General features: G+C 50.1%; 3 protein-coding genes across 4 annotated transcripts; 1 reads left to right on the top strand and 2 right to left on the bottom strand.

The window, feature by feature from the left end:
- Positions 1-40,184: 40,184 nt before the first annotated feature.
- LOC100501607 (ABC transporter G family member 16) lies at positions 40,185-42,591 on the bottom strand. The gene has a single exon (XM_008650379.3). It carries the CDS (start codon positions 42,496-42,498, stop codon positions 40,354-40,356), a length of 2,145 nt encoding a protein of 714 aa, XP_008648601.1. The 5' UTR covers positions 42,499-42,591; the 3' UTR covers positions 40,185-40,353.
- An 860-nt stretch (positions 42,592-43,451) lies between these two features.
- LOC100272956 (uncharacterized) lies at positions 43,452-47,681 on the bottom strand. 2 transcript variants are annotated; one of them, XM_008649295.2, is made up of 7 exons: positions 47,261-47,681; positions 45,809-45,920; positions 45,006-45,045; positions 44,771-44,866; positions 44,448-44,644; positions 44,251-44,352; positions 43,452-44,164 (listed from the first exon to the last, which is right to left on the bottom strand). In XM_008649295.2, exons 2-7 carry the CDS (start codon positions 45,913-45,915, stop codon positions 43,705-43,707), a joined length of 1,002 nt encoding a protein of 333 aa, XP_008647517.1. In that variant the 5' UTR covers positions 45,916-45,920; positions 47,261-47,681; the 3' UTR covers positions 43,452-43,704. The 2 variants fall into 2 exon arrangements, with proteins under 2 accessions (XP_008647517.1, NP_001140880.1); NM_001147408.1 differs by having other exon boundaries at positions 43,493-44,164; positions 45,006-45,227; positions 47,261-47,299.
- Positions 47,524-51,208, top strand: LOC100193414 (uncharacterized). The gene is made up of 7 exons (NM_001138537.1): positions 47,524-47,628; positions 48,559-48,670; positions 49,249-49,288; positions 49,880-49,975; positions 50,072-50,268; positions 50,383-50,466; positions 50,605-51,208. The coding sequence occupies exons 2-7, from the start codon at positions 48,564-48,566 to the stop codon at positions 51,023-51,025; spliced, it is 945 nt and encodes a 314-aa protein (NP_001132009.1). The 5' UTR covers positions 47,524-47,628; positions 48,559-48,563; the 3' UTR covers positions 51,026-51,208.
- The last annotated feature ends 19,235 nt before the right edge of the window (positions 51,209-70,443 follow it).

Below are 70,443 nucleotides of genomic sequence, written 5' to 3'. Positions count from 1 at the left end.
CGTCAAGATCAACAGGCTTTACACCCTTTAAATTATTGTTTGGTGACGAAGCAATAACCCCAGAAGAAGCCAAAACAGGATCAATGAGGACATTAGCTTCGGCAGAAGGCAAAAACGAAGCTGATTGTTCTGTAGAAAAAGATGCTATTGAAGGGATCAGACTTCAAGCTGTGGAAAACATCAATAAATATCAAGCTGAAACAATAAAATGGCGTGATAGAAAGGTCAAGCTGAAGAATATTGAACCAGGACACTTGGTACTTCGAAGAGTAGCTAACCCTGAAACAGTAGGCAAATTACAGCTGAAATGGGAAGGCCCCTTTTTGGTAGTATCTTCGTGAGAAGACCCGGTTCCTACAGATTGAAGGATATGGACGGCAATGACATTCCTAGATCGTGGAATGCGGATGAGCTTCGGCGATATTATGTTTAGTTCGATGTAATTTTTTATATTCTTTTTTGTGGCACCCTTTTCCTTTCCAAAGGGGGAGAAAGGTTTTTAATGGGGCCACAACATGTAATTTTTCTTTTCCTTATTTCAATTCTATAAGAGAGATATCCCCCAAAAATGTAAATGTAAAAGTTGAGAACGCACCTTCGAGTGCAAAGAAAAAAGAAAAGAAAACAGGAAGAAGCTCCTAAGGGAGGCTTACAGCGAAAAATAAACGCTGATACCGCCGAAAGTAAAAGGCGAAGAAGCTCCTAAGGGAGGCTTACAGCAAAAAATAAACGCTGATACCGCCGAAAGTAAAAGGCGAAGAAGCTCCTAAGGGAGGCTTACAGTGAAAAGTCAACGCTGATACACCGAAAAGTAAACGGTGAAGCCGAAAAGTAAACGGCAAAAAGATTTTTATCATTCTTGAGGGGATGAAGGGCCGTACTTATGGCTTTTGAACATTTGTTCTAATATTCATTTGCACATTACATGTCATCATGTCATTTGCATTCATAAACATCCATTTAGACATATATAGAATCATCATTATGCTACCCAAAAAAGACAAATGCTTCAGAAAATAAGGAAAAAGATTCGAAGGAAAAATTTTCTATGCTTCGTTGTGTACGAAAAGAAGGGAAGGTGTTTTTCGCCTTCGGCTCAAAAGAGAAGTTTCGTCCACAGCGAAGCAGATTGAATATGGATAAGGGAGACATGATATATTACAAGGTATGTACAAATTTACATAAGATATTCCATATCTATATTACAAGAGTTTCTCCAAGAATTTTTGCAGGAAAGCATATTATAAGCAACTTTAAGCTTCAGCTAAAGCTTCGTCTTCAGTTTTGCCAAACTTCAGCATTGTCAATCTTCAGCTTCGTCATCCTGTATGTACCAAATAACAGAGTAAGAAAGGTATAAATTTCAAAGGAGAAGGTAAAAGTAACAAAACATAAGTTTCTTACCGGCTTAAGATGGCTTCGAGCTTCGTCGCCTGCCATTTTCCGTCCGCCACTTACCCAGATCTGGGTCATGAATCTATTTCCGATACTTCTGGCTAAGCTTGGGATATCCATCAAATCTGAAGCTGACAAGCTGAAGTTTGGTCTGTTCATAATGTTTCCATGCGTGCAGCCAGCCTTCAAAAAAGTCGTAGCTGTGCCCCGAGAAGCTACCAGGGCGCAGAAGTCGGTGTGCCCACCAATAACTTCGTCAAGGGCGTCAACTTCGCCTTCAATATATTCTAATGTTCTTGGCAGATTCTCAGCTGAAGGTGTAAATTTCGAAGAGCTAGCCCCGACAGAGTGAAACACATCCTTCAGCCGCTGCACACATCGGCTGCCGAAGCTTAAGCACTTCTCCTAAAGTTCTCTAAAGGATTTCTACAAATTTGAGTATTTATCCACTTCAGCTTTCAGGCTTGCTTCAAAATATTTCTTTTCTTGCTCGAATTTTTCTGATTGACGGAGCAATTCATTCTTTAATTTGTCATTTTCAGTTTGGACTTCAGCCAAAGAGCCCTCCATTGTCTGAATAACAAAATCTTTCTTTTCTAATGCACCTTCGTGCTCTTTGACCATGATTTCAAGGTTTTGGATGGCGAAGTCTTTCTTTCTCAGATTGGCTTCGTGATTTTCAACTTTTTCAGCCAAATCTTGAATGACGGCTTTGTTTTTCTTTTCCTCCAGGTCTTGTTGCATTTTCAGAACCTTGCTTAATAATATGCTCTGTCGAAATGATCTTCGTTAGAACATGACCCAAAAAGTTAATAATAATAGTAATAAAATAACAAAAATATTCGTTACCTTGAAGTTAGCATAAAGCAAGCTTCCGGCGATGTGTTGTCGTTGATAACGACATAAGTCCGCTTCCAGCTTCGGCAAGCCAATGTTTTTGGAAAGGGTTCTAACAATTTTGGCCTCGGTGCGGTTCCGAAGGCATCTTAGTTTCCCTTCGTTGACCCCACCAAATAGCATAGCCCCTGATTTATATCCGCAAGATATGGCATATTTTTTCAACTCCTCTTTTTCGGCGTCTGTTAATTCTTGTCCGAGCAGATCTTGAAAGTTAAAATCTCCTTCTTCTGAAATTTCATCAATCTGCTCTTTCCCCTTTTCAGTTGCCGTATTCACTGCAGCCACAGTAGCTTCTTCTTCAGCCATTTTCAGGAGTATATTGTCAATAACCTCAAGTGTGGTTTCCAGGTTTGACTCTTCGGTGGTCCCGGCTTCGGCCCCGGTAGCTTCGGCTTCGCCGGTTTCAGCTTCACTAGTTCTCATTCCAATAGCTTCGGCTTCGGCAGTTTCAGCAAAGACAATTTTTGACACCGTTGCCGGTGGAGGCGTCTGATGGATCACATCTGTTACTTGAATAATTCTCCGTTTTTTCGGCTTCGCATGACTTTCTGCTGCCGAAGCTGTATTGTCCTTCTGAAAAAACTTCGTCAGTTCCAGTGCCAGCGGACTTAACCTGATAGGCAAGGGTTCAGTCATTACCTTCATAATCTCTTCTACTTCAACAGCAGAAGGAGAAGCAGGAATATCTTCTTCTCAGACCAGTGTTTCCAGCTCTGGGGATGCACTTTTTCTCTTTCTTGTAGTGGCCACCTTCGGCTCAGGATTTAACTCTTCAGCGCTAAGACTTTCAGAATCTTTCTTCTTTTTGGCTACTTTGACGACTTCTTCGTCAGTAGCGTTGGCAATCCTTTTTCGCTTCGGGCCTCCAGCATCTCCGCCCAGTCGGCCGTAGTCAGCATATTCAAATCCTATGGCATCAAGCACCCTATTCAGCCTTCATTTCGGTCGAGTGCCGAAGGCCGCTGTCATTAGTTGGTCCTCTTTTTTAGAGTAATTCCCAAGAATTTCATTACTCATTATTTCAATTGTATCAAGCCATTCTTGGCAGGGTACTTTAAAGTATTTCTTGAACTTATAATGGTAGGGCAGTCGGACGAGTTCCCCCTTTTTCTTTTCCCCTTTAAGCTTCGGCATTGTCCACTCTTTCATAATTGGAAAAACCCTGAAGGCCAGGAATTCCTACACTAAATCTCTAGTGCCAATATGTTCTGCAATAATTTTGAATTCGCCCAGTGCGGCCCAAGTTGGACCTTCTACTTCCATTCTGCATCGGGGTCTTGTTTCTCCGAAGGTTAGTTCAAGAGGGCTCTGAACCAACTTCTCTTTGTCTTTGTCAACTTTGACATAAAACCATTCTGATTTCCAGCCTGCCGGCCATTTGCTTCGGTAGCTGATCACGGGAAACTTCGTGGTTTTCCGATAAGCAAAATTATAGCAACCAAAATTTTCATGCAATCCATCTTTTCTGGCCTTAGTTTGGTAATACAGCTAATGAACTCGACAGAAGCTGTCGGCAAATGGCTCCACCGCCTGGCTTCGGAGAGCCCAGATATAGACGCTGAGCCTGACAATCGCGTTGGGAGTAAGTTGGTGAAAATAGATGCAAAATCTTTGCAGCACATCAGAAATCATCCTATTTAAGGGGAATCTCAACCCAGCTTTTAGGAAGCTCTTAAAAATGACTATTTCATCCTTTCCTGGCTTCGGGGTAGTTTCTCCCCCCCCCCCCCCCCGAAGCGAAGTAGCTTCTTCTCATTCTCACTGAAATAACCCGACTTCACCATCTTGGAGAGATCAGCCTCGGAGACAGTCGACTTTCCGAAGTCCAAGTGGCTGGGCTTGCTTGGCACGGCAATATGGTAATCATCATCGGGATCAGCTTCCTCAATATTTCCTTCTTCCGCTTCAGCAGCAACTTGTTCTGTCTCGGCAACAGTCTGCTCTGTCTCGGCACTACGGATTCCTTTCGAGGTTACCAGTCCGGATCGTTGCATCGCTTCGGAGATAGGAACAGCCTCCGCTCCTTCGGCTTCGCCTCCCTCACGCTCAACTCTAGCGGTAGAGCGCACTCTGGCCATTTAATTCTGAATTTCTTGGGAATTAAAAAACTTTTTCTTCTGAAGCTTTTTCTTCTGACGAAGTAGGCTTTAAACTGGAGCTTCGTCTGATTGCGAGAGTCAAGCTTCGGCTATGGTTAAAATTTTTGTCAGCAAAACAGTGCAATAGCAATGAATGCTTTGGTAACTTCACACCTACCCGTCTGTTTATATAGTGCTGCAGGTAAGAAGGTGAATCGTCAGGATTTTTACACCAGGCAAACAGCTGCTTACACCCGCTGCGCGGTGGACCGCAGAGGCCAAATAGTAACCCTGCAGGGTGGGACCACTACGCGCACGGAAACTGAATCGTTTCTCGACAACGAGCTCAGGGAAGGTGTTTTTCGGACCTTCGGCTTCCTGAAGCCTAAGAGACTTTTTTCACGGATCAAGCTCGTTATGAAAAACGATCTAGCACCGCGAAGGGGCTACTGTTGGGATCATGCTTCGTCGCCGAAGGTCCTGCAGGAAGAAACAGCTTCGGCTGAAGCTGTCTGTACGTAATGACCGAAGGTTGCTGTTCATGAAGCTTCGGAATTATAAACCGACTTAAAAGTAGAATGACCTTTTAGTCCATAAGTGTTTGAGTCGTTGTTGTAAACTTTTATGAGGGGCATAATTGTAATTCCTCACAGGTTGTGTCTTGTGCCTATAAATAGTGACCAATATTCCTTTACTGTTCACGCATTCCTGTAATTGCAATCGCATCACTCGGGAATTAATCTTTGTCAAGGCAGAGGTATAAATGTATCTAATATTTGAATACATTAAGTTGATATAACATGAAAGTGATGTTGTTCATTTATAATTTATTTGTCTTTGATGCTTCATATTTCATAGTATTTTGTATAATCTATTAGAGTTCAATTACGAAGATTTAACCTTCGTAATTGTATCGTCTTTAACCTTCGTCCGAAGTTCATTAATTCTTAAAGGAATAATGCTTCATCGGACGAAGGGCATTAACATTTAACATTTTATGTTGCCTTGTTCTTAATTCATAGCACTTGAGAACGAGTCCCCAACAAAATATATCCATAACAATATGGATTATGAAAACATAAAGCATATGAATCATATAAATATAATAATTTCTAGAAGTTGCTGGAAGGTTCTAGCTACAAGAGGAAGGAGGGGACATGGGTAGGAGAATCGAGCCGCAGCTCGCCTCGACAGCCTCAGCCGCCATCGCCGGAAGCTCCCGGTCTGGTTCGTTCTTCGCTTTTTTCCCCTTCGTAGAGAAGAAGCCACCGCTGGTTCATTACCTCAATTGCCACACTTTGCCTAACTTTTCTGCCTAAGGTTAGTGTCGGCGTTTCGAGACCGGGGGGTCCCTGGGCCGACGAGTGAAATGTCGCCGCGTGCCCCAGCCCAGATGGGTCGGCGCGAGGCCGAGCGCGAAGCGGGGAAGTGAGGTGGCCGGAGACGGGCGTGAGAGAGGTGCAAATCCCGCGACCTTCGTGTTCGTCCCGCGCCCAGGTCGGGTGCGCTTGCAGTAGGGGGTTACAAGCGTCCACGCGGGAGAGGGAGCGAGCGGCCTCACGCGAGCGCCTGTCTCGTCCTCGTCCCCGCGCGGCCAACCCTCTGTAAGAGGGCCCTGGTCCTTCCTTTTATAGGCGTAAGGAGAGGATCCAGGTGTACAATGGGGGGTGTAGTAGAGTGCTACGTGTCTAGCGGAGGAGAGCTAGAGCCCTAAGTACACGCCGTCGTGGCAGCCGGAGAGGTTTTGGCACCCGGTTCGTGTGATGTCGTGGCCATCGGAGGAGCGCTGGAGCCTAGCGAAAGGACAGCTGTCGGGGCTGTCGAGTCCTTTCTGACGTCCTATTGCTTTCGTAAGGGGGCTGAGAGCCGCCGTCGTCACAGAGCGTGCGGGGCGCCATCATCGCCTATCTGGCGGAGCGAGCCAAATGGGACGCCGGTCTTGTCCCCCGTAGCCTGAGTCAGCTTGGGGTAGGGTAATGATGGCGCCTCCTGTCGACGTGGTCGGTCCGCGCCCTAGGTTGGGCGATGTGGAGGCTCCTCCGAGGTCGAGGTCGAGTTTGTCTTCCGTGGCCGTGGTCGAGTCCGAGCCCCTGGGTCGGGCGAGGCAGAGACCGTCGGCTGAGGCCAGGGCTGAGTCCGAGCCCTGGGGTCGGGCGAAGCGGAGTTTGTCGTCTTCTGGGGCTGAGCCCAAGTCCGAGCCCTGGGTCGGGCAGAGCGGAGTTCGCCGTCTTCCGGGGCTTAGCCCAAGTCCGAGCCCTGGGTCGGGCGGAGCGGAGTTCGCCGTCTTCCGGGGCTTAGCCCAAGTCTGAGCCCTGGGTCGGGCGGAGCGGAGTTCGTCGTCTTCAGGGGCTTAGCCCAAGTCCGAGCCCTGGGTCGGGCGGAGCGGAGTTCGCCGTCTTCAGGGGCTTAGTGAAAGGGAATTAGGCTTACACCTAGTCCCTAATTAATTTTGGTGGTTGAATTGACCAACACAAATAATTGGACTAACTAGTTTGCCCAAGTGCATAGATTATACAGGTGTAAAAGGTTCACACTCAGCCAATAAAAAGACCAAGTTTTGGATTCAACAAAGGAGCAAAGGGGCAACTGAAGGCAACCCTGGTCTGGCGCACCGGACTGTCCGGTGTGCCACCGGACATGTCCGGTGCACCAGGGGACTCAAACTCAAACTCACCACCTTCGGGAATTTCCAGAGGCAACTTCGCTATAATTCACCGGACTGTCCGGTGTACACCGGACAGTGTCCGGTGCGCCAAGGGAGGTCGGCCTCAGGAACTCGCCAGCTTCGGGAAACCCCAACGGCTAGTCCACTATAATTCACCGGACTGTCCGGTGTGCACCGGACCGTCCGGTGCGACTCCGGAGCAACGGCTATCTCCGCGCCAACGGCTCTCTGCGGCGCAATAAATGCGCGCGCAGCGCGCGCAGATGTCAGGCGCGCCCATTCCGGCACACCGGACAAGGAACAGTAGATGTCCGGTGTGCACCGGACACCCAGGCGGGCCCACAAGTCAGAAGCTCCAACGGCTAGAATCCAACGGCAGTGATGACGTGGCAGGGGCACCGGACTGTCCGGTGTGCACCGGACTGTCCGGTGCGCCATCGAACAGACATCCCAGCCAACGGTCAAGTTTGGTGGTTGGGGCTATAAATACCCCAACCACCCCACCATTCATTGCATCCAAGTTTTCCACTTCCCAACTACTACAAGAGCTCTAGCATTCAATTCTAGACACACCAAAGAGATCAAATCCTCTCCAATTCCACACAAAGCCCTAGCGACTAGTGAGAGTGATTTGCCGTGTTCATTTGAGCTCTTGCGCTTGGATTGCTTCTTTTCTTTCTCACTTGTTCTTGTGATCAAAACTCCATTGTAATCAAGGCAAGAGGCACCAATTGTGTGGTGGCCCTTGCGGGGAAGTTTTGTTCCCGGCTTTGATTTGAGAAGAGAAGCTCACTCGGTCCGAGGGACCGTTTGAGAGAGGGAAGGGTTGAAAGAGACCCGGCCTTTGTGGCCTCCTCAACGGGGAGTAGGTTTGCAAGAACCGAACCTCGGTAAAACAAATCCGCGTGTCTCACTTACTTATTCGCTTGCGATTTGTTTTGCGCCCTCTCTCGCGGACTTGATTTTATTTCTAACGCTGACCCAGCTTGTAGTTGTGTTTATATTTGTAAATTTCAGTTTCGCCCTATTCACCCCCCCTCTAGGCGACTTTCAATTGGTATCAAAGCCCGGTGCTTCATTAGAGCCTAACCGCTCGAAGTGATGTCGGGAGATCACGCCAAGAAGGAGATGGAGACCGGCGAAAAGCCCACTACAAGCCACGGGAGCACTTCATCGGAAGAGTCCCGCACCAAAAGGAGGGAGAAGAAGAAGAGCTCCTCCAACAATGGGAAGGAGAAGAAATCTTCTTCTCACCACAAAGAGAAGAAGGAAAAATCTTCTTCCCACAAGTCGCATCGGAAAGGTGACAAGCACAAGAGGATGAGGAAGGTGGTCTACTACGAGACCGACACTTCATCAACATCAACCTCCGACTCCGATGCGCCCTCCGTCACTTCTAAGCGCCAAGAGCACAAGAAGTATAGTAAGATCCCCCTACGATACCCTCGCATTTCCAAACATACACCTTTACTTTCCGTCCCATTAGGCAAACCACCAACTTTTGATGGTGAAGACTACGCTAGGTGGAGCGATTTAATGCGATTTCATCTAACCTCGCTCCACAAAAGTATATGGGATGTTGTTGAGTTTGGTGTACAGGTACCGTCGGTAGGGGATGAGAACTATGATGAGGATGAGGTGGCCCAAATCGAGCACTTCAACTCTCAAGCAACAACAATACTCCTCGCCTCCTTAAGTAGAGAGGAGTATAACAAAGTGCAAGGGTTGAAGAGCGCCAAGGAGGTTTGGGATGTGCTCAAAACCGCGCACGAAGGAGATGAGCTCACCAAGATCACCAAGCGGGAAACGATCGAGGGGGAGCTCGGTCGGTTCCGGCTTCGCAAAGGGGAAGAGCCGCAACACATGTACAACCGGCTCAAGACCTTGGTGAACCAAGTGCGCAACCTCGGGAGCGTAAAGTGGGATGACCACGAAGTGGTTAAGGTTATTCTAAGATCTCTTATTTTCCTTAACCCTACTCAAGTTCAATTAATTCGTGGTAATCGTAGATATACTAAAATGACCCCCGAGGAAGTAATCGGGCATTTTGTAAGTTTTGAGTGCATGATCGAAGGCTCGAGGAAGATCAACGAGCTTGATGATCCATCTACATCCGAGGCTCAACCCGTCGCATTCAGGGCAACGGAAGAAAAGAAGGAGGAGTCTACACCAAGTCGACAACCAATAGACGCCTCCAAGCTCGACAATGAGGAAATGGCGCTCGTCATCAAGAGCTTCTGCCAAATCCTCAAGCAAAGGAGGGGGAAGGATTACAAGTCCCGCTCCAAGAAGGTTTGCTACAAGTGTGGTAAGCCCGGTCACTTTATTGCTAAATGTCCATTATCAAGTGACAGTGACAGGGATAACGACAAGAAGGGCAAGAGGAGAGAAAAGAAGAGATACTACAAGAAGAAGGGCGGCGATGCCCATGTTTGTCGGGAGTGGGACTCCGACGAAAGCTCTAGCGACTCCTCCGACGACGAGGACGCCGCCAACATCGCCGTCACCAAGGGACTTCTCTTCCCCAACGTCGGCCACAAGTGCCTCATGGCAAAGGACGGCAAAAAGAAGAAGGTTAAATACAACTCCTCCACTAAATATGAGTCTTCTAGTGATGATAATGCTAGTGGTGAGGAAGATAATTTGCGTACTCTTTTTGCCAACCTTAACATGGAACAAAAGGAGAAATTAAATGAACTAATTAGTGCCATCCATGAGAAGGATGAACTCTTGGACTCCCAAGAGGACTTCCTAATCAAGGAAAATAAAAAACATGTTAAGGTTAAAAATGCTTACGCTCTACAAGTTGAAAAATGTGAAAAATTGACTAGTGAGCTAAGCACTTGCCATGAGATTATTGACAACCTTAGGAATGAAAATGCTAGTTTGAATGCTAAGGTTGATTCACATGTTTGTGATGTTTCAATTCCCAATCTTAGAAATGATAATGTTGATTTGCTTGCTAAGATTGATGAATTGAATGTATCTCTTGCTAGCCTTAGATTAGAGAATGAAAATTTGATTGCTAAGGCTAAAGATTTTGATGTTTGCAAAGTTACAATTGCCGATCTTAGAGATAAGAATGATATACTTCGTGCTAAGATTGTAGAACTTAATTCTTGCAAACCATCTACATCTACCATTGAGCATGTCACTATTTGTACTAGATGTAGAAATATTGATATTGATGCTATTCATGATCATATGGCTTTAATTAAACAACAAAATGATCATATAGCAAAACTAGATGCTAAAATTGCCGAGCACAACTTGGAAAATGAAAAATTTAAATTTGCTCGTAGCATGCTTTATAATGGGAGACGCCCGGGCATTAAGGATGGCATTGGCTTCCAAAGGGGAGACAATGTCAAAATTAGTACCCCTCCTAAGAGATTGTCCAACTTTGTTAAGGGCAAGACTCCCGTGCCTCAGGATAACGAGGGTTACATTTTATACCCTGCCGGTTATCCCGAGGACAAAATTAGGAAAGTTCATTCTAGGAAGTCTCACTCTGGCTCTAATCATGCTTTTATGTATAAGGGTGAGACATCTAGTTCTAGGCAACCAACCCGTGCCAAGTTGCCTAAGAAGAAAATTCCTAATGCATCAAATGAACATAGCATTTCGTTTAAGACTTTTGATGCATCATATGTTTTGACTAACAAATCCGGCAAGGTCGTTGCCAAGTTTGTTGGGGGCAAACACAAGGGGTCAAAGACTTGTGTTTGGATACCCAAAGTTCTTGTTTCTAATGCCAAAGGACCCAAAACAGTTTGGGTACCTAAAGTCAAGAACTAAATTTGTTTTGTAGGTTTATGCATCCGGGGGCTCAAGTTGGATACTCGACAGCGGGTGCACAAACCACATGACAGGGGAGAAGAAGATGTTCTCCTCATATGAGAAAAACCAAGATCCCCAACGAGCTATCACATTCGGGGATGGAAATCAAGGTTTGGTCAAAGGATTGGGTAAAATTGCTATATCACCTGACCATACTATTTCCAATGTTTTTCTTGTAGATTCTTTAGATTACAATTTGCTTTCCGTATCCCAATTATGTCAAATGGGCTACAACTGTCTATTCACTGATATAGGTGTCACTGTCTTTAGAAGAAGTGATGATTCAATAGCATTTAAGGGAGTATTAGAGGGTCAGCTATACTTGGTAGATTTTGATAGAGCTGAACTCGACACTTGGTTAATTGCTAAGACTAACATGGGTTGGCTCTGGCACCGCCGACTAGCCCATGTTGGGATGAAGAATCTTCATAAGCTTCTAAAGGGAGAGCACATTTTAGGATTAACAAATGTTCATTTTGAGAAAGACAGGATTTGTAGCGCATGTCAGGCGGGGAAGCAAGTTGGAGTCCATCATCCACACAAGAACATCATGACGACCGACAGGCCGCTTGAGCTACTCCACATGGATCTATTCGGCCCGATTGCTTACATAAGCATCGGCGGGAGTAAGTATTGTCTTGTAATAGTGGATGATTATTCTCGCTTCACTTGGGTATTCTTTTTACAGGAAAAATCTCAAACCCAAGAGACCTTAAAGGGATTCTTGAGACGGGCTCAAAATGAGTTCGCCTTAAGGATCAAGAAAATAAGAAGCGACAACGGAACGGAGTTCAAAAACTCTCAAATAGAAGGCTTCCTTGAGGAGGAGGGCATCAAGCATGAGTTCTCTTCTCCCTACACGCCACAACAAAATGGTGTAGTGGAGAGGAAGAATAGAACTCTATTGGACATGGCAAGGACCATGCTTGATGAGTACAAGACTTCGGATCGGTTTTGGGCCGAGGCGGTCAACACCGCTTGCTACGCCATCAACCGATTATATCTTCACCGAATCCTCAAGAAGACATCCTATGAACTCCTAACCGGTAAAAAGCCCAACATTTCATATTTTAGAGTTTTTGGTAGCAAATGTTTTATTCTTGTTAAGAGAGGTAGAAAATCTAAATTTGCTCCTAAAACTGTAGAAGGCTTTTTACTAGGATATGACTCAAACACAAGGGCATATAGAGTCTTTAACAAGTCCTCAGGACTTGTTGAAGTTTCTTGTGACGTTGTGTTTGATGAGACTAACGGCTCTCAAGTAGAGCAAGTTGATCTTGATGAGATAGGTGAAGAACAGGCTCCGTGCATCGCGCTAAGGAACATGTCCATTGGGGATGTATGTCCCAAGGAATCCGAAGAGCCTCCACATGCACAAGATCAACCATCCTCCTCCATGCAAGCATCTCCATCGACTGAAAATGAGGATGAAGCTCAAGTTGATGAAGTTGAAGATCAAGCAAATGAGCCACCTCAAGATGATAGCAATGATCAAGGGGGAGATACAAATGAGGAAGACAAGGAGGATGAAGAGCAAAGGCCGCCACACCCAAGAGTCCACCAAGCAATCCAACGAGATCACCCCGTCGACACCATCCTCGGCGACATTCATAAGGGGGTAACTACTCGATCTCGTGTTGCACATTTTTGTGAACATTACTCGTTTGTTTCCTCTATTGAGCCACACAGGGTAGAGGAAGCACTTCAAGATTCGGATTGGGTGGTGGCGATGCAAGAGGAGCTCAACAACTTCACGAGAAATGAGGTATGGCATTTAGTTCCACGTCCTAACCAAAATGTTGTAGGAACCAAATGGGTCTTCCGCAACAAGCAAGACGAGCATGGTGTGGTGACAAGGAACAAAGCTCGACTTGTGGCTAAGGGATACTCCCAAGTCGAAGGTTTGGATTTTGGTGAAACCTATGCACCCGTAGCTAGGCTTGAGTCAATTCGCATATTATTGGCCTATGCTACTTACCATGGCTTTAAGCTTTATCAAATGGACGTGAAAAGTGCCTTCCTCAATGGACCAATCAAGGAAGAGGTCTATGTTGAGCAACCTCCCGGCTTTGAAGACAGTGAGTATCCTAACCATGTCTATAAGCTCTCTAAGGCGCTTTATGGGCTCAAGCAAGCCCCAAGAGCATGGTATGAATGCCTTAGAGATTTCCTTATTGCTAATGGCTTCAAAGTCGGAAAGGCCGATCCTACACTCTTTACTAAAACTCTCGAAAATGATTTGTTTGTATGCCAAATCTATGTTGATGATATTATATTTGGGTCTACTAACGAATCTACATGTGAAGAGTTTAGTAGGATTATGACACAGAAATTCGAGATGTCTATGATGGGGGAGTTGAAGTATTTCTTAGGATTCCAAGTGAAGCAACTCCAAGAGGGCACCTTCATTAGCCAAACAAAGTACACTCAAGATATTCTAAACAAGTTTGGGATGAAGGATGCCAAACCCATCAAGACACCCATGGGAACCAATGGGCATCTCGACCTCGACACGGGAGGTAAGTCCGTGGATCAAAAGGTATACCGGTCGATGATAGGTTCTTTGCTATATTTATGTGCATCTCGACCGGATATTATGCTTTCCGTATGCATGTGTGCAAGATTCCAAGCCGACCCTAAGGAAGCTCACCTTACGGCCGTGAAACGAATCTTGAGATATTTGGCTTATACTCCTAAGTTTGGGCTTTGGTATCCTAGGGGATCCACATTTGATTTAATTGGTTATTCGGATGCTGATTGGGCGGGGTGCAAAATCAATAGGAAGAGCACATCGGGGACTTGCCAGTTCTTGGGAAGATCCTTGGTGTCTTGGGCTTCAAAGAAGCAAAATTCGGTTGCTCTTTCCACCGCCGAAGCCGAGTACATTGCCGCAGGCCATTGTTGCGCGCAATTGCTTTGGATGAGGCAAACCCTGCGGGACTACGGTTACAAATTAACCAAAGTCCCTTTGCTATGTGACAATGAGAGTGCAATCAAAATGGCCGACAATCCCGTCGAGCATAGCCACACTAAACACATAGCCATTCGGTATCATTTTCTTAGGGATCACCAACAAAAGGGAGATATCGAGATTTCTTACATTAACACTAAAGATCAATTAGCCGATATCTTTACCAAGCCTCTTGATGAACAATCTTTTAACAAACTTAGGCATGAGCTCAATATTCTTGATTCGCGCAATTTCTTTTGTTAGATTGCACACATAGCTCATTTATATATCCTTGATCGTATCCCCTTCCTATGCTATGACTAATGTGTTTTCAAGTCTATTTCAAACCAAGTCATAGGTATATTGAAAGGAAATTGGAGTCTTCGGCGAAGACAAAAAGGCTTCCACTCCGTAACTCAACCTTCGTCGTCGCTACATACCACTCTTCATCCTTGGGGGAGAAAGCAAAAGGACTTCATCTTTGGTATAATCTTAACTCATTTGTTTATGACCAAAGGGGAAGCAACTACTTTGCGGGCTCTAATGATTCCGTTTTTGGCGATTCATGCCAAAAAGGGGGAGAAAGGAGCCCAAAGCAAAAGGACCGCACCACCACCGATTTCAAAAACTTAGTGTTGAATATTTATCAATTGATTTTCCTATTGTGTTCAAAAAGGGGAGAAAGCAGTATTTCAAAATAATATATCAAAACCCTCTTGAACACTAAGAGGTGGATCTCCTTTAGGGGGAGTTTTGTTTAGTCAAAGGAAAAGCATTTGAAACAGGGGGAGAAAATTTCAAATCTTGAAAATGCTTTGCAAACTCTTATTCATTTACCTTTGACTATTTGCAAAAGATCTTTGAAAAGGACTTACAAAAGAATTTGCAAAAACAAAACATGTGGTGCAAGCGTGGTCCAAAATGTTAAATAAGAAAGAAACATTCCATGCATATCTTGTAAGTAGTTAGATTGGCTAAATTCCAAGCAACCTTTACACTTACATTATGCAAACTAGTTCAATTATGCACTTCTATATTTGCTTTGGTTTGTGTTGGCATCAATCACCAAAAAGGGGGAGATTGAAAGGGAATTAGGCTTACACCTAGTCCCTAATTAATTTTGGTGGTTGAATTGACCAACACAAATAATTGGACTAACTAGTTTGCCCAAGTGCATAGATTATACAGGTGTAAAAGGTTCACACTCAGCCAATAAAAAGACCAAGTTTTGGATTCAACAAAGGAGCAAAGGGGCAACTGAAGGCAACCCTGGTCTGGCGCACCGGACTGTCCGGTGTGCCACCGGACATGTCCGGTGCACCAGGGGACTCAAACTCAAACTCACCACCTTCGGGAATTTCCAGAGGCAACTTCGCTATAATTCACCGGACTGTCCGGTGTACACCGGACAGTGTCCGGTGCGCCAAGGGAGGTCGGCCTCAGGAACTCGCCAGCTTCGGGAAACCCCAACGGCTAGTCCACTATAATTCACCGGACTGTCCGGTGTGCACCGGACCGTCCGGTGCGACTCCGGAGCAACGGCTATCTCCGCACCAACGGCTCTCTGCGGCGCAATAAATGCGCGCGCAGCGCGCGCAGATGTCAGGCGCGCCCATTCCGGCACACCGGACAAGGAACAGTAGATGTCCGGTGTGCACCGGACACCCAGGCGGGCCCACAAGTCAGAAGCTCCAGCGGCTAGAATCCAACGGCAGTGATGACGTGGCAGGGGCACCGGACTGTCCGGTGTGCACCGGACTGTCCGGTGCGCCATCGAACAGACATCCCAGCCAACGGTCAAGTTTGGTGGTTGGGGCTATAAATACCCCAACCACCCCACCATTCATTGCATCCAAGTTTTCCACTTCCCAACTACTACAAGAGCTCTAGCATTCAATTCTAGACACACCAAAGAGATCAAATCCTCTCCAATTCCACACAAAGCCCTAGCGACTAGTGAGAGTGATTTGCCGTGTTCATTTGAGCTCTTGCGCTTGGATTGCTTCTTTTCTTTCTCACTTGTTCTTGTGATCAAAACTCCATTGTAATCAAGGCAAGAGGCACCAATTGTGTGGTGGCCCTTGCGGGGAAGTTTTGTTCCCGGCTTTGATTTGAGAAGAGAAGCTCACTCGGTCCGAGGGACCGTTTGAGAGAGGGAAGGGTTGAAAGAGACCCGGCCTTTGTGGCCTCCTCAACGGGGAGTAGGTTTGCAAGAACCGAACCTCGGTAAAACAAATCCGCGTGTCTCACTTACTTATTCGCTTGCGATTTGTTTTGCGCCCTCTCTCGCGGACTTGATTTTATTTCTAACGCTGACCCAGCTTGTAGTTGTGTTTATATTTGTAAATTTCAGTTTCGCCCTATTCACCCCCCCTCTAGGCGACTTTCACTTAGCCCGAGTCCGAGCCCTGGGTCGGGCGGAGCGGAGCTTCCTATGGTGCCTGAGGCCGGGCCTGACTGCCTGTCAGCCTCACTCTGTCAAGTGGCACTGCAGTCGGTGTGGCGCAGGCGGCGCTGTCCTTCTGTCAGGTCGGTTAGTGGAGCGGCGAAGTGACTGCGGTCACTTCGGCTCTGTCGACTGAAGGGCGCGCGCTAGGATAAAGGTGTCAGGCCACCTTTGCATTAAATGCTCCTGCGATTTGGTCGGTCGGCGCGACGATTTGGTCAGGGTTGCTTCTTGGCGAAGATAGGGCCTCGGGCAAGCCGGAAGTATGTTCGTCGCTGGAGGGGGGCCTTGGGCGAGACGGAGATCCTCCGGGGTCGGCTGCCCTTGTCCGAGGCTAGGCTCGGGCGAGGCGTGATCGAGTCCCTCGAATGGACCGATCCCTGACTTAATCGCACCCATCAGGCCTTTGCAGCTTTGTGCTGATGGGGGTTACCAGCTGAGAATTAGGAGCCTTGAGAGTACCCCTAATTATGGTCCCCGACAGTAGCCCCCGAGCCTCGAAGGGAGTGTTAACACTCGCTTGGAGGCTTTTGTCGCACTTTTTTGCAAGGGGACCAGCCTTTCTCGGTTGCGTTTTGTTCCGGTGGGTGCGCGCGAGCGCACCCGCCGGGTGTAGCCCCCGAGGCCTCGGAGGAGTGGTTTGACTCCTCCGAGGTCTTAATGCCTCGCGTAATGCTTCGGCTGGTCTGGTCATTCCCTCATGCGAGCTGGCCGTAGCCCGGGTGCACGGTCGGGTTCCAAGTTCTTGGGCTGGTATGTTGACGCTGTCAACGGTTTGGCCGGAGCCGGGTTTGCGAGAGCAGCCCCCGAGCCTCTGCACAGGGCGAGAGGACGATCGGGGACAGACTCGACTTTTTTACATACGCCCCTGCGTCGCCTTTCCGCAAGGAGGAGGGGGGAAAGCGCCATGTTGCCCTCGGTGGGCGCCGAACATGGTGTCTCCGGTGAGCTGCTGGCGGGTAATCCGAGCGGACGTCCATGCCCCATTTGCTACGGGTCGGCTAGAGGCCCAGAGGCGCGCCCAAAAGTACCTACAGGTGATCTGCCGGACCCGGTCCCCTGTCGACGGGGTCCGAGGGCTCGATGCCTCCCTCTGATGGGATTCCGTTACAAGATCGTTCCCGCTGGTCTCGGAAATGTCCTAGGGTACCTCGGGAGCGCAGCCCGAGCCTTGGTTATGTATCGAACATACCCATGGTCATCCCTCGCCCTGTGTCTGAGGCGGCTCTGAACCCTTCGAGGGCCAGCCTTCAAACCCCTGATCAGTAGTGGGCGCGGAGCCCGAGTAGCCTGAGGCAGTCGTTGAACCCTTCCGAGGGGCCGGCCTTCGAACCTCTGACCAGTAGTGGGTGTGGAGCCCACGCGCTCTGAGGCGGCTATTGAACCCTTCCGAGGGGCCAGCCTTCGAACCTCTGATCAGTAGGGAGGCTCGGAGCCTGGTTCCTTCACGGAGAAGGATCCTTTTCGGGGTATCCCCCTTTCCCGGTCCCTGTTGTAAGAGAGAGAAAGAGGAAAAAAGGAAAAGGATTCGAAATCGAATGACGTGGCGTACCTTTTTTGATGCGGTCATTATGGCGAAGGCGAAGCGCTGCTCGCTTCCCCTGCTAGAGGCGCCGCCTTTCCCGCCGCGGAGTTAATGCGACGGGGCGTGCGGTTCGCGGGGCGGCCGTTGCACGTGCGCGAGCCGTTCGAGGAACGGAACACGGGCGCGTCGTCTTCACGCCGTGAGAGAGGGTTCTCTCGCTGCCCCCGGATGGGACGTAAGCCTGGCTGACGACGTGACCGCTGCTCCTGCCCGCCTGCCACCGCCATTACTGCCGGCCCATTTTTGGCCGCATTGACCGTCGCGCCAGGCTGGCGCTGCTGGGTCGTGCGTAGGGTTGCCTCGAGTCACGGTACTGGTTCCACAGTCGAGGAGGCATGGTAGTGGCGCGGGTGGCGGTGCAGTTGCTCGCACGCAGCATCCGGCGCGCCGGTTGCATGACGCGTGGGCCTAGGCCTCCATGCTGGGCGTGTTGGAAGTCGGAGAAGTGCGCCCACTTGGTGCGGTTGCATGCCGCCTGCATGGCTGCCCGCCCTTTCGCCCGCTGGTCTGGGCAAAAGTGGAGGGCCGCTTGTAACCGCTGGGCGGTTGCATGCACCGCACGCGGTGGTTTGGCTTCTTCTGCTCTGGGCCGGCTTGCATGACGTGTGAGACCCAGCCCCCGTGCCGTAGGGGGAGGACCTTGGAGCGTGTTGGAGAAGACTCAGCCCACGACGGCTGGGGACGCAAGTAGGGAGAGTCGCCTTTAAAAGGAAGGTGACCCCCTTGAAAGCCGACCATGTCTTCGTGCTCCCTTATGCATCGTGTCTTTCCACCTTCCGAGCCCCCGGATGGAGGATGCCCGCAGCCCTTCCGCCTTGTCGTTGGGGGAACGCAACTCCGTGGGAGTTGGTACCTTTCAGCCATCGTTCGGCTTCAAGGATTTTCATCATGCAGCCCGGTTGCACCCCTCCGCCGGCGGTCACCCAAGATGGTGACCTCCAGTTCGATGGCGGGGGAAAGCAAGCCGGGCTGCGGCCTCTGCCCCTCCCTCAGCCTCAAGGATTTTCATCACCAGGGCTGAGGAGGGGAGTGCGCCGAGTTGGGGTCGGCCCCTGCGTGGGCGGTGGCCCGCTCCTTCCCTCAGTGATCGGGGGGGAGGGCGGTTGCCGTCCGTGGCGCTGGCAGCTGCCGCGTGCCTGGCTCTCGGACCCGAGTGGCTTCGGAGCCGCTCTCGGCGCCGGCTCCCGCCACGGCAGCTGGAAGAGGTTCTTCCGCCGACGAGATAGCCGGGGCCGCCTACGGACCGACCTCCAACTCTACGGCCTTCTGCCCGTCCTTGCCTCACGAGTTTGGGCATGGGCGGGGGCCTCCTGGCAGCAGCATCCGCCCTGAGGTCATCGCTGCCGCTGTTCGGCCCCCCGGAGCAGAAGTCGTCGTCGTCGCCGCTGCTGGAGCGGGTGACGGCGCGCCGTTCGTCGGTCTTCTGTTGCTCCGCAGGCCCCCCCCCCCATCGAGTGGGGTTGTTCGTACCTGCGGAGGTGGAACCGGAGTTCCGTTTGTAATGGCACTTTGAATGCCAGTGTTTTTGTTCATTGTGGCTGTCGAGGCCTGAACATGTATGTATTTTTGGCATGGGGCCATGTTTTTTTCTCATTTTCGAGCACTAAGACTCGCCTGTTGGTTGTCTGAACCACTTCACCAAGCGTGAGTCGCCCCGTGTAAAGGTGGCGAGTGAGGTATCCGTATCCCGGAGGCGTAGGAGTCCCTCGGCTCGGTCAGCCTTGTTGTCCGAGGCTTCTCTTGCTTAGTTAAAGGAACCCCTCGGCCGCTCTTCGATGAGCCGAGGCCAGGGGTAGCGGTGTCAGCATGGACAGAGGCAGAGTTGGCTCGAAAAGAAGACTTGGTCGGCCGGAGCCTGGCCGGGTCGTCCGTTAGCGGGACCGACGCCGGAGTTGATCTTCCGAGGCCTCAGGCCGGGCTCATGTCTTCGGGGGTCAGCTGGCCGAGGCCTCGGGGTGACCAGCCGAGCCGCCTGCTCGGGCCGGATTCTCGGAGAAGACCCTGGCGGCGATGGCCCGGGCGTGGTGATGACGTCGTCCTTCAGAGTGGAGATCCTCGGACCGCGTCGCCGTTCGAGGCTAGGTCGGACCTCGCCAAAGGTGTAGTCGACGCCGAGGGTGCTGCGGCTCCCTTCAACTGTCCAGATCCGAGCCTGCAGGATCGGATTATCTTGTAGTGTGTATTTTCTGCGGCCGCCGAGGCCCAAACACACCCTCGCCGTGTTGTAAAGTTGCGTTTCTTTTCCTCTTGTTTTGAGTATCTGGGCTTTTTCTTCGGTAACATAATTGTCTGTGTGAGCGAGAGCTGCTTCTCGCGGAAGGTGATGAGTGAGGTATCCGTATCCCGGAGGCGTAGGAGTCCCTCGGCTCGGTCAGCCTTGCCGCTTACGCGCACTCTTACCCGTCCATAGGGTTCTGTCACCGACGCAGTCGAGAAGGCTCGAAGAATCGCTTCGGCAGAGGAGCTTTCGAACGTGAAGACTTGTTCGGTCCGCGGAATCACTTATCCGAACGTGAGTTACTTATCGCAGAAGGTGATGAGTGAGGTATCCGTATCCCGGAGGCGTAGGAGTCCCTCGGCTCGGTTAGCCTTGGCTGCTTACGTGTACTCCGTCGTTTTCAGGATCCACTTTCGAAGTAGTCGAAAAGCACGAAAGACATTCTGGCAGAAAAGATCTTTTTTTGAGGAAAATTTCGACGCAGAGGGGGTTCCCCCCCTTTTAGCCCCCGAGGGAGGGTCGGGCTTTGCCGAGGCAAGGCTGACCCTTCCTTGATGACTAAACTTTGCGTGGAAGCGAGGTATATGAACAACTTGAAAACATCTTAAGGGTAGAAGCGACGTAGCTGTTGGATGTTCCAAGCGTTGCTGTAGACCTCACCTTGACTGTTGGCCAGCTTGTACGTTTCGGGCTTCAGAACTTTGGCGATGACGAACGGCCCTTCTCAGGGAGGCGTGAGCTTGTGCCACCCTCGGGCGTCTTGTCGCAGCCGAAGCACCAGGTCGCCCACCTGGAGGTCTCGGGACCGGACCCCTCGGACGTGGTAGCGTCACAGGGACTGCTGGTACCGCGCCAAGTGTAGTAAGGCCTTGTCTCGAGCCTCTTCCAGCTGGTCCAGCGAGTCTTCTCGATCAGCTTGGTTGCTTTGGTCGGCATAGGCTCTCGTCCTCGGGGAACCGTATTCTAAGTCTGTGGGCAAGATGGCCTCGGCCCCATAGACTAGAAAGAACGGCGTGAAGCCCGTGGCTCGGCTCGGCGTTGTCCTCAGGCTCCAGACCACCGAGGGGAGTTGAAAGCATCTAGGCCCCTGGTTGGTTTTAGTGATTAATGACAACGTAATATTATATGTGACTAACGTGTGTTTTGCAGAGACAAATGGTAAGTTAGGTCGCATGACAGGTAAAAGTACTACAACGGTGAAAAAAATCTCGGAGATAAGAACTCGAAGCAACGGCTAAAACGACGAAACAAAAGGCAAAGGTCTACGGAGTCCGAGTGTCAAGGAGATGTGGACACTCGCGATTTAGTTAGGTCTTTTATTCTCTTTTAGCCGTACTATAAAGAGGGGTTGTCGATGAGTAGTTTGACCAAGAGAGTTCTAGTGTAGTGTTGGTGCACAATCACACTCACATACAGTGCTAGGTGTCACTCTAGAACTCACTCACAAGTTACAACGAAAACCGATTTGAAAATCAGCTGAAAAAACAAGAGTTAGGGTTTCTGTCCCTGGGGGCACCGGACTGTCCGGTGCACCCTCTGCCAGGTGGGGCCAGGATGGTCCGAGGAAGAAGCTTCCTCAACAGAAAACCCGAGAGCGCCTGTTTTCAGAGTTGAATTTTAGTGGCGCACCGGACATCGCACCGGACTGTCCGGTGTGCCATGAGTCCAACGGCTAGCTGTCAGAACTAGCCGTTGGAAACGACCGTTGGCGCACCGGTGGCGCACCGTTGGCGCACCGGTGGCGCACCGGACTGTCCGGTGCGCCAGTGCGCAGAAAGTTGCCTGTAACGGCTAGTTGGTGGGTGAGGGCTATTTATACCCCTTCCACCCACCATATTCAATGTCTTGCACTCCACATTTATTCCAGCACATTGCTAGAGCATTGCAAGCACCAAAAGCCTAGTGAGGAGATTAGAGAATCTTAATCCGCGTTTTGTTCCTCATTAGCGCTAGCGAGAGCCACCTAGAGCACACACCACTTGCATTAGGCTTATTTTGGTCAAGCGAAAGTCTACGGCTTGTTACTCTTGGTGATCGGCATCACCTAGACGGCTTGGTGGCGTTGGGAGCTCGGTGATCACCGTGAAGATCTTGTTGGTGACCCGACTCAAGTTTGTAAGCGGTCTCGAGGGATCCACCGCGCCGGAGTGGCAAAGGATTATCTCGTAGTGAGCACTTGGTTCTTGCGAGGACCAAGGGGGAGCGATACCCTTGCGCGGGTGCTCCAACGAGGACTAGTGGAGAGTGCCGACTCTTCGATACCTCGGGAAAAATTGGAGGAGTCTTCTAAACCTTGCTTTACATTCCGCACTTAATTCAATTACTTTACATTGTGTATTTGTTTAGCAAGTATTTGAAGTATTGTCTTAGCATTGTTGCATTTCTAGTATTATATTCTTAGTGCTAGTTGTTGGGGTGAAGTTGGGCTCTTGCTTAGCTCTTGCCTAGGTTTTAATTAGTGTTGATTTTTAGAAAAGCCCAATTCACCCCCCCCCTCTTGGGCATTGTGATCCTTTCAGGAGTTCCTTCATCCATCGCTTGCCGAACTTGTTAAGGTCGTTTTAGATCCGAGGCTTGAGTCCTTGTAGAATCATGCCGTTGGCACGCTCTACTTGCCCATTCGTCATGGGGTGAGCCACGGCGGCCCAGTCCACCCGGATGTGGTGATCCTCGCAGAAGTCCAGGAACTTTCTGCCGGTGAACTGGGTGCCGTTGTCGGTGATGATGGAGTTCGGGACCCCGAAACGATGGATGATGTTGGTGAAGAACGCCACCGCCTGCTCGGACCTGATGCTGTTTAGGGGTCGGACCTCGATCCACTTGAAGAATTTGTCGATGGCGACCAACAGGTGCGTGTAGCCCCCGGGTGCCTTCTGCAAGGGGCCGACGAGGTCCAGACCCCACACAGCAAAAGGCCAGGTGATGGGTATGGTCTGCAGAGCCTGAGCAGGCAGGTGGGTCTGCCTTGCATAGAACTGACACCCTTCGCAGGTGCGGACAATTCTAATGGCGTCGGCCACCGCCGTCGGCCAATAGAAACCTTGCCGGAAAGCGTTTCCGACAAGGGCTCGAGGCGCTGCGTGATGGCCACAAGCCCTCGAGTGTATCTCTCGTAGGAGTTCCTGACCTTCGGCGATGGAGATGCATCGCTGGAGGATGCCTGAGGGCCTCCGGTGGTAGAGCTCCTTCCCATCTCCCAGCAAGACGAACGACTTGGCGCGCCGCGCCAACCGCCGAGCTTCGGCTCGGTCGAGGGGTAGCTCTCCTCGGTGGAGATATTGCAGGTACGGGGTCTGCCAGTTTTGATTAGGCGCGACCCCGCTTTGCTCCTCCTCGACGCGTAGTGCCTCACCCTCGGGGGCCGAGGGTACCTCGGGCTGAGCCGAGGACGCCTCGAGCCGAGCTGAGGGTACCTCGGGCCGAGCCGAGGGTACTTCGGGCTGGGCCGAGGGCGCCTCGGGCTCGGGCGTGTCGTCGATCTCGACGGAGGGTTGATGCAGGTCTCGGGAGAAGACGTCCGGGGGAACCGTTGTTCGCCCCAAGGCTATTTTAGCCAGCTCGTCCGCAGTCTCGTTGTAGCGTCGGGCGATGTGGTTGAGCTCGAGCCCGTAGAACTTGTCTTCCAGGCGTCGAACCTCATCACATTAGGCCTCCTTCTTCGGGTCGCGGCAGTGGGAGTTCTTCATGACTTGGTCGATGACGAGTTGCGAGTCACCGCGAGCGTCGAGGCGTCGGACCCCTAGCTCGATGGCGATCCGCAACCCGTTGACCAGAGCCTCGTGCTCAGCCACATTGTTGGACGTCGGGAAATGGAGGCGTAGAACGTAGCGTAGGTGCTTCCCGAGGGGCGAGATGAAGAGTAGGCCTACGCCGGCTCCTGTCTTCATCAGCGACTCGTCGAAGAACATGGTCCAGAGCTCCGGTTGGATCGGAGCTGTTGGGAGCTGGGTGTCGACCCATTCAGCCACGAAGTCCGCCAAGACCTGGGACTTGATGGCCTTCCAAGGGGCGAACGAGATTGTTTCGCCCATAATTTCCACCGCCCACTTTGCAATCCTACCTGAGGCCTCTCGGCACTGGATGATCTCCCCCAGGGGGAAGGATGACACCACAGTTACCGGATGAGACTCGAAGTACTGTCGCAGCTTCCGCCGCGTCAGGATCACCGCGTACAGCAGCTTCTGAACTTGTGGGTAGCGGATCTTGGTTTCGGACAATACCTCGCTGATGAAGTAGACTGGCCTCTGAACGGGCAATGCGTGCCCCTTTTCTTGCCTCTCGACCACAATCGCGGCGCTAACCACCTGAGTGGTCGCGGCGACGTAGATCAAGAGGGCTTCTCCGGCAGCTGGGGGCACCAAGATGGGCGCATTTGTGAGGAGCACCTTCAGGTTCCCGAGGGCTTCCTCGGCCTCAGGGGTCCAAGTGAAGCACTCGGCCTTCCTTAAGAGGCGGTACAGAGGCAAACCTCTTTCGCCGAGGCGTGAGATGAAGCGGCTCAGAGCCGCAAGACATCCCATGACCCTCTGCACGCCCTTCAAGTCCTTGATGGGCCCCATGCTGACGATGGCTGCGATCTTCTCCAGGTTGGCTTCGATGCCCCGCTCGGAGACGATGAACCCCAAGAGCATGCCTCGGGGTACCCCGAAGACACACTTTTCGGGATTAAGCTTCACGCCTTTCGCCTTGAGACATCGGAATGTCACTTCAAGGTCGGAAAGGTGGTCGGAGGCCTTCCTCGTCTTGACTATGATGTCATCGACGTAGGCCTCGACCGTCCGGCCAATGTGTTCGCCGAACACATGGTTCATGCACCACTGGTACGTCGCACCCGCATTCCTCAAGCCGAACGGCATGGTGACATAGCAGTACATGCCGAAGGGTGTGATGAAAGAAGTCGCGAGCTGGTCGGACTCTTTCATCCTGATTTGGTGATACCCTGAGTAGGCATCGAGGAAAGACAGGGTTTCGCACCCAGCAGTGGAATCCACGATTTGATCGATGCGAGGCAGAGGGTAGGGAACCTTCGAACATGCTTTGTTTAGACCAGTGTAGTCTACGCACATCCGCCATTTCCCTCCTTTCTTTCTCACAAGCACAGGGTTGGCAAGCCATTCGGGATGGAATACCTCTTTGATGAACCCTGTCGCCATTAGCTTGTGGATCTCCTCGCCTATGGCTCTGCGCTTTTCTTCGTTGAATCGGCGCAAAGGCTGCTTGACGGGTCGGGCTCTGGCTCGGATATCCAGCGAGTGCTCGACGACATCCCTCGGTATGCCGGGCATGTCCGAGGGACTCCACGCGAAGACGTCGGCGTTTGCGCGGAGAAAGTCGATGAGCACTGCTTCCTATTTGGGACCGAGCTCGGAGCCGATCCGGATCTGCTTGGAGGCGTTGCTGCTGGGGTCGAGGGGGATGGACTTAACCGTCTCCGCTGGCTCGAAGTTGCCGGCATGACGCTTCACGTCTGGCACCTCCTTAGAGAGGCTCTCCAGGTCGGCGATGAGGGCCTCGGACTCGGCGAGGGCCTCGGCGTACTCCACGCACTCCACTTCGCATTTGAACGCGTGTTTGTACTTGGGGACGACGGTGATGACCCCGTTGGGGCCCGGCATCTTGAGCTTGAGGTAGGTGTAGTTGGGGACGGCCATGAACTTCGCGTAGCATGGCCTTTCCAGTACCGCGTGGTAGGTTCCTCGGAACCCGACCACCTCGAATGTCAGGGTCTCCCTTTGGAAGTTGGAGGGCGTTCCGAAGCAGACGGGAAGGTCGAGTTGTCCGAGGGGCTGGACGCGCTTCCCGGGGATGATCCCATGGAAAGGCGCAGCGCCTGCCTGGACCGAGGACAAATCGACACGCAGGAGCCCGAGGGTCTCGGCGTAGATGATGTTGAGGCTGCTGCCTCCGTCCATGAGGACCTTGGTGAGCCTGACGTCGCCGACGACGGGGTCGACAACGAGCGGGTATTTTCCCGGGCTCGGCATGTGGTCGGGGTGGTCGGCTTGGTCGAAGGTGATGGGCTTGTCGGACCAGTCTAGGTAGACTGGCGCCGCCACCTTCACCGAACAGACCTCCTGACGCTCTTGCTTGCGGTGCCGAGCCGAGGCGTTCGCCGCTTGCCCACCGTAGATCATGAAGCAGTCGCGGACCTCGGGGAACTCTCCTGCCTGGTGATCTTCCTTCTTGTCGTCGTCGTGAGCCCTGTCACCCTCCGCGGGTGGCGCGGCCCTGTGGAAGTGGCGCCGAAGCATGGCGCACTCCTCAAGGGTGTGCTTGACGGGCCCCTGGTGATAGGGGCACGGCTCTTTGAGCATCTTGTCGAAGAGGTTGGCACCTCCGGGGGGTTTTCGAGGGTTCTAGTACTCGGCGGCGGCGACAAGGTCCGCGTCGGCGGCGTCGCGTTTCGCTTGCGACTTCTTCTTGTCCTTCTTCTTGGCGCCGCGCTGAGTTGACGCCTCGGGGACATCTTCCGGTGGGCGGCCCTGGGGCTGCTTGTCCTTCCAGAAGATAGCCTCGACCGCCTCCTGCCCAGAGGCGAACTTGGTGGCGATGTCCATCAGCTCGCTCGCCCTGGTGGGGGTCTTGCGACCCAGCTTGCTCACTAGGTCGCGGCAGGTGGTGCCGGCGAGGAACGCGCCGATGACATCTGAGTCGGTGATGTTGGGCAGCTCGGTGCGCTGCTTCGAGAATCGCTGGATGTAGTCCCGGAGAGACTCTCCCGGCTGCTCTCGGCAGCTTCGGAGGTCCCTGGAATTTCCAGGGCGCACGTACGTGCCCTGGAAATTGCCGGCAAAGGCCTGGACCAGGTCGTCCCAGTTGGAGATTTGCCCCGGAGGAGGTGCTCCAGCCAGGCGCGAGCGGTGTCGGAGAGGAACAGGGGGAGGTTGCGGATGATGAGGTTGTCATCGTCCGTTCCACCCAGTTGGCAAGCCAGCCGGTAGTCCGCGAGCCACAGCTCCGGTCTCGTCTCCCCCGAGTACTTTGTGATAGTAGTCGGGGGTCGGAACCGGGTCGGGAACGGCGCCCGTCGTATGGCCTGGCTGAAGGCCTACGGACCGGGTGGTTCGAGCGAGGGACTCCGATCCTCCCCGCTGTCGTAGCGTCCTCCACGCCTGGGGTGGTAGCCTCGGCGCACCCTCTCGTTGAGGTGGGCCCGACGGTCACGGTGATGGTGCTCGTTGCTGAGGCGACCCGGGGCTGCAGGCGCTGTGTTGCGCGTGCGCCCGGTGTGGACCGAGGCTTCCCGCATGAATCGGGAAGTCGCGGCATGATGTTCTGAGGGGTACCCCTACCTTCGGGAGGCGGAGCTCTCGGCCCGTCGGACCGCGGCGCCTTCCAAGAGATTCTTGAGCTCTCCCTGGATTCACCGCCCCTCGGTGGTTGATGGCTCTGGCATCGCACGGAGAAGCATCGGTGCTGCAGCCAGGTTTTGGCCGACCCCACTGGAAGCGGGTGGCGGCCTCATCCTGACATCGTCGGCGATGCGGTGCTGGAAGCCCTGGGGTAGATGACACATTTCTCTGGCCGGAGGTTGGCCCGCCCATTCCTGCCCGACGTCCCGGCGGATCGGCTCAAGTGCTCCTGCTCCCTCGTCGAGCCTGGCCTGCACCCCGCGGATTTGCTCGAGCTGTGGGTCATGGCCCCCCGCCTGAACGGGGACCACAGCTAGCTCCCGTAGGATGTCAACGCGAGGCACCGGCCTAGGGAGATCATCGTCCTCCGGCATACCGAGATGGTTGCCTTCAGAGGGACCCCCTAGATCGACGTGGAAACACTCGCGGCTTGGGCTGTAGTCCTCGTCGCCGAGGCTGCGGCTACCGTCGGAACAGTCGGAAAGGCAGTAGTCGCATGCGGTCATGAAGTCCCGCATGGCACTGGGGTTACCGAGTCCGGAGAAGTCCCAACAGAAGTCGGGCGCGTCGTCTTCCTCGGACCTAGAGGGCCCGTAGGTCGAGACGTCCGTCAGCCGGTCCCAGGGTGACCGCATACGAAACCCCAGAGGGTTTGGACTCGCCTCTACGAGAGTGTCCGCCAAAGCGAAGCCGCTTGGCGGGTCGAGGCTGAATCCGAAAGGCGTGAGATGGGAATCGGTCGGTACCTCTTGGTCGACGGGCGGTGATGAAGTCACGTCGGGGACTGACTGCACCGTCGTCTCAGGTACGAGGGTGACGTCCAGCAAGCCTTTCGCGAGCGTGCTGGCGTCGTCCGTTTGCTCGGAATTGGCGTGTTGCGGGGAGACGGCGTTCGTCTTCGTCTCAAACGCGAGGTCGATGCCTGACGCGCCCCCCGTTGGGGCGCTGGCACCGTCGACTCGCTCGACAGCCGACGAGGCGCTGCCTCCTGCTTGTCCTTGGTTGCCCCGCCTCCTCCTCCGTCGGCGGGGGAGAGGACGGGGTGAGCTCGAATGTTGTTCTTCCACCACGCGGGGAAGACGTCGCCGATTCTGCCGCCGGCGGGCGGGCTGTCGGTCGCCATTGTCGCTGTCGCACGGCGGGGGAAGGAGTATCATGTCGTAGCTGCCGTCGAGGGACATGAACTCAAGACTCCCGAAACGGAGCACCGTCCCGGGCTGAAGAGGTTGCTGGAGACTGTCCATCTGGAGCTTGACGGGAAGCTGTTCGTCAACACGCAGCAGGCCCCTACCTGGCGCGCCAACTGTCGGCGTTTTGAGACCGGGGGTCCCTGGGCCGACGAGTGAAATGTCGCCGCGTGCCCCAGCCCAGATGGGTCAGCGCGAGGCCGAGCGCGAAGGGGGGAAGTGAGGTGGCCGGAGACGGGCGTGAGAGAGGTGCAAATCCCGCGGCCTTCGTGTTCGTTCCGCGCCCAGGTCGGATGCGCTTGTAGTAGGGGGTTACAAGCGTCCACGCGGGAGAGGGAGCGAGCGGCCTCACGCGAGCGCCTGTCTCGTCCTCGTCCCCGCGCGGCCAACCCTCTGTAAGAGGGCCCTGGTCCTTCCTTTTATAGGCGTAAGGAGAGGATCCAGGTGTACAATGGGGGGTGTAGCAGAGTGCTACGTGTCTAGCGGAGGAGAGCTAGCGCCCTAAGTACACGCCGTCGTGGCAGCTGGAGAGGTTTTGGCACCCGGTTCGTGTGATGTCGTGGCCGTCGGAGGAGCGCTGGAGCCTGGCGGAAGGACAGCTGTCGGGGCTGTCGAGTCCTTGCTGACGTCCTCTTGCTTCCATAAGGGGGCTGAGAGCCGCCGTCGTCACAGAGCGTGCGGGGCGCCATCATCGCCTATCTGGCGGAGCGAGCCAAATGGGACGCCGGTCTTGTCCCCCGTAGTCTGAGTCAGCTTGGGGTAGGGTAATGATGGCGCCTCCTGTCGACGTGGTCGGTCCGCGCCCTAGGTTGGGCGATGTGGAGGCTCCTCCGAGGTCGAGGTCGAGTCTGTCTTCCGTGGCCGTGGTCGAGTCCGAGCCCCTGGGTCGGGCGAGGCGGAGACCGTCGGCTGAGGCTAGGGCTGAGTCCGAGCCCTGGGGTCGGTCGAAGCAGAGTTCGTCGTCTTCTGGGGCTGAGCCCAAGTCCGAGCCCTGGGTCGGGCAGAGCGGAGTTCGCCGTCTTCCGGGGCTTAGCCCAAGTCCGAGCCCTGGGTCGGGCGGAGCGGAGTTCGCCGTCTTCAGGGGCTTAGCCCAAGTCCGAGCCCTGGGTCGGGCGGAGTGGAGTTCGTCGTCTTCAGGGGCTTAGCCCGAGTCCGAGCCCTGGGTCGGGCGGAGCGGAGCTTCCTATGGTGCCTGAGGTCGGGCCTGACTGCCTGTTAGCCTCACTCTGTCAAGTGGCACTGCAGTCGGTGCGGCGCAGGCGGCGCTGTCCTTCTGTCAGGTCGGTTAGTGGAGCGGCGAAGTGACTGCGGTCACTTCGGCTCTGTCGACTGAAGGGCGCGTGTCAGGATAAAGGTGTCAGACCACCTTTGCATTAAATGCTCCTGCGATTTGGTCGGTCGGCGCGGCGATTTGGTCAGGGTTGCTTCTTGGCGAAGACAGGGCCTCGGGCAAGACGGAAGTATGTTCGTCGCTGGAGGGGGGCCTCGGGCGAGACGGAGATCCTCCGGGGTCGGCTGCCCTTGTCCGAGGCTAGGCTCGGGCAAGGCGTGATCGAGTCCCTCGAATGGACCGATCCCTGACTTAATCGCACCTATCAGGCCTTTGCAGCTTTTGTGCTGATGGGGGTTTCCAGCTGAGAATTAGGAGCCTTGAGGGTACCCCTAATTATGGTCCCCGACAGTTAGTTATTCAATTTGGACGACTAACCTTAGGCAAAGTGTGGCACATTTAATGTTTGGTTTGTGGCTAAATGTGCCACACTTTGCCTAAGATTAGTCGTCCAAATTAGATAACTAACCTTAGGCAGAAAAGTTAGGCAAAATGTGGCAATTGAGGTAACGAACCAAACATGCCGTAACTAACCTTCGGTGTTGTTGGGCAAGGCCAAGTCCAAATATGCAGCCGTACGTGCGCCGGCCTGCCGGCCCATGATGTGTAACCATTAAGGATGCCGACACTTGAGTACCATGCTAAAGTTAGCACATGAAATTGAAACATGGCCGAAGTCAACCCCTGTCCATCTCAAAATAAAACTGGTCACGCTTTGGCGTCGCCGCGCCTCCTCACCGAGCAGAATCGGGACACGTGATTGACGTTGCTTAGGTTCGTTAGTTTCCTCCTTGATGTGCGGGTGCGGCGGGGCATCAGCTTCTTCCCTTCTCATCTGCTGTTCAGACGAAACGGTCCGCTACGACAAGACAGACACGCACACCAGGAAGTAGCTGGATCATCGAGATGGACTTGTTGGACGACCACTGCTGCTGCTGCCTGCCTCGTCCCGGTCTGATCGAACGGCCGCGATGTGCTCTCCTGCGCTTCTGATGATGCCTGCCGGTTGCCGCTGCGTGCGGAAAAAAGTTCGGCAGGATTGTTGGATGTTTGTAGCTTGACTTGGAGAGCGTGCCCCCACCACGTCGTACGTGTGCCTTCGACGGAGGCGCTTCGGTTTGACCGCCGTCGGTTTCCGCTCGCTCCTTGGGTCGGTCTCTCTCCGGTCCCATCGTGCTGGACGACGAAGAGGAGGAGGATTGCAGACGACCAACAGAGCAGCACGACAAACACATGCTCACACATGCATGCAGGTTGCTCTTCCCTCTCTTCCAGCTACTCTGCTCGGTTCTCCGAGGTGGCAAGCAAGAAGCATCCAAGGAGCCATGGAACTGCTTAGCAACATGCATGTATCGTCGGATCATCGGATGTGCCCAAATTAACGCTCCGAGGCTATCTGGGCTGGGCTGGGCGGCGTGTGTTTCTTGCCCGCGTGTACTTTTCAAATGTGTGTGTATACAAATCGAACAGAAATTCAGATGGATATCGTCGTCCCTGCATGCAGCTAGCCATGGCAGTACCCATCTTGTCACCTGTTCTAACCCAGACGGCAGGCACCTTTTCCTTGTGGTGTCTGGACTCTGGACGGCTAGCCTAGGCCAGCCAACTCTGACATGTATGCATACTACTCGACTCGCTTGGGTTGCCCGAAGGGTTATCAGGTTTGGTTTGCAGGTAGGCTAGAGGAAGGCCCACGCTGGCCATGCATTGTCTGACCTGGGAGCAACATGCCAAACCACTAGTCTTGCTCTTGGACGTTGGACCGTTGTTACTTTCGAGACAGGTATTTGGTATACAACTGTATAACTAGCTGCTTGCCTAGCCAAAGTAACTAATTTTTTGTCTTCTCCTATATTAGCCATTTTCGACCAAAATTTCATGTTTATATCTTAGGTGGAACGAAAATCACATTTCGACCATAGGGTAAATGTCCTGAATTCCTGATCTATAATGCTGTCATTACACACCAGCTCGACAATGCGTAGGTCACAGTGTCAAGCTATCACGTCACAAATAGCGTCGTGGATGTCACCGTCGTCTTGACGTAGCAGCACCTTAGTTTCGTAGATCTTGACGCCGACCTCGGTATAGTAGAATCATGGATCTTGGCGTGGATCTCAACACCGTAAATTTTTTTACTGGCCTTATCATCATTAATTCTCGTTGCTCTCTCTATTCCAGCTCACATGTTTTACCCCACTATTTCTCTAGCCCAGCAACGCCAGCCACCGACCATGCCCCTGCTCGCCCGCCCACCCCGCGTCTCCACCGACCAGCCCCGCCAATTGCGCCCTCGCTTGCTCCCTCGCCTTGCACACACGCACGCCCACCCAACACACGTCGATGTGGTGGCAGTGGGCCTCTCCATCGTGGTGCAGGGGTAGATCGTGTTGCCTAGGATTTTTTCTCCAACTCAATCATGCTCTCCCTCCCTAACCATGGCGCCCTCTGTACCGGCGAAGATGAGTTTTTTTTATGTATTAATAACTTCATCTATAATGTAGTTAGTTACTTATATAGCTAGTTAGTGGCATGTTAGTATGGCACACATTAGCATATCTACCATGCTCAATCAAGATCACATGCAAGTGAGGGTCATGCATTGTTACCATTAAACGCATGGTGTAGTGAAAAATGAGCACACCGATATAGTGAAAGTAGTAGTACATCCATGTCTATTGTTTTTTTGTCACTAGAAGATACCTAAGCAAATGCTTCAACCAAATCTCCCAAATTGATTTTCCTTGCTTGTCTCAATATCTAAATAGTTCGACTTTTGATCACGAGGCCCTGAGGTGGGGCCTCTTATATACTAGGGCTCACTTTTCTTGGCCTATAATGGACTGTCAACAATTTTCTCCACATGTTATCCAACTAAAGGGCTACAGAAGTGGTAGGAGTGGGAACTGAAACAATCGTCTAAATGAGAGCCATCTAAAAAAGTTTGAAATGTGGCTATGCAACGAAGCGCTTAAGTTTGAAGTAAGCAGAAAAAAAGCTATGGAGGCAGAGCTCAAGGGAACAACTTGTAGGCACAAGTAATGTATATCATGGACAACTCAACAATCTTCTCATCTTTATATAGCTGAAATAGCTCACAATCAAGGGTCAAGTTCAAAAGGCACTCGTTATCATCTTGGTCTAAAATACAAATGCATCTTCATTGGTAAATTTCATATTTCAGTTTTACGCATTTGTTTTCAGTAACAAACTGAAATAAGGTGTTTTCAGACCTTTGAATCGAACCCTTGATGACCAAAATCGCTGTTTGAGCTTGCTATAGAAAATGGACTAATCATATGTGAGAGGCTACTATTGGAGAGAAAGTATTTGGCTGAAGGTCGAAGATAATAAAAACAATCTCTAGCTATTTTTTAGGACAAGTTGATTAAAAGGATCTGAAGGATTTTGACCTTTATCTACTGATCCACGTATGATTGCTTCGTTTACTCAAAGGGGAGTTGAAAACAAATAATGCTAAATATGATGAATGCGAAGCTTTGGCGATGACAACCAAAATTACAAGGACTTTGTTTTGGAAGCAGCACCCAAAGAAAGCCTCGACTAAGAGAAGACGTGTGTAACACATATGTATAGTAAAAAGTCAGAAATATACACCTTCTGAAAGGGAATTAGGCTTACACCTAGTTCCTAAATGATTTTGGTGGTTGAATTGCCCAACACAAATAAATGGACTAACTAGTTTGCTCTAGTGTATAAGTTATACAGGTGTCAAAGGTTCACACTTAGCCAATAAAAAGACCAAGTATGGGGTTCAACAAAAGAGCAAAGGGGCAACCGAAGGCACCTCTGGTCTGGCGCACCGGATTGTCCGGTGTGCCACCGGACAATGTCCGGTGTGCCAGAGGACTCCAACTCAAACTCGTCACCTTCGGGAAAATCAGAGGCGCTCCGCTATAATTCACCGGACTGTCCGGTGCATACCGGACAGTGTCCGGTGCTCCAAGGAAGAGCGGCCTCTGGAACTCGCCAGCTTCGGGAATTCACAACGGCTAGTCCGCTATAATTCACCGGACATGTCCGGTGTACACCGGACTGTCCGGTGTGCCATCGAAGCAACGGCTAATTCGGCGCCAACGGCTACCTGCAGCGCATTAAATGCGCGCCAGCGCGCGCAGAAGTCAGGCGCGCCCATACTGGCGCACCGGACACTCTACAGTACATGTCCGGTGCGCCACCGGACATCCAGGCGGGCCCAGAAGACAGTGCTCGAACGGTCGAATCCCAATGGCTTTGGTGACGTGGCTGACGCACCGGACATGTCCGGTGTGCACCGGACTGTTCGGTGCACCATACGACAGTCAGCCCCACCAAACGGCTAGATTGGTGGTTGAGACTATAAATACCCCCAACCACCCACCATTCATTGCATCCAAGTTTTCACACTTTCAACCACTTACAAGAGCTAGGCATTCAATTCTAGACACACTCAAGAGATCAAATCCTCTCCCAAATTCCACACAACGCTCTAGTGCTTAGAGAGAGAGATTTGCTTGTGTTCTTTCTAGCTCTTGCGCTTGGATTGCATTCTTCTTTCTTGATTCCTTATTGCTATCAAACTCACTTGTAATTGAGGCAAGAGACACCAATCTTGTGGTGGTCCTTGCGGGAACTTTGTGTTCCAAGTGATTGAGAAGAGAAAGCTCACTCGGTCCGAGGGACCGTTTGAGAGAGGGAAAGGGTTGAAAGAGACCCGGTCTTTGTGACCACCTCAACGAGGAGTAGGTTTGCGAGAACCGAACCTCGGTAAAACAAATCCACGTGTCACACTCTTTATTCGCTTGTGATTTGTTTTGCACCCTCTCTCGCGGACTCGATTATATTTCTAACGCTAACCCGGCTTGTAGTTGTGATTATTTTTGAGAATTTCAGTTTCACCCTATTCACCCCCCCTCTAGGCGACTTTCACCTTCAAATGTGAAACATATGTAAAAGGTAGGGTAAAAATATAATTTCACAAATAGTGCGACCGCTAGAGGGGTCGACCATTTATAGAATTTGCATCTGGCACTATTATATATCATCTAAGAGCTTCTAAAGGTATTTATAGTGACATATCTGAAATTTGAATATCATGCTTCTTAAGTCTATCACTAGCAGTTTACTCATCCACATAAAAGCTTTAAGCCTACTGTACAAAACAGTAAAACAACGTTTTGCATGGCCACATGCACGATCTGTTGGCCATACACTCGATGAAAAGAATGGATAACCCTTACACTTTCTCTTCTTGCTCCAGAACATGGAGGAAGAGGGCACCTAACATATTAATCGTGTTCTTTAGGAGTTGCGCCGTCACAAATTATATAATTGTTGACACCTTTTTGGAGGCGCCAATCACTCAAAAGAACCAGCGGTGGTGCCCTCTGCACAGGGGCGGACGGTCCGCGCGCAGGGGCCGGACGGTCCGCGGCCTGGCGCGAGGCGGCGGTGCTCTCTGGTCAGACGCGGACGGTCTGCGGCCAAGGGCCGGACGGTCCGTGACCTGGTGCAGGAGCTCGGGTTCCCTGCCTGACGGTCGGACGGTCCACGCTCTAGGGCCGGACGGTCCGCGCGTGCGCAGGGGCGGCGGAAGATCGCCGGCGACGCCTGGATCTCGCTCCCGGGAGGGACCCCGTCGGGGAGGAGAGATCCTAGGAGTTGTCTAGGCTCGGGCCGGCCGACCTAGACTCCTCTAATCGATGTAGAGTCGAGGAGAGGCAGAGAATTTGGGGATTGGAATACTAAACTAGGGCTAAACTAGAACTAGACTAGAACTACTCCTAATTGTGCTGAAAATAAATGCGAAATAGAAGTTGTATTGGTTCGATTGTTGGGGGTTTAATCGACCGTAGCCCTTCATCTATATAAAGGGGGAGGTCTGGATCCGTTTCCAACCGTTTCCCGAGTTAATCCCGCGGTTTTAGGTAACAAATCCTGCGAGAAACTAGGAACCCTAACTGACTCTGCGCGCGCACGGACCGTCCGCGCCACCACCGCGGACAGTCCGGACCGCGGACCGTCCGGCCTCGGGGCCGGACCGTCCGCACTGCTCTTTTTAGAGCTCAACATATGCCCCCCTGCCTTTTGGTGAAGGTTGACGAACCAAAAGCATATGAACTAAACCTGATGTAGGTCACCGACTTTTTGATATGGAGATTATTCAATAAAGCACCAATATAAAGGCCGTTTCGGATTGTATCTTTCTCGGCCATGAACATTTGATCAATGGATCAAAAGGAATAGAATGGAGGTGCCCCCCAGTCTGGATAGACGAAGGGACTATATATGTACCATGGATTCATCATCGTGCCATTCCATGTTTGAACAGGATAATATACCGACGATGAGTAAATAGGTGGAAAGTACCCTGGTCTCATAGAATGAATAGGCGATGCTTGTTGTGTCGCCTTTCGGGTCGTTTTGTTTTAGCAGGTGACCGGGGTTTCTTTGTTGACCGATCACGTGGAACAGTCTTTTTGCTAGTATTTTTGGAGAGCAACTGATCAAAAGTAGGATCGGCTTTGATCAGCTGATTATATGTGCTTTGACCTTGCGTCTTTTTCCTTGCTTTGTGTAGAGGTTGACGCCTTTGGTCATAGGTGGACTGTCCGGCCGAGTTAGCCGGACCGTTTGTCTGAGCACCGGATTGTCCGCACGTAGGTGTTGGACCATCTACGATGCTGGGGCTAGGCTGGTGTGTTTGGTTTATTAACTGTGCCTGCCCCCCGGCGTCTTCGGACCTTTTAGCCTTCTCGTCTGAAACCTTTCGAGCAATTTCCTTTTGTGATATATCTGACATGCGAGGATTGCTGATGACTATGCCCTTGCCTTTGCGTTTATCGGCCATTTCGGGCCGAACCAAGACCTTTTTGCATGTGAGTTCTATTGTATTAACAGGAAAGGGTTGTGTGTCTACTTGCATCTCCTGAAAAGTCAATCGACCCTCATTTATGGCCGATTGTATCTGTCGACGAAAAACATTACAATCATTGGTGACATGAGAAAAGGAATTATGCCACTTACAATAAGCACGCCTCTTTAATTCATCAGGAGGAGGAATAGTATGAGTTAATTTAATGTTGTCGTTTTTCAGTAACTCGTCAAATATTTTATCGCATTTGGCAACACTAAAAGTAAACTTAACTTCCTATTGTCGATTCTTTCGAATCGACTTTAAAGCAGAACACGCTGAAGGTTTAGCCTGTCCTGGCCAAACCAGTTCGGCGGTGTATACATCCATGGATTCATCGTCCGAATTATCGTATCCCACTAGATGCATCTTATGGCTAGCCGATTTTGATGTTTCCTTACTTCGGCTTTCACAGGTCATAGCCCGCTGGTGTAAGTGCACTAGTGAAAAGAATTGGGTGCCATCTAATTTTTCTTTTAAGTAGGGTCGCAACCCATTGAAAGCTAGCCCTGTCAGTTGTTTTTCTGCGACATGAATCTGAAAGCATCGGTTTCTAGTGTCCCGGAATCTCCGGATATAGTCATTAACCGATTCTTCAGGCCCTTGTCGGACTGAAGCTAAGTCAGCCAATTCTAACTCATGTTCTCTTGAGAAGAAGTGTTCATGAAATTTTTGCTCTAATTCTTCCCAAGAGTTAATAGAGTTTGGTGGCAAAGCTGCGTACCATGCAAATGCAGTATCAGTAAGGGACAACGAGAATAAACGAACGCGGTAGGCTTCCCCATCAGCCAATTCTCCCAAGTGTGCTATGAATTGGCTTATATGTTCGTGTGTGCTTTTCCCACTTTCACCAGAAAACTTAGAGAAGTCTGGTATTCTAGTTCCCTATGGGTATGGCACGGTGTCGAATCGGTGGCTATAAGGCTTCCGATACGATTGCCCTGTACCTGACACACTAACACCGAGTTTGTCCCTGAACATCCCGGCTACCTCATCTCTGACCCTCTCTGCCATGTCTGGCGACAATCCATTGAGTTTGTGGGTGGAGATTTCAGGTTGCCTGACATTACTCTGTCGGCTTTCCTCCCAGGTATGTTTGAGGTGTGTGTTAGGTGTCCTATTAATGTCACCAGCTCCTGCCCTATACCCCTCAGGCTCTCTTGTGGCCGAATAGTATTCAGCCCTATGTCCATGAGGTGGTATGGCATGATTATAATGTGTTGCTGGTGGGGCACCATAATGTTGCTGCGATGAATGTGGGAACTGTGCGTATTGCGCAGCTCTCGGCTCTGCGTATGCATATCCGGACGGTCCGGCGTAAGAGGCCGAATGGTCCGCGACCTGGCCAAATGGTCTGAAGGTATATCCGGATTGTCCAGCCGTATATGGTGCTACGTGGGTAGTCTCGTACCCAGACCGTCTGTCGTAAAGAACTGGACGGTCCGCGATCGGGCCGAATGGTCCAGGGCTGTACCCGGATGGATCGGCCATATATGGCGTGACTTGGGCAGTCTGCGCATGGACTCGTGTAGAGTCGGATGGTCCAGCGTAATACGTCGGCCGGTTCATGCCATATCCGGACGGTCCGGCGTAAGATGGCGGACGGTCTGCAACATATCCGGACGGTCCGGCGTGATGCACCGGACGGTCCGTGATGGGGCCGAAGTGTTCAGGGTTGTACCCTGATGGTCCGGCCATGTACGGTGTGACCTGAGTGTTTTGTGTGCGGGCCTGCATCTGGTCGGACGGTCCGGCGAAATACGCCGGACGGTCCGGTCGCGTCCAGTACCTGCCGCGTGCCTAGTGGTTGCGGCTGTGATGGTGACACGAAAGCGTGCATCGGCATACCATATGATGGCTGGGTCAAAGGTGACCCGTTTATAGCCGATGTGTTTGACGTGGGTGGCACTGTATTAGACTCTCGCGATGGAAAATTAGGAGCAGCTGATTTCTCGTATGCACGTAAATGCATTTTAATAAATTCATCTACATATTGCTTTAACTGATCTCCTCGTTGATCCATAAAAGTCGTAAGAGATAGATCTGGAGTACTTACAGCGGGACCCTGCAGTGGAGGTAGGAGAGATTCCATATCGATCTCCCCTTGACGGACGATCTTCTGGTGGCGATCCACCGTGAAGTGTGACAAGTACTTGTCCGCCGCCTCCTTGCGCCGTTCGGAGAGTTTATGCAGCAGTTCCGCCTCTTCCTTGTCGCGTTGTTCGTTCCATTGCCGCATCACCTCCTTCTCATCGCGCATTACGAGGTCTTCAAAGGGCCTTTGGTCATCAGCCGGGAGCGCCTCCATGGCCGGCTTGATGATGTTGGTGGTGGAGATCTTGGTGTGATCCTTAGAACCGGCCATCTATGGGCCGATTTTTAGCAGGTCTAGACACCTATTCCCCAGCGGAGTCGCCAAAAAGTATGTTGACACCTTTTTGGAGGCGTCAATCACTCAAAAGAACCAGCGGCGGTGCCCTCTGCACAGGGGCGGACGGTCCGCGCGTAGGGGCCGGACGGTTCGCGGCCTGGCGCGAGGCGGCGGTGCTCTCTGGTCAGACGCGGACGGTCCGCGGCCAAGGGCCGGACGGTCCGCGACCTGGTGCAGGAGCTCGGGTTCCCTGCCTGACGGTCGGACGGTCCGCGCTCTAGGGCCGGACGGTCCGCGCGTGCGCAGGGACGACGGAAGATCGCCGGCGGCGCCTGGATCTCGCTCCCGGGAGGGACCCCGTCGGGAGGAGAGATCCTAGGAGTTGTCTAGGCTCGGACCGGCCGACCTAGACTCCTCTAATCGACGTAGAGTCGAGGAGAGACAGAGAATTTGGGGATTGGAATACTAAACTAGGGTTAAACTAGAACTAGACTAGAACTACTCCTAATTATGCTGAAAATAAATGCGAAATAAAGTTGTATTGGTTCGATTGTTGGGGGTTTAATCGGCCGTAGCCCTTCATCTATATAAAGGGGAGGTCTGGATCCGTTTCCAACCGTTTCCCGAGTTAATCCCGCGGTTTTAGGTAACAAATCCCGCGAGAAACTAGGAACCCTAACTGACTCTGCGCGCGCGCGGACCGTCCGCGCCATCACCGCGGACAGTCCGGATCACGGACCGTCCGGCCTCGGGGCCGGACCGTCCGCACTGCTCTTTTTAGAGCTCAACAATAATAGTATCCAAAATTGTTGGATTATTGTGAGACCAGGTTTTTCCTTTTCTTTGAAAGAAGTGTTAGCAAGACTCTTGCAACACACTTTCCTGGAAGGCTGGAACGAAGGCAGGTTTCTTAACTGAAAACACACAAATTTCTCAACACAATCCATGCCATCCTTAAAAAAACAAAACATGACAAACAATGTGTATATTTCTTATTAAAAAACAAAAACAATAAATTTACATCTGGTGTTATGCATTTGCTCCATCATCCCTAGCTACATCACAATATCACACGTGCATTATTTTATATAAGTTTAATCAACCTGCTAATTAATTAATTAATTTACTTCCTCTTATTCTTGCTGCTAACGAGCAAGACGACGTAGAAGAGCGCCCTGAAGAAGAAGCCCCACGCCACGGTCACCAGCAGGCAGTTCCATTTTCCAATGTCCGTGACGGCCTGCTGCGCCAGCACGTCGGCGCCGGTGGTGACGCAGGTGTTGGCCGTGAGGTTGGAGCCCAGGGTGTCGCTGATGGCCTGCATCACCTTGAGCTTGACGGCCTCCGTCATGTGCGCTATCGGCGTGCCCTCGAACATCTCGACGCCGCGCGTGAAGCAGCGCGAGGCGTCGCTGAACTCGTTCTGCAGCACCGCCTGGTACGGGTACTTGACCAGCGACAAGTAGTGGAACCAGATCCAGTAGTCCGGGATCCTGTCGCGGTTGATGAAGAAGCCCGAGAAGAGGAGGAAGTAGGCGAGGATGGCGACGACCACCGTGTAGCCCAGCATGACGTGCGGCACCACCGCGGAGAGGAAGGTGACGAAGCCGCTGCCCGCCCAGAAGGAGGCGAGGATGATGAGCACGAAGAAGAGGAACGAGGGGCCGCCGCCCGCGAGCCCCACCGCCCAGAACGTGGTGACCGCGAACGCCAGCGACAGGAGCACCAGCGGTGGGAACGCGACGACGGCGTTGGCCAGCACGTAGGAGGCGCGGCGGTAGGCGTTGTGCGCGGTCTCACGGAGGTAGATGTGGCGCTCCTGCACGAACACCGGCAGCGCGTCGGCGCACACGTAGAACGTGGTGGACATGGCCATGGCGAAGAAGCCCAGCCGCTCCTGCACGCCCTTGGGGCTGTCGTCGAGGCGCCAGAAGATGGTGGCCAGGATGAAGCCCGTGACCATGATGGTCCCGAGGCGCATCAGGAAGAGCTCCGGCATGCGCCCCGTGTTGGTGAAGGAGCGCTTGATGAGGACCCACACCTCCGTCCACGGCGGGTTGGCGAACGTCGGCACCGACGACCCGGTGGCCGCGCCGCCGCCACCGCCACCGCCGGGACGACCGCTCCCGGCCACCAGCTTCCCGCGGGACACGCTCTCAGCGATGGCGAGCTCCAGTGGCATGAGCTTGCCCTCGGCGGGCGCGTCGCCGCCGCGCTGCCACTTGACGTTGAAGTCGGCGAGCGGGGCGGCGCCGCCGGGGCTGCTCTCGTACTCGCGGATGGTGTCAAGCGCGAACTCGGCCGGGTTCTCGTTGTCCGGGATAGGCGCGCCGAAGGCGGCGAAGAAAGGTTTGAGCCCCGCGGGCGTGCCGGCGTACACGGTGCGGCCGCGCGAGAGCAGGAGCAGGCGGTCGAGGATGCCGAGGATGCGCGCGCTGGGCTGGTGGACGGTCATGATGACGACGCTGCCGCTGCGCGCGATGCGGCGGAGCACCTGCACCACCATGAACGCGCTGGCGGAGTCGAGGCCCGACGTGGGCTCGTCGAGGAACAGCAGGATGGGGTCGTGGATGATGTCGGTGCCGATGGACACGCGGCGGCGCTCCCCGCCCGACACCCCGCGGCGGGCCTCGTCGCCGATGATGGTGTCGGCGGCGCGGGCCAGCCCGAGCTGGTCGACGAGCGCGTCGACGCGCGCGCGCTTGCGGTCGGCGGGCAGCGCGCGCGGGAGGCGGAACTCGGCGGCGAACCGCAGCGTCTCGCGCACCGTCAGCATCGGGTGCAGCAGGTCGTCCTGCATCACGTGCGCGGAGATGGCGCGCAGGCGCCGGCCCTGCAGCGGCTCCCCGTTGAGCGTGACGCCGCCGCGGAGGCTGCCGCGCGCGATCCTCCCCGCCAGGGCGTCCACCAGCGTCGACTTGCCCGACCCGCTCGCGCCCATGACCGCCAGCAGCTCCCCGTCCCGCGCCTCCCCGGAGATGCCGTCGAGAAGGGTCTTGGTGGTGGTGTCGGACGGCGCCGGCGCCGGCGCGTCCGAGGACGCCAGGCGGTTGCTGGGCCGCCGCCGAGGCAGCAGGCAGCCCAGACCGCCGCCGCGCTTCTTCACACTGTACGACAGGTCGGTGAAACGGAGCACGTACGTCACCGGCGGGAGCACAACCGGTGGGAGCAGCTGTCGCGTGCCCGCCGCATCGGCGTTGCCGCCGCACGAGGCTGGCTCGTCGATGTCGATGTCGACCACCACGGCGGCGTGGCCCGAGGTGGCCATCCGCGCTAGACGGTTGGCTAGCTGCGTGTGTGTGTGTGTGTGTTCACGAGCACGAGGTTGGCGCGCTCTGGTGGTGGCGTGTCGCTGCGGTTGAGACTTGAGAGCGTGGCGTGGGCGGGCGCGTTTAGTTATAGGGAGGAGGCGTGGAGCGGGATCCTCTCCAGCTTTGGGGTCTCGTACTGTGTCTGTGTCTGTGTCTGGGTGTACGTGTACCAGTCGGAGTAGGAGACCGGCCGTCCACCACGTTTCTGTCTCTCCCTGCTTCGTTTTACAGATGATGACGATGAGGACGACGACGGAAGACCAAGTTGTTTCACACTCACGCTACTGTATATGGTAGGTTGTTTGGGGGTGACAATTTGAGTTTGGTAGCCGAACTTGCACGAAACAGCTCGGAAATAGAATGCAGCTACAAAAATCATGTTGTCGAAATATATAAAGTACAAAAAAAAGGGGAAGGTGTGTCAAACCATGTTACCGAAAACATCGTGCTGTCCCGCTGTAATTGTAATAACTAAAGCAAATAAAATATGCTACTGTACCGCTGTAATAATGTAATAATGATAACAAAAACAAGTACTGGGCCTGGCCGCGGAAGCAGGAACGGGTCGTTGCACCCGTCACCGCTAGTCCACCGAGTCCATGTGATCAGCAAGAACAGCAAGATCAGCAAGAACTGCAGGACCAACTCGGGCGCTCTGTACCGTGCTGTGACAACTGCACAGCGTAAATGTGTTGGCAGCTGTTGGAAGCCAACTGTTTGGACAGGTACAATTGGGATCCATAGAGATAAAACAAACACTTTATAAGTAGTAAAAGCCGGTACGATTTAAAGCAAAACAGGCTGAAGACTAGCGAGCAGGACTCGGCTAACCGGCAGCACGAGTCGCGGAAAACGACTCTGCCGTGAACCTATGCCACCCCGAGTCCCCGATTCACCCACAACAAAGCAGTACCTTTCAAAGGGGGTATCTGGTTGTTTTTGCTCAGGCCTCAACAAGACTGACGCTATAGCATTGCAGGTAAATACCAACATAGGGCGACACAACATGCGTGTCCACATTATTCATAAGAGAAATAAGACACCAATATCAAAGCAAGCTAAATAAGTCCACGTCTCAGATAGGGAAACGATACAGCTATCACGTCTTTGGTATGTTTGCCCACTGCATCACGAAGCACCTAAGAACTGAGACGGTGCAGCGTTCAGGGTGACTTGCTTCCTGTGGGGGAACCACCACGGCCAGTATCATCATCACCACCATCGTTGTTACCATTGCCCTTTGGGCTCGGGCTACGGTCAGCCATGGGGCTCGGGGTACGGTCACCTCTGGGGCTCGGGCTACGCCCATTAGCTGCAGGGCTGCGGTTACCACCGGATGGGCTGCGGCTGCGGCTGCGGCTCCTGCTGTTTTCCCTCCCTCTGGGGCTGTCGCCACGGTCTGAACCATTCCTGTCGCCGTTATCCTTAGGTGGTGGGCTCATCACCTGATCCTGTGGGCTGCGGCTCCTTGGGCTCCTGCTTCCGCCAGGTGTGGGACTGCGCTCCTTTTCCTTTGCAGGTGGCGACCGCATGGGGCTCCTGCTGTAGCTAAGACTCCTCGATCTCCTATCATCACGGTCACGGCGGCCTCCCCTAGGAGATCCAGATAGGGACCTCGATCGGCTGAGGATAATAAAAAGGAAATATCAAAACGAGCTCAACTGCTCAAGGAAAAAAATAGCCAACTGCTCAAGGAAAAAACATCATACCTATAGCTCCGGCTCCGGCTCCGGCTCCTGCTCCTGCTATAGCTTGGACTGCGACCTCTTCCACGGCGTGGAGATGGGGAGCGTGAGTAACTTCTTTCACGCCTGAAATATACATATCCATCAAGACCATTTTCAAGTAATAACGCTAGAAGATAGGCTACGGTTCTGGAGGACAAGAATACTATCATTACAAGCACCTGACGCTCCTAGGACTGTTCTGGCAATTTCTTTCTATATGCCCTCTTTCTCCACAACGGTAGCATTTATTTTTCCAGTCACCAGCCTTACAGTCTCTTGCCCAGTGACCATCCATTCCACAGTTGAAACAACGACCTGTGCCTGGTGGAGGGCCTCTTCCCATATATTCACGTGAGCCACCTGGACCACGTGGGACCTGCAAGCACAATTTATACACAAGATACTAAGCAAATCCAATATCAAAATACACATGATAATTTAAGTAACAAAAAATAAGATAAGAATAACAATCAGAAATCATGTAATTGAAGAGGCAACTTACCCCTTTAGCAAACTCAACAACAATGCGACTTCCATCGACATCCCTGCCATCTAGTTGGTACCGAGCTTCATCGGCATCACGATGTTCACTGAACTCCTGTATGGTAATTTGGAACAGAACAAAATGTACGAAACCATGCATATAAAAAATATGTTTCCCACAAAATAACAAGTATGCTATAACACAGAATGTAAATAGCTACTGAATTAAACTTAGGGAGGTAAAAATAACGTACAATAAATGCATAGTCGCGCTTCAACTCCACTTCTCGTATTCTGCGGAAAGGGTTGCCACAAACAGTAAGCCTTCATGAGTCAAGTACTCAAATGCATCACCAACTTGGAACTTCCACTAAAACAGTCAATAACATTACACCAAGGGCACCCTTCACCAAATGGTCACCAGGTCCACCAAGGGCACCCTTCCACCAAAGACCTCCCGGTAAAAACCGAAAAACCTTCAACAAGATCATTCAAGTCAAACACACTATTTCTGAGGGGCCAAACTTCTACATTACTTAAGTAATACAAGCTACCAAAAGACAGTGGTTTGGAGAGATTCAACTGCAAGTAAATTGAAGAGACTCAATAGTATCACTGAACCCAGCACCTGCTAAAAATGCCTATGGGAAGGGTAATAAGCCCCCGCCCCCCACTTACTAGGGTCTCCTATTTATCAGCTGGTTTGCACAATTGCACCTCCACCAGTTCAGACCAATCATTATCTACCAACTGATAGAGAACTTAACAGGTAGCTTATTACTTAACCTGACAACTGATATCAATTACCTATTAAAATAGCAGAACATTCACACTAGCACATTCTACAGACCAGACATAATGACAGCCTGAATGTTTCACAGAAATCAAGTACCCTGACACGACTGCCCACGATAGGGGAGAAGCTATAGGCTCATAGCACAAAACTTACGTTTACCATTATAACAAATTATCACATTTTTTGGACGAAGTAAAGCATTGTAAGATTCACTACTACTGGATACTCTTGGCAACCTCTTGAGCACAGTACTGTTCTTACCTTCCATATTTGCCGAAGAGATATTCTAAATCACGAGAACGAGTACGGGGGGCCAATCTGCCAACATACAAGCGCGTGCCTCCATAGCGATCATCATAGCGAGGCATATCTCCTGTCCACAAGAAAAATACTATCAGCTGTTTCATCAAGAACTTAATGAATAAAGTGACAGAAAGCAACTACACCAAATTGCATCAACAATATGGTTGAGTGATAACAAGTAGTAGGAGTACAAACAACTCTACCGAAGCCCTATATGAATGGTAGGCGCTAAATCAAAACATTTCCATTGTCGCCTTGTATAATAGGATGACAGTGCATATATCACAGCGAACCTGACATCGCAAGAGAGTACCGACAAAGCTAGCGATTGCAATAGCAACGTGGAGCACCCCACAGACTCGTATGATCATTGTTAGATGTATTGTGTGTGAATATCCCTGTATTGGGCCCAGGCCCACTTACCACTACTATTAATACATCACCCAACCCTGATTTAGGGTTAGGGTTTCACTTCTATCAATCATATCAGATAGCAACACAACTAATAAGGTTGGTTGCTGGTCATTAATAATGAGAACCACTATACAGAAATTGCTATGTCAAGAGTACTATCCCGATAGAATTGATCCCAATGGATTGGGCTCAAACTGTATTTGCCCTTTGCTGAAGGTTTGAATCCTCGCTAATTCATTGCAACACTATGCAGCACAAGGTAACAGAAACTAAAAATTCAGACTAGAACTCACCGACCTTACTGGACCGAAACAGTCTAGTCCTGCAACGAAAACCCTGAACAAGAGGGCAGTAAAAGTTGCAACTTGGAGGGTCCCCATGGTCATGGTTGATCGGTGCTCATCACTTATGAGAGCAACCATACAGAAATTTAAGATTTGTGTGTCAACAATATCATACAGCCCTAGGATAGAATCGATCCCCATAGATTTGGGCTCAACTGCACTAGCCCTTCACCACCCAAAAAAACTATAAGGTTCAAAGGCTTGTGGTTTCATTAAGGCCGGACCAGTTGTTGTCACTAATTCACTTCTCCACAGTTAATACAGCACGACAGTGCTCAATTCAACGTAACAGAAACTAAATTCGCACTAGATACCCTCCACCTCACCCGACCCAACCAGCATAATCCCCCAACAAAACCCTAAGCGACCCTCGAAAACCCTAGCGGCTGTAGATCGGGCTGGCCAAAGGCTAAAAAATCCCCGCGACAAACTGCACGCGGGCACGGGGGTTCATCTAGACCCTAGCATCGCTCTTGGAAAAGAAACGCCAGGCGACCGCCACCACACAGCGCAGCAAGCCAGAATTGAAGGAACGAAGGAACGACCCGATTCGCGGGACGTAGCGGAAGACGCGACCCGCCGTGCAGAGCGAGCTGTACGGCGCACGCTTGGCGGCAGGAGACGGAAGAGGGAGCGGCGGGAAGAAGGGTACCTGGATCTGGGCAGAGACGGCGCGCTGGAGAGCCGGCGGGGCACGAGGGAAGGGAAGGGAAGGGGATGGATGTGGTGGGAGGGATCCGAATTCTAGCCTCGGGGAACTGAAGCCGGAGGCGGTGGAGGTGGAAACGTGGATTCCTCCTCTTGTCTCGCAGGACCGGGCCGATCTGGAACGGCTGATGGGCCAGCTCCGCGTTTGGGCCGATGGGCTTAAACGGCCTAGCCAGCACCAGGCGAGCAGCGAGTTGGATTCAGAGTCAGAGCAACCCTATCTCTTCCCCACTCCGCTCCTCGCTCACCCTCTCACCAAATCCTTCTCCTCCGCGCCGCCACAGCCGGGCGCGCCTCTCGATCGAGATCCAGGTACACCGTGCACCTCCGCCGCCCCGCCCTCTTTCTCCTCAAGTGTTGTACTAGTTTCCCTCGCTTTCTTCCCCCTGGTCCTTGGTAAGGACCCGGTGGCCTGCTTCGGCCGCTTGCTCTTCGTGTTACGCTGGATCTCCGCTCTGCCACGAGCCCTTTATCATTTTTTTATTTTCTCGTCTTGTTTGCGGCGGATTTGTTTTACGTTCGATTTGCTGCGTGCTGTAGTACTAGTATCGATCTGATTTCCTAGGCGCCCTGCGTTGTTCGAGGAATTTGTAAATTCCGGCTCCGTCCTAGCTGTCTGTGTCTCTGGTAGTTCCGGGCGACAAATTCCAACTTTTTGCCCGCGGGCTTGTGATTTACCTGTCTGGCGTGTTGCTGGGGAACGATTTCTTGCTCGGATCTCAGATTTATTTACTATCTACTACCGCGGGGTTTTTGCAGCTTGAGGAAAAAGACGTATATCCTTACTCACGGTTCATACACGCAATATTTACCTGATTACTTCCTCCCATGTCAATTTCCGTCTTCCTCTGCCTCTCCTCTCATTATTATGTTTGACATACGACTCCACAAGTTACTAGCTATTCATTGCTCACAGACTGATTCCTGTCTGGTGGCACTCCTGATTTCTACTGATTGTCGTAGCTATCTTTGTATCTGATATATCGTGCCATGGTGCTTCAATTTCTTGTAATCAGCTTCCTATGCTAGATGCTGCAATTAAGTTGTTAGTTGCGTAGATTGAGCCACGATTCAATTTTCTAGTTGCCTTGATGAATCATCTAGAGGGTTCAGATATATGTTCGTGCTCCATTTACTATCTCTTAACTATAGGGTTCAATCATATTGTGTGTACTACTGTACTTAAGCCAGATTTTTTTACTTTCATTATAAAGTACTGATGGAAGCCGCTCATTCGTTCAGGAGATATGCCTCGTTATGATGATCGCCATGGGAATACACGCTTGTATGTTGGAAGATTGGCCCCTCGCACCCGTTCCCGCGACCTAGAATATCTTTTCAGCAAATATGGAAGGTAAGAGCCGCACTCTGTCTGCACAGAGAGTTATTCTGAAGTTCAGAGTGTGCTAACTTTTATTATGAGGGTGAGACACCAGTTCTGTCCTAGTATCACGAGCAGTTTGTGCTAACACTGTGGTTGAATTTTGTGGTACACAGCTACACATCAATCCTGCTAAACTACACTAGCAAATATAGGGTCCTTTCCTATTTTGTTGATGATATGTGGTTTATGAAGGTTTTGTGTTGCTTGAAGTCATTCTGAGGTTTTTGTGGATGGGGTCATACAAGTCTTTTTTCTTGGTGTATGCTCTGTTACATCACTAAGCACTTCATAGATGTTTGACCTCCGGGCCTGTTTGACTTGAATGATCTTGTTGAAGGTTTTCGGTTTTTTACCCAACCATGGAGGTCTGTGGTGGAAGGGTGCCCTTGGTGGAATTGGTGGCCATTGTTCCGATATTTGTGGAGGACTTTGGTGAAGGGCGCCCTTGGTGTAATCTTATTGACTGTTGTAGATGAAGTTGCAAGTTGATGCATTTGAGTACTTGACTCATGTCAGCAGCTTACTGTTTGTGGAAACTATTTGCGCAGAATACGTGAAGTGGAGTTGAAGCGTGACTATGCATTCATTGTATGTTCTACTACACTCAGGCTATCTCCAACCATTCCCCCTCCCAATCCCTCCATTTGTACTTTCTATTCATATTTAAATACATTCCCCTCAACTATTCTTCCCCCTATTTTTTCTCCTCTCCACCCATTCCCCCTATTCAGCTCCCCCTTTACTCTTTAACTGAGCTATTTGCCTTATATATATATATATATATCACTTTTTGGATTTTTTAAATAATACTACCATATTTGTAGTACCGTAATACACATTGTTATCTAGTAATTATACTTAAAAAGATTAATTTCACAGTTAAAGCACTGATTAACGAATTGGGAGGATATTAGATCTCCCTCGTGTACAGGGGGCGCAGAGGCTGATACCCTTTTGAGAGGGTCCCCGAGCGTGCTCCGTTGGAGCGGCCTGGGGTATACGGCTCCCTCCATTTGGTCAGGGGGAGCGGACGAGGGGGTTCCGTTGGAACCAGCCTCAGTTCAATTATGCAACTGTTAGATTTTTAATGTTAGCTTACTCGTATTATGGAAATTGAAAAAAACATTTATTTTGCACGTGACATTCTTTATTTTGTCCGATGTTTTGATTGCAAAACAGGAATTCAGTGACCCCCGTGATGCTGATGATGCGCAGTACAACCTAGATGGCAGGGAAGTCGATGGAAGCCGTATTATTGTTGAATTTGCTAAAGGAGTAAGTTAGTGTTCTATCAAAATCTCTGTTTATCAAGCTAATGGTGAAACGAGCATATATTGAACTTACGATTTTCCAAAAAACACTTATTTGCAGGTTCCTCGTGGTTCTGGTGGTTCACGTGAGTACATGGGAAGAGGACCTCCACCAGGAACAGGTCGTTGTTTTAACTGTGGAATGGATGGTCACTGGGCAAGGGACTGCAAGGCTGGTGACTGGAAGAACAAATGCTACCGCTGTGGTGAATCGGGCCATATAGAGAGAAATTGCCAGAACAGTCCAAGGAATCTCAGGTGTTTATTGATATAACCCTATTTAGCTACATTCTGCTGCCATATGGCACTTAATCACATTTTAGCTCATCACTGAAAGCTTTTACTAAGCATTTGATTGATAAATATGTTTAGGCGTGATAAAAGCTATTCACGGTCTCCATCCCCACGTGGTGGACGTGGCCGCAGCCGGAGCTACAGCAGAAGCCGGAGCTATAGGTATGCTGAGGAAAGGAAACCCCTGGTGTTAATTCTCTATAGGCTCTTTCGAGTGTGTTAGTTGTTTTTTTGTTCTTTTTTATCTTTCATTTCCGTTTGTAAGCCAGCTTGTGTTAACAATCCTCCTATTACACTCAGCCGATCCAGATCCCCATCTGGATCTCCCAGGGGTGGACGCCGTGAACGTGACGAGAGGAGATCTAGGAGTCTTAGCTACAGCAGGAGCGCAAGCCCCAGGCGTTCTGTCTCACCTGCAAAGGAAAAGGAGCGCAGTCGCACACCCAATGGCAGTAGGAGCCCAAGGAGCCCCAGCCCAAGGGCTGAGGTGAGCCCACCACTGAAGGATAATGGTGCACGCAATGGCTCAGACCATGAAGGCAACCCTGGTGGTGGAGAGAACAGCAAGAGGAGTCGGAGCCCATCTGATGGCTACCGTAGCCCTGTGGCCAATGGGCGCAGCCCGAGCCCGAGGGACGATCGGAGCCCAAGCCCCAAGGGCAACAACGAAGATGACGAGCGCCGTGGTTCACCTAGAGGAAGTCAGTCCCCCCTGAACTGAGAAATTCTGATCAAATTTGGGCCGCACGATTCGGTTGTAACTGTTATATTTTAGTTTGAGACAACAAACTGTATTTGCTCATTTCTCATACAGTCAGGTTTATGCTTTTTGAGCTAGAAAACATGTGTAAGAATTTGTTACCTTCAAGCTATTCCTGGTTTGTGATATGGTAATACTTGAACTATTTAGCTTGCCAAATCTGAATACTTTTAACTATCAAGTATCTTGAGTTAGTTTGTCTGTTTTGCTAAGCTGCAGCATTTCTCACTAACGCTTTCGGACTGATGTCCACTTTTTTTGGGCATGTTTTAACATTTCTCTCACTCTAACGCTTTCATACTCATAATTAAAGCATGTGTAGTATGCCAGAAACATATAATTCTCTAGCGGTCATGCAAACTCACCAGCTAGGTACAATTAACTGATTTATGTTTTTGTTGAATCACGAGAGACACATTTTAACGTAGCAATCGTAGCAACTTTGTAACAACTCATATCTTGAACCAGAAAATGGAAATGGCATGTAATACTCGCTGCAATACATATATGCTTTGCTATTTGATACTTATCAGCTGGAGACATGTAGTCTGTTTAGTCAGTCTTTGTTGCGAATGTTTAGTCGGTGTTTGTTGTAAGGGGGTAGCGTTCTAAGTTTTGTAAGGCTATCTCCAGCAGGTTAACTATCTTTATATTTAAACCCTATTCTACAAACAGTGCAGTCTACACTATATAACAGTGCAAACCAGTGTTTTTAGATAAACTATTGGTAAACTGTTACAGACAGTCTAAGTTTAGAAACTAGTCTAATCACCTTTTCTATCTTAGTTGTTTGTGAGATATTGGAGGTCACCAAACTTGTAAATATCAGTGTCAGAGGTAGGCCGTAATAGGTTAGATCCCACGAAGAAGATGGAGGTCAAAAAGTATATCATAGTAAGGCACAATGGTGGCAAGCTTGGTGACAGCCTCGATCGATTCCACCATCGCATCGTTGAGCGCAACACAACATGGCGTGCAGTGACTAGCTAGTTTCAAACTGTTTTTAGTATCATCCCGTGTATTGCAATAAGAACCAAATAATATAAAAAAATTCAATTTCCAAACTAAGTTATACTAATAAAAATGAGCATAATGTTTATAAAATTTCTTTCATAGCCAACCATTATCGTCAATTGCATCCTGCAAAAAAACTCAGATCTAACATATTGTTTATCTTCACAAACATCATACTATGTTTGATCAACTACACCTTTAGGTTAGGTGCACAAACAGACATGTACATCAGAACTTTGGATAGCAATTTTGGCAAAACTAAGGACCTATTTGGATCCTAGCGGCTAAAGCAAAAGTAACTAAGTTTAATTCATTTAGGAGCTAAAGATTCAAACTGGAAGAGCTAAAAGTGTCTAAAATGTTAAAACATATCGATTTGGTCACTTTTAGCACATCATCTTTCAGCCATTTGTGCTCTTTCAGTCATTTATCGCTTAATTTCAGTAATTATCGGTAAGCATAATAGTTGTTAGTGCAAAACAACAATTACTGACGAAACGTTCAATAATTTTATTCAGTCATTTCTAGAAACGTTCAACAATTGTATTCAATTATTTTTGAAAACGTTCAGTAACTACAATGACATGTCAATCACAGATGAGTGTTAACATTTTCAGTAAAAGGATAACTCTAGCTCAGTAATTTTTAAACATAATTGTCTGTAATTATCACTTCAACAGTGAAGAAAGAAACATCAATTATTCAGTCATTACTTAATCATTCAGCAATTTATTAGAACTTTCAATACTTTTTCCAATGAATCTCATTCCATTTAAATCACTAACAAAATATGCATAATTATGTTCAGTCATTTTTAGAAATGTTCATTAACTACCGAGACATCTTAGTTACGGATGAATGACAACATTTTCAGTAAAAAGACAAAGCAAGCACAATAATTGTTAAACAAAATTGTCAGTAATTATCACTTAAGAAGTATAGAAAGGAATAACAATTATTTAGTCATTACTTATCATTTAATAATTTATTAGAACTTTAGTAATTTCCCAGTGAATCTCATTTTATTGTAGTTACCGGCGCGATGAGTTGGATCTGGCGCGCGGGGGAAGCGAATCATGGATCCATAACACGGGTCTTGGGGCGGTAGGGTGCGCTGGCAGATCGGTGGTGTTGAGCACCAAAGTGAGCGATCGGACGGTTCGGGCCTAGGGCTGGACGGTCCGCACTGGTGGTGCGGACGGTCCGCGCGCGCGCAGAGCCAATTAGGGTTTCGAGTTTCTTGCTACGGTTGTTAGCTAAATTCGCGAGATTAACTTGGGAGATTAGTTTGTAACGGGTCCACCCCCCATCCTCTATAAATATAGAGGAATACGACCGATTAAACATCAACAATCGAATCAATAATTACTTTATCTCTCGTTTTTACCTTAGGCATTAGGAGTAGTTCTAGTTCCCAATCCCCAAATTCTTCGCTTCTCTTCGGCTCTACGTTGATTAGAGGTGTCTAGAGTAGCCTGCCGATTCTAGACAACACCTAGGGTCTCTCCTCCCCGACGGGGTCCCTCCCGAAAGAGAGATTTAGGCACCGTCGGTGAATTCCGCCGCCCCTACGCACGCGTGGACTGTCCGGCGCATTAGGCAGGGAACCCGAGCCCTAAGCCAGGTCGTGGACCGTCCGGCCCCTAGCCGCGGACCGTCCGCGCCTGTGCAGAGAGCACCACTGTCGGTTCTCACGCAGTGATTGGCGTCCGGATCGGTGCCAACACACTTTTTGGCGACTCCGCTGGGGACATTTTTTATAGACCTATCAAGATCGGCCCTCAATGGCCGGTTCAAATGATAGCTTTGACGTTTCCACCAACAATATCATCAAGCCAACATGGGAAACCTTGTCGGTTGAAGAACAGCTCCTGTTCGAGGAGCGCCAGGAGCAGCTGATCCAGGAAGCAAAGGTGAAATTCCTGGCCGACTTCAAGGTGGACAGGAACAACAAAGTCGTTCGGCAAAGGGCGATAGATCTGGCTTCGCTCCGACCTACTATGAATATCCCCAATGTAAGTAACACCAATGAGCTCCAATCTCTTAAAGCTTACATAGAAGAAAAGCGAGAGTAAATGCAACATATCGTAGGGGTATACAAAATAATTATAAAAGGCTAATACGTGCATTTGATAAGTCTATTATTGCAAATTTTCCTTCGCACGAGGTTGAGTTAGGGGAAAACACGCGTGATTCATCGGCTATAGATTGTCACGACCAGTCACAACCCCTTTATGGGATGCCGATAGACATGTACCCTGGGCAACCACGGCCTCCTACGCACATCGGCGATAGATTTGCCGATCAGCGCATGTCCGGACCGTCCGCTCATGAGCGCGGACCGTCCGGGCCAGCGGCGGCGCCTGGTCCCATTTTTAATGAATTACCGAGACATGCGTATGAGCCGCCACATGCCACGCAAGCCCTAAACTACCCAGTCGGACCGTCCGCATACAACGATGGACCGTTCGCATATGACCACGGACGGTCCGACCACATTATTGGACAGTCCGCGCAAGCAGCCGGACGGTCCGCGTATCCGACCAAACGGTCCGACATAGGGTTGTTTGAGGATGATTGTTACCTAAATCCTCATTCGTCCCAGCAACACTTCCCATCGCACTATACAATGCATCAGCCCCATAATACGGCACCCCAGCACCATAACTTACCATTTCAAACACGTGGGGGAGAGTACTTTCCGGCCCATAGAAGGCCGAGAAGAAATGACCAGTCCTATGAACCACATAGGACAAATATTAGCACACCACAAAACTCAAACCAATGGGGGGGGGGAAGAATACATACCAACATCCAAACAACCTTACCCATATTGGACCGAAGAGCCGGTGATCTCCCACCGGCTGCCATTGATATAGTAAGAGAGGAAATAGCTGGGGCGTTCCGAGATAAGCTCGGAGTTAGCATGGTCCCTTGGGGCATTCATATCAGAGACTTTATGATAGCCAATTTGTCCATACCCACAGGGGACCAGAATACTCGAATTCGCAATTTTTTTGGGTGACCAAGGAAAGAGCACACGTGAGCACATAGACCAATTCTTAGCACAATTAGGAGAATTGGCCGACACCAAAGCATTCCGTGTACGTTTATTTTCATTATCTTTAATAGGGACTGCATTCACATGGTATGCCACGCTCCCTCCTAATTCCATTTTGTCGTGGGGAGAATTAGAACAAAACTTTCATGACCATTTATTCTCTGGCGATTACGAGCTAGATTTAGTAGACCTAGTGGCTCTACGACAAGGGAAAGATGAATCGGTTAATGATTACATCCGGAGATTCTAGGATACAAGAAACCGATGTTTTCAAATTCATTTAGCAGAAAAATAGCTCGTGGGATTAGCTTTTGATGGATTGCGCTATTATTCAAAAGAGAGATTAGAAGGTGAAAGTCGCCTAGAGGGGGGGGGGGGGGTGAATAGGGCGAATCTGAAATTTACAAACTTAATCACAACTACAAGCCGGGTTAGTCGTTAGAAATATAATCGAGTCCGAGAGAGAGGGTGCAAAACAAATAGCAAGCGAATAAAGAGTGTGACATGCGGATTTGTTTTACCGAGGTTCGGTTCTTGCAAACCTACTCCCCATTGTGGTCACAAAGACCGGGTCTCTTTCAACCCTTTCCCTCTCTCAAACGGTCCCTCGGACCGAGTGAGCTTCTCTTCTCAAATAAATTGGGAACCAATCTTCCCGCAAGGACCACCACACAATTGCTGTCTCTTGCCTTGCTTACAAATGAGATGATCACAAGAAAGAGTGAAAGAAGGAAGCAATCCAAGCGCAAGAGCTCAAAAGAACACAACAAATCACTCTCACTTAACACTAAAGCTTTTGTGGAATCGGGAGAGGATTTGATCACTTGGGTGTGTCTAGAATTGAATGCTAGAGCTCTTGTAAGTAGTTGGAAGGTGGAAAACTTGGATGACTTGAATGTGGGGTGGTTGGGGGTATTTATAACCCCAACCACCAAACTAGCCGTTGGTGGAGGCTGCACTCGACGGGCGCACCGGACAGTGTCCGGTGCGCCAGCCACGTCACCCGGTCGTTAGGGTTCGACCGTTGGAGCTCTGTCTTGTGGGCCCGCCTTGCTGTCCGGTGGTGCACCGGACAAGTCCTGTAGACTGTCTGGTGTGCCACCCGCGCGTGCTCTGCTCCTCTGCGCACGCTGGCGCGCATTTAATGCTGTAGCAGGTGACCGTTGGCGCGGAATAGCCGTTGCTCCGCTGGCTCACCGGACAGTCCGGTGTGCACCGGACATGTCCGGTGAATTATAGCGGAGCGGATTCCCGAAGCTGACGAGTTCAGAGTTGCTCTTCCTTGGGGCACCGGACACTGTCCGGTGGTGCACCGGACAGTCCGGTGAATTATAGCGGAGCCCTTTAAAAATTCCCGAAGGTGAAGAGTTGAGCGTCGAGTTCCCTGGTGCACCGGACACTGTCCGGTGGCACACCGGAGTACCGGACAGTCCGGTGCGCCAGACCAGGGCAGCCTTCGGTTATCCCTTGCTCTTATTGTTGAACCCTTTTCTTTGTCTTTTTATCGGCTTGTTGTGAACCTTTGGCACCTGTATAACTTATAGACTAGAGCAAACTAGTTAGTCCAATTATTTGTGTTGGGCAATTCAACCACCAAAATCAATTAGGAATATAGGTATAAGCCTAATTCCCTTTCAATCTCCCCTTTTTGGTGATTGATGCCAACACAAACCAAAGCAAATATAGAAGTGCATAATTGAACTAGTTTGCATAATGTAAGTGCAAAGATTACTTAGAATTGAGCCAATATAAATACTTATAAGATACACATGGATTGTTTCTTTTTAATATTTTGGACCACGCTTGCACCACATGTTTTGTTTTTGCAAATTCTTTTGTAAATCCTTTTCAAAGTCCTTTTGCAAATAGTCAAAGGTAATGAATAGAATTTTGTGAAGCATTTTTAAGATTTGTAATTTTCTCCCCTTGTTTTCAAATGCTTTTCCTTTGACTAAACAAAACTCCCCCTCAATAAATTCCTCCTCTTAGTGTTCAAGAGGGTTTTGATGTTAATTTTGAAGAGGGTATACCAATTTGAAATTACACTACGAATAAGATACTAATTTGAAAATCCTCCTTTAAAACCAAATTGAAAGACTAAATTTTTGAAATTGGTGGTGGTGCGGTCCTTTTGCTTTGGGGGCTCATTCTCTCTCCCCCTTTGGCATAAATCGCCAAAAACGGAATCATTAGAGCCCTTGGAACTACTTTCTCCCCTTTGGTAAACAAAATAGGAGTGAAGATTATACCAAATGCGGAGAGTTGCTCGGAGCGACGGCGAAGGATGAGTTATGGAGTGGAGTGGAAGCCTTTGTCTTCACCGAAGACCCCAATTCCCTTTCAATATACCTATGACTTGTTTTGAAATTCACTTGAGAACACATTAGTCATAGCACATGAAAGAGACATAATCAAAGGTATATTTATGAGCTATGTGTGCAAGTCATCAAAAGATACCTAAGTTTGTTAAAAGTTTGTTAAAAGAATATTCAGCTCATGCCTAAGTTTGTTAAAAGTTTGTTCATCTAGTGGCTTGGTAAAGATATCGGCTAATTGATCTTTAGTATTAATGTATGCAATCTCGATATCTCCCTTTTGTTGGTGATCCCTTAGAAAATGATACCGAATGGCTATGTGTTTAGTGCGGCTATGCTCAACGGGATTATTCGCCATGCAAATTGCACTCTCATTATCACATAGAAGAGGAACTTTGGTTAATTTGTAACCGTAGTCCCTAAGGGTTTGCCTCATCCAAAGTAGTTGCGCGCAACAATGTCCTGCGGCAATGTACTCGGCTTCGACGGTGGAAAGAGCTACGGAATTTTGCTTCTTTGAAGCCCAAGCCACCAAAGATCTTCCCAAGAACTGGCAAGTCCTTGATGTGCTCTTTCTATTAATTTTACACCCCGCCCAATCGGCATCCGAATAACCAATTAAATCAAATGTGGATCCCCTAGGATACCAAAGCCCAAACTTAGGAGTATAAGCCAAATATCTCAAGATTCGTTTTACGACCGTAAGGTGAGCTTCCTTAGGGTCGGCTTGGAATCTTGCACACATGCATACGGAAAGCATAATGTCCGGTCGAGATGCACATAAATAGAGTAAGGAGCATATCATCGACCAATATACCTTTTGATCGACATATTTATCTTCCGTGTCGAGGTCGAGATGCCCATTGGTTCCCATGGGTGTTTTGATGGGCTTGGCATCCTTCATTCCAAACTTGCTTAGAATGTCTTGAGTATACTTTGTTTGGCTAATGAAGGTGCCCTCTTGGAGTTGCTTCACTTGAAATCCCAAGAAGTACTTCAACTCCCCCATCATCGACATCTCGAATTTTTGTGTCATGATCCTACTAAATTCCTCACATGTAGATTCGTTAGTAGACCCAAATATAATATCATCAACATAAATTTGGCATACAAACAAATCATTGTCAAGAGTTTTAGTGAATAGAGTAGGATCGACTTTTCCGACTTTGAAGCCATTAGCGATAAGAAAATCTCTAAGGCATTCATACCATGCTCTCGGGGCTTGCTTAAGCCCATAAAGCGCCTTAGAGAGCTTATAGACATGGTTAGGATACTCACTGTCTTCAAAGTCGGGAGGTTGCTCAACATAGACCTCTTCTTTGATTGGTCCATTGAGGAAGGCACTCTTCACGTCCATTTGGTAAATCTTGAATCCATGGTAAGTAGCATAGGCCAATAATATACGAATTGACTCAAGCCTAGCTACGGGTGCATAGGTTTCACCAAAATCCAAACCTTCGACTTGTGAATATCCTTTGGCCACAAGTCGGGCTTTGTTCCTTGTCACCACACCATGCTCGTCTTGCTTGTTGCGGAAAACCCACTTGGTTCCTACAACATTTTGATTAGGACGTGGAACTAAATGCCATACCTCATTTCTAGTGAAATTGTTGAGCTCCTCTTGCATCGCCAACACCCAATCTGAATCTTGTAGTGCTTCCTCTACCTTGTGTGGCTCAATAGAGGAAACAAAAGAGTAATGTTCACAAAAATGAGCAACACGAGATCTAGTGGTTACCCCCTTATGAATGTCTCCAAGGATGGTGTCGACGGGGTGATCTCGTTGGATTGCTTGGTGGACTCTTGGGTGTGGCGGTCTTGGTTCTTCATCCTCCTTGTCTTGATCATTTGCATCTCCCCCTTGATCATTGTCGTCATCTTGAGGTAGATCATTTCTTTGATCTTTTCCTTCATCAACTTGAGCCTCATCCTCATTTTGAGTTGGTGGAGATGCTTGCGTGGAGAAGGATGGTTGATCTTGTGTATTTGGAGACTCTTCGGATTCCTTAGGACACACATCCCCAATGGACATGTTCCTTAGCGCGATGCATGGAGCCTCTTCATCACCTATCTCATCAAGATCAACTTGCTCTACTTGAGAGCCGTTAGTCTCATCAAACACAACGTCACAAGAAACTTCAACTTGTCCAGAGGACTTGTTAAAGACTCTATATGCCCTTGTGTTTGAATCATATCCTAGTAAAAAGCCTTCTACAGTCTTAGGAGAAAATTTAGATTTTCTACCTCTTTTAACAAGAATAAAGCATTTGCTACCAAAGACTCTAAAATATGAAATATTGGGCTTTTTACCGGTTAGGAGTTCGTATGATGTCTTCTTGAGGATTCGGTGTAGATACAACCGGTTGATGGCGTAGCAGGCGGTGTTGACCGCCTCGGCCCAAAACCGACCCGAAGTCTTGTACTCATCAAGCATGGTTCTTGCCATGTCCAATAGAGTTCTATTCTTCCTCTCCACTACACCATTTTGTTATGGGGTGTAGGGAGAAGAGAACTCATGCTTGATGCCCTCCTCCTCAAGGAAGCCTTCAATTTGAGAGTTCTTGAACTCCGTCCCGTTGTCGCTTCTAATTTTCCTGATCCTTAAGCCGAACTCATTTTGAGCCCATCTCAAGAATCCTTTTAAGGTCTCTTGGGTGTGAGATTTTTCCTGCAAAAAGAATACCCAAGTGAAGCGAGAATAATCATCCACAATGACTAGACAGTACTTACTCCCGCCGATGCTTATGTAAGCTATCGGGCCGAATAGATCCATGTGTAGGAGCTCCAGTGGCCTGTCAGTCGTCATTATATTCTTGTGTGGATGATGAGCACCAACTTGCTTCCCTGCTTGGCATGCGCTACAAATCCTGTCTTTCTCAAAATGAACATTTGTTAATCCTAAAATGTGCTCTCCCATTAGAAGCTTATGAAGATTCTTCATCCCAACATGGGCTAGTCGGCGGTGCCAGAGCCAACCCATGTTAGTCTTAGCAATTAAGCAAGTGTCGAGTTCAGCTCTATCAAAATCTACCAAGTATAGCTGACCCTCTAACACTCCCTTAAATGCTATTGAATCATCACTTCTTCTAAAGACAGTGACACCTATATCAGTAAAAAGACAGTTGTAGCCCATTTGACATAATTGCGAAACGGAAAGTAAATTGTAATCTAAAGAATCTACAAGAAAAACATTGGAAATGGAATGGTCAGGTGATATAGCAATTTTACCCAATCCTTTGACCAAACCTTGATTTCCATCCCCGAATGTGATAGCTCGTTGAGGATCTTGGTTTTTCTCGTAGGAGGAGAACATTTTCTTCTCCCCTGTCATGTGGTTTGTGCACCCGCTATCGATGATCCAACTTGAGCCCCCGGATGCATAAACCTACAAAACAAGTTTAGTTCTTGACTTTAGGTACCCAAATGGTTTTGGGTCCTTTGGCATTAGACACAAGAACTTTGGGTACCCAAACACAAGTCTTTGACCCCTTGTGCTTGCCCCCAACATACTTGGCAACTACCTTGCCGGATTTGTTAGTTAAAACATATGATGCATCAAAAGTTTTGAATGAGATGCTATGGTCATTTGATGCATTAGGAGTTTTCTTCTTAGGCAACTTAGCACGGGTTGGTTGCCTAGAACTAGATGTCTCACCCTTATACATAAAAGCATGGTTAGGGCCAGAGTGAGACTTCCTAGAGTGAATTCTCCTAATCTTGCTCTTGGGATAACCGGCAGGGTATAAAATGTAACCCTCGTTATCCTGAGGCATGGGAGCCTTGCCCTTAACAAAGTTGGACAATTTCTTAGGAGGGGCATTAAGTTTGACATTGTCCCCCTTTTGGAGGCCAATGCCATCCTTTATGCCAGGGCGTCTCCCACTATAAAGCATACTACGAGCAAATTTAAAATTTTCATTTTCAAGTTCATGCTCGGCAATTTTAGCATCTAATTTTGCTATATGATCATTTTGTTGCTTAATTAATACCATATGATCATGAATAGCATCAATATCAACATCTCTACATCTAGTGCAAATAGTGACATGCTCGGTGGTAGATGTAGAGGGTTTGCAAGAATTAAGTTCAAAAATCTTAGCACACAATATATCAGTTTTATCTCTAAGATCGGAAATTGTAACATTGCAAACATCTAGTTCTTTAGCCTTAGCAAGCAATTTTTCATTTTCAATCCTAAGGCTAGCAAGAGAAATGTTTAATTCTTCAATCTTAGCAAGCAAATCATTATTATCATTTCTAAGATTGGGAATTGAAACATCACAAACATTTGAATCAACCTTAGCTAACAAATTAGCATTCTCATTTCTAAGGTTGTCAATAGTCTCATGGCAAGTGCTTAGCTCACTAGATAATTTTCACATTTTTCTACTTCTAGAGCATAAGCATTTTTAACCTTAACATGCTTTTTTGTTTTCTTTAATAAGGAAGTCCTCTTGGGTGTCCAAGAGATCATCCTTCTCATGAATAGCACTAATCAATTCATTTAATTTTTCTTTTTGTTGCATGTTTAGGTTGGCAAAAAGAGTACGCAAATTATCTTCCTCATCACTAGCATTATCATCGCTAGAGGACTCATATCTAGTGGAGGATTTGGATTTAACCTTCTTCTTTTTGCCATCCTTTGCCATGAGGCACTTGTGGCCGACGTTGGGGAAGAGGAGTCCTTTGGTGACGACGATGTTGGCGGCGTCCTCGTCGGAGGAGGAGTCGGTGGAGCTCTCGTTGGAGTCCCACTCCCGGCAAACATGGGCATCGCCGCCCTTCTTCTTGTAGTATCTCTTCTTCTCCTTTCTTCTCCCCTTCTTGTCATTGTCCCTGTCACTATCACTTGATAATGGACATTTAGTTATAAAGTGACCGGGCTTACCACACTTATAGCAAACCTTCTTGGAACGGGATTTGTAGTCCTTCCCCTTCCGTTGCTTGAGGATTTGGCAAAAGCTTTTGATGATTAAAGCCATCTCCTCATTGTCGAGCTTGGAGGCATCGATTGGTTGTCTACTTGATGTAGACTCCTCCTTCTTCTCCTCCGTTGCCTTGAATGCTTCGGGCGTGGAGGGGCCATCGAGCTCGTTGATCTTCTTTGAGCCTTTGATCATCAATTCAAAGCTCACAAAATTCCTGATTACTTCCTCGGGAGTCATTAGTGTGTATCTAGGATTGCCACGAATTAATTGAACTTGAGTAGGGTTAAGGAAAACAAGTGATCTAAGAATAACCTTAACCACTTCATGGTCATCCCATTTCTTGCTCCCGAGGTTGCGCACTTGGTTCACCAAGGTTTTGAGCCGGTTGTACATATCTTGTGGCTCCTCCCCTTGGCGAAGACGGAAGCGACCGAGCTCCCCCTCGATCGTTTCCCGCTTGGTGATCTTGGTCACCTCATCTCCTTCGTGCGCGGTTTTTAGTACGTCCCAAATCTCCTTAGCACTCTTCAACCCTTGCACCTTATTATACTCCTCTCGACTTAGAGAGGCGAGGAGTATAGTTGTGGCTTGGGAATTGAAGTGTAGGATTTGGGCCACTTCGTCCTCATCATAATCTTCATCCCCTACGGATGGTACCTGTACACCAAACTCAACAATATCCCATATACTTTTGTGGAGTGAGGTTAGGTGATATCGCATCATATCACTCCACCTAGCATAATCTTCACCATCAAAAGTTGGTGGTTTGCCTAATGGGACGGAAAGTAAAGGTGTATGTTTAGGAATGCGAGGATAGCGTAGGGGGATCTTACTAAACTTCTTACGCTCATGGCGCTTAGAAGTAACGGACGGCGCGTCAGAGCCGGATGTGGAAGGTGATGAAGTATCGGTCTCGTAGTAGACCACTTTCCTCATCTTCTTTTTCTTATCGCCACTCCGATGCGACTTGTGGGAAGAGGATTTCTTTTCCTTCCCTTTCTTTTTGTTGCGGGACTCTTCCGATGAAGCCTTCCCATGGCTTGTAGTGGGCTTGTCGCCGATGGGTTTGTCGCCGGTCTCCATCTCCCTCTTGGCGTGATCTCCCGACATCACTTCGAGTGGTTAGGCTCTAATGAAGCACCGGGCTCTAATACCAATTGAAAGTCGCCTAGAGGGGGGGTGAATAGGGCGAATCTGAAATTTACAAACTTAATCACAACTACAAGCCGGGTTAGTCGTTAGAAATATAATCGAGTCCGAGAGAGAGAGAGGGTGCAAAACAAATAGCAAGCGAATAAAGAGTGTGGCACACGGATTTGTTTTACCGAGGTTCGGTTCTTGCAAACCTACTCCCCATTGAGGTGGTCACAAAGACCGGGTCTCTTTCAACCCTTTCCCTCTCTCAAACGGTCCCTCGGACCGAGTGAGCTTCTCTTCTCAAATAAATTGGGAACCAATCTTCCCGCAAGGACCACCACACAATTGCTGTCTCTTGCCTTGCTTACAAATGAGATGATCGCAAGAAAGAGTGAAAGAAGGAAGCAATCCAAGCGCAAGAGCTCAAAAGAACACAACAAATCACTCTCACTTAACACTAAAGCTTTTGTGGAATTGGGAGAGGATTTGATCACTTGGGTGTGTCTAGAATTGAATGCTAGAGCTCTTGTAAGTAGTTGGAAGGTGGAAAACTTGGATGACTTGAATGTGGGGTGGTTGGGGGTATTTATAACCCCAACCACCAAACTAGCCATTGGTGGAGGCTGCACTCACGGGCGCACCGGATAGTGTCCGGTGCGCCAGCCACGTCACCCGGCCGTTAGGGTTCGACCGTTGGAGCTCTGTCTTGTGGGCCCGCCTGGCTGTCCCGTGGTGCACCGGACAAGTCCTGTAGACTGTCCGGTGTGCCACCCGCTCGTGCTCTGCTCCTCTGCGCGCGCTGGCATGCATTTAATGCTGTAGCAGGTGACCGTTGGCGCGGAATAGCCGTTGCTCCGTTGGCTCACCGGACAGTCCGGTGTGCACCGGACATGTCCGGTGAATTATAGCGGAGCGGATTCCCGAAGCTGACGAGTTCAGAGTTGCTCTTCCTTGGGGCATCGGACACTGTCCGGTGGTGCACCGGACAGTCCGGTGAATTATAGAGGAGCCCTCTGAAAATTCCCGAAGGTGAAGAGTTGAGCGTCGAGTTCCCTGGTGCACCGGACACTGTCCGGTGGCACACCGGACAGTCCGGTGCGCCAGACCAGGGCAGCCTTCGGTTATCCCTTGCTCTTATTGTTGAACCCTTTTCTTTGTCTTTTTATTGGCTTGTTGTGAACCTTTGGCACCTGTATAACTTATAGACTAGAGCAAACTAGTTAGTCCAATTATTTGTGTTGGGCAATTCAACCACCAAAATCAATTAGGAATATAGGTATAAGCCTAATTCCCTTTTAGAAGGCCTCCAATTCTTTACGCTAGCACAATTACATCAGAATGCTTTGGCTTGTGAAAGCCGAAGCAAACAACTAGCCAAAATGGTTCATCATGATGTCCATATAGTAGAATGCGATCAAAGTAGTTCGGACGACGAATCAAAGGAAGTTTACGCTGCCGAAATGGTTTGGCCCAAGCAAGCCAAATCTTCGGCTTGTTCCTTCTTGTGGCTGGTTCAAAAGAAAAGCAAGAGGAGGTTAAGTTTATATTTAATGTTGGAAAATGTGATAAGATATTCGACGAATTACTAAAAAATGGCAACATTAAGATAGATTATACTGTTCCACCCGCCGACGAACTAAAACGTTGCACATATTGCAAGTGGCACAACTCATTTTCCCATGCCACTTGTAATACCCAGTTTGTAAGAAAATATAAAAAAGAGAAATTATATTCCTTTATATATATTTGTGTTATCTCTAATTGCCAAATCATGTGAACACAGTGGCGGATCCAGGATTAATCTAAGAGAGGGGCTACTAAACTACTAAACAATATCACATGTTTCACCCTTCACTGCTTCACAAATCACAGCTATGGTTTTAGCGCACGGTCACAAATCATTGCTTGTCTGCTTCACAAACCCCTGCTAAGGGCACGTTGCTGCTCGCGGCGGTGCTCCGGGCGAGGCGAGAGGCACTGCGGCGGCCCTCCGGGCGAGCGGCGCCGCGGGTTGCGACGGTGGCGGTGCTCCGGCCTCCGGGCGTGGGCGGCTCAGCGGCTGGCGGGCGGCAGCTGCCGAGCTAGAGGGTAGAGCCATAGAGAGTGGTGGCGGGCACAGCGACACAGACGCCGCTGCGGCCTCGGCGCCGCGTGGTACTAGGAACCACAATGCGGCTGCTGCTGCTAGCGGACATGGGGACTGAGACGGAGAGGAGGAGGCGTCCCATGCCGGCTCTCCAGGTCCGGTCGCCGCTTGGCTCTCCTCGGAAATGGGTGGCTGCCTGAAATTCATCGGACCCGCCCGCCCCTGGTAGAGGGATGCAGGAGGCTGGTGGCCTGGTGAATCCATCGGCCCCGCCCGCCCCTGGTAGAGGGATGCAAGAGGCTGGTGGCCTGGTGCGTCTGGTGCCTGCTAGTCCGTAGAGGGCGGCTGCTGGAGCTAGAGGACTGGAGGGTGCAGGGCGTCTGCGTCTCGGCGGCTGGTAGCATGGACGCGGTAGCATGGACGCGGTAGGTCGACAGTACTGGGCCTCTTCGTTTCACTGGGCCGCGACCGGGGCTGCAGCCTAGGCAGCCCCGGTCGGAGATCCGCCACTGTGTGAACACCTCACTTAAACAAATAAATAACCAACAAAGGACATTACTAAATTGTGCATCATGCTGGCTTTTGTTTGTTTGTGCATTTAATGAAAATAATAATCTCATTAATAGAAATAAATTAGTGTCAAAATTAGGGATTTAATACCTAATTTGAGGATTTGAAAAAGGGAAGTAACAAACAAAAGAGGACTAAGAAAAACTCTATATAAATATTTATATATTGAAAGAGAAATAGGATCAAACCTTTTCCTAAATAATTTTGGTGGTTGAATTGCCCAACACAAATAATTGGACTAACTAGTTTGCTCTAGATTATAAGTTCTGCAGGTGCCAAAGGTTCAACACAAACCAATAAAAAGTCTAAGATAGGGTTCAAAAAGAAAGGAGCAAAAGAAACCGAATGTTGCCCTGGTTTGGCGCACCGGACTGTCCGGTGTGCCACCGGACAGTGTCAGGTGCGCCACCGGATAGTGTCCGGTGCACCAGGGTGGATCAACTCGAACTCGCTACCTTCGGGTTTCTGGAAAAGCCACTCCGCTATAATTCACCGGACTGTCCGGTGTGCCAAGCGGAGCAACGACTACTGCGCCAACGGTCGTCTGCAAAAGTGAACAGTGAATGCTATAGTGCGCAGACAGTTGACGCAGAAGTCAGAGCAACGCCAGAAGGCGCACCTGACAGTGAACAGTACCTGTCCGGTGGACCCATCTGTCAGAACTCCAACGGTCGAACCCTAACAGTTGAGTGACGTGGCTGGCGCACCAGACAGTGTCCGGTGGCGCACCGGACTGTCCGGTGCGCCCATCGACAGACAGCCTCCCCAATGGCCATTTTAGTGGGTGGGGCTATAAATACCCCCAACCACCACACTTCAAGGCATCCAAGTTTTTCAGGCTTCACATTCAATACAAGAGCTAGTGCAATCAATACAAGACACAAATTCAATAGAATCAAAGCCTCTCCAAGTCGCATTTCCACTCCAAGCAAATAGTGACTAGAGAGAGAGTTTTTGCTCATGTTCTTTGAGCTCTTGTTCTTGGATCGCTTTTCTTCTTCCCCATTTCTTGTTCTCAACACCTTTGTAATCAAAGCAAGAGACACCAATTGTGTGGTGGTCCTTCCGGGGGCTAAGTGAGCCAATTGATTGAGCAGAAAAGCTCACTCGGTCTAGGTGACCGTTTGAGAGAGGGAAAGGGTTGAAAGAGACCCGGTCTTTGTGACCACCTCAACGGGGAGTAGGTTTGCAAGAACCGAACCTCAGTAAAACAAATCATCGTGTCATTTGCTTTCATTTGCTTGTGATTTGTTTTCGCCCTCACTTTCGGACTCGACTTTATTTCTAACGCTAACCCCGGCTTGTAGTTGTGCTTAAAGTTTATAAATTTCAGATTTGCCTATTCACCCCCCTCTAGGCGACTTTCATATATATATATATAAATAAATAAATAATGTTCATGTTGGGACTTAAGTTTGTGCAAATTAGTCTAAATGGGAAACCCACAATCAAAGTTGAATTCAAAAGAAAAAATTAGAAAAAGGAAAAGGAAGATAAAAAAGGGGTTCTGCGTGCTTGGGCCGTTTTAGCTCTCGACCCAGCCCTTTTTTCCGCGCCTTCCCACTGGTGCTTCTGCTGCGTGGGTCCGCTCCGTCATCCGCTTGCATGCGTGAGGCACCTCGGCCCAACTAGGAAAACTAGCCCACAGCCGTGCGTGCGTTGCTCCCTGGGCGTCGCTGGCACGCGGGCCGTGTTGTCAGCCACACACACACATCGCACCCTTCGCTGACAAGTGGGACCGATGCCCAGGGGGAGACCCTTCTTCCACTGGTCACCTCGCCCTGTAACAGCCCGAGGGGACCGCACCTGGAGCTCCGTATTCGCCGGGATTCAGTTGCGGATGGACCGATTCTCGCGGGGAAAGTGGGGGCATAAGATCACCTGCTGCCGCCCGTCCTCTGGCCTAGTTATTCCTTCGAAATCCCTCGCACACAGAAAGCTTGAAGCTCTTGCCCAAGCTTGGGTTCGCCGCCGGGAATCCGCGTGTGCCGTGCTCGGTTTTGATCCATCACCTGTAAGCACTCCTTTATCCATCTCAAGACCTTCTCTGTTTCAATTTAGAGCGGAATTGAGTGTTCTTTGGGGTCGGATACCGCCCCAATTGTTCGTCGGTGTGACACCTGGCCGCCAAGCCGCCTTCGCGTGTAGATGTGATTCCCTGTACCAAAAAACTTAGTATGAACTTGCGGGATCAATTAGCCTTGAAATACTCTCCGTATAGCACCATTTTGGGAGGGATTCAGCGCGTATGAGCCTGGGGCGCTTTTCAACAGCGAGTTCACCGGCGGGCGCCGCCGTTCAGGTGGTCTTGGCGCTGTCATGCGGGAGTTATTTGAGTTTGTAACATTCTCGTCGCGCGGCTTCGCCACTTTATTACTCCACAGCTGCGCATCGCCATTTTGGTATTCTGGAGCTCACAGCCGCGCCAGATTGGGACATTTAATGCCCCACGCTCTGTTACCTTCCATTAGGCATGGTAAAAGTCAATTTTGTCCCTGCTGTAACCACGAGGCTGGTGAAAACCTAACTCCTCCTCACTCCTCCCTTCCACGGGAGTTTTCCTTCCACGGTGCCGCCACTCCCACTCCTCTGTCTCCTCTTTGCTCGCTCCTCCGAGAGCACTCTTCCTCCGATGGCGACTCCGGCGAGAGGGAAGAAATGACTGGTCGTCGACGTCGATGTCGAGGTTGACAGTGAGGTCGAAGTGGCTTCCGCCTTCAGCCGATTGTCTGTTTCATACGTTGCCAAGCGTACAGGCCACGGTTGCGGCTTGGAGCACTCCACCATCAAAGAGCACACAACCGGCAAGGAACTCACCTGCGTGGCCACATCAGGTACCTCTTTCTGTCATCAAGGAGCACTCCCCAGCAGCAGACCCCTTCTGTCGTCAATCACTGCTCGGCACCTCGTTCAGTGTCGGTAAGGGTTGTACTAAGTTCAATACTATGCAGTACTACTCGTTCAATTCCAACAACATTTTTTGTGATTTCGCAGATAACCCGATTTGAAACAGTTCGTAGTGACCTCGCCCAAGCCATTGCAAAGATGCATTTAGTTGGGAAGGAGTTGAAAGATTTGGTCACAGACAAGATTATGGATTCGCCAGATACGACCAAAGAGGTGTCAGTGAACTTTGCAATGTGGCGCGTGTATGAGCTTGCTCAGTCACTTGAGGACGAAGCACATCGTTTAGAAGATCTCGAAGCTGGTCCATCGCCACCATTATATGAGTGGTTCAACAACCAATTTGCTGAAGATGAAGATATGGGTGGTGGGGAATGGGCACTGGATGATGTTAGTTCTGAAGAGCTTTCGGATCGTCAGATGAAGTAGAGTAATATGGGTGGTGTTGAATGGCACTGGATGTGTTATTTGTGTAAGAGTTAGCTTGTGTAAGGTATCTGTGTAATAGTTAGCTTGTGTAAGGTAACTGAACTTGGTAGTGAAGTACTGTGAACCTGGGTTGTTCATTCTGTCGAGTGTTGAATGGCACTCGATAACTTTTGTAAGGTTATCTGAATATTTCTGTTTTCAATCTAAATCTGTGTCATTCTGTTTATGTAAGCTCAAGCCATTAAGTTTGTGTATGTCCATTCAGTGTTCTGTTTTCAGTCCATTTGGACAGCCAATTGGACAGTCCACAATCACCAGAAAATACTGAAAACAACATTTCAGTTGGACAGCTTCATTTGGACAACAGAAAACAGAACCTAGGCACTCTAGAAAATAACTTCATTTTAGTTGAACTTGTGTCATACTGAAAACAGCTTCATTTCAGTTTCCCAGCATTTCAGTCTGTTGCCTAGAAAACTGCATTTCAGTCTGTCCAACTCCTGCTGCCCAGAAACTGTCCAACTGAAATGCTAGTTTCCCAGCTGAAACTGTCTAACTGAAACTGTCCAACTGAAACTGTCCAACTGAAACTGTCCAACTGAAACATAGCTTCAAACTCCTGCTGCCCAGGTTCATTTCAGTTGGACAGAAAACAGTTAACAGCTTCATTTCAGTTGGACAGAAAACAGTCTTGACTGAAAACAGAAGGTCGTGCAGCCGGCTACCACCAGGGAGACTCGCCACAAGGAGGTCGCGCAGCCGGCTACCACCAGATGCCCGCGACGCCGCCGGCTAACAGCTGCCAGCGGCTGCCCGCACCACCCCCTGCCACCAGCTGCCCGCGTTGTCGTCTGCCACGCCTTCCTCGAACCGCTGCCCCGCGCTGCCGTCTGCCACACCTTCTCTGGATTCATGGAGGTAGAAAACTGCGCCCA

This window comes from Zea mays, chromosome 6 (genome assembly GCF_902167145.1).
Source record: "Zea mays cultivar B73 chromosome 6, Zm-B73-REFERENCE-NAM-5.0, whole genome shotgun sequence".
NCBI classification, from domain to species: Eukaryota; Viridiplantae; Streptophyta; class Magnoliopsida; order Poales; family Poaceae; genus Zea; species Zea mays.
This window is presented reverse-complemented; position numbering and strand designations above follow the sequence as displayed.

Coding starts and splice junctions, on each gene's coding strand:
- LOC100501607 (XM_008650379.3), bottom strand. CDS start 42,498: ATGGCCACCTCGGGCCACGCCGCCGTGGTGGTCGACATCGACATCGAC.
- LOC100272956 (XM_008649295.2), bottom strand. CDS start 45,915: ATGCCTCGCTATGATGATCGCTATGGAGGCACGCGCTTGTATGTTGGC. Junction 45,046..45,808: donor CTCTTCGGCAAATATGGAAG/GTAAGAACAGTA, acceptor CCCTTTCCGCAG/AATACGAGAAGTGGAGTTGA. Junction 44,867..45,005: donor AGCGCGACTATGCATTTATT/GTACGTTATTTT, acceptor ATTACCATACAG/GAGTTCAGTGAACATCGTGA.
- LOC100193414 (NM_001138537.1), top strand. CDS start 48,564: ATGCCTCGTTATGATGATCGCCATGGGAATACACGCTTGTATGTTGGA. Junction 49,289..49,879: donor AGCGTGACTATGCATTCATT/GTATGTTCTACT, acceptor ATTGCAAAACAG/GAATTCAGTGACCCCCGTGA. Junction 50,269..50,382: donor AACAGTCCAAGGAATCTCAG/GTGTTTATTGAT, acceptor AAATATGTTTAG/GCGTGATAAAAGCTATTCAC.